Source organism: Salmo trutta, chromosome 25 (assembly GCF_901001165.1).
Source record: "Salmo trutta chromosome 25, fSalTru1.1, whole genome shotgun sequence".
NCBI lineage: Eukaryota > Metazoa > Chordata > Actinopteri > Salmoniformes > Salmonidae > Salmo > Salmo trutta.
Window position 1 is genome coordinate 9623351 of NC_042981.1, and position 72089 is coordinate 9695439.

Sequence of the window (72089 nt, forward strand, 5' to 3'; positions counted from 1 at the left end):
CGTCACTTGAGTGGGTTGAGTCACTGATGTGTCTTCCTGTCCCCCCCCCCCCCCCCGGGCTGTGCTGTGGCGGAGATCTTTGTGGGCTATACTCGGCCTTGTCCCGGGATGGTATGTTGGTGGTTGGAGATATCCCTCCAGTGGTGTGGAGGCTGATCTTTGGCCCTGTCCGGGGGTTTCATCAGATGGGGCCACAGTGTCTCCTGACCCCTCCTGTCTCAGCCTCCAGTATTTATGCTGCAGTAGTTTGTGTCGGGGGGCTAGGGTCAGTCTGTCACATCTGGAGTATTTCTCTTGTCTTTTCCGGTGTCCTGTGTGAATTTAAATATATTTTCTCTCTCTCGGGGGACCTGAGCCCTAGGACCATGCCTCAGGACTACCTGGCTTGATGACTCCTTGCTGTCCCCAGTTCACCTGGCCGTGCTGCTGCTCCAGTTCCAACTGTTCTGCCTGCAGCTATGGAACCCTGACCTGTTCACCGGACGTGCTACCTGTCCCAGACCTGTTGTCCCAGACCTGTTGTCCCAGACCTGCTGGAACCCTGACCTATTCACCGGATGTGCTACCTGTCCCAGACCTGTTGTTTTCAACTCTCTAGAGACAGCAGGAGCGGTAAAGATACTCTCAAAGATCGGCTATGAAAAAGCCAACTGACACTTACTCTTGTGTTACTGACTTGTTGCACCCTTGACAACTACTATGATTCTTATTATTATTTGACAATGCTGGTCATTTATGAACATTTGAACATCTAGGCCATGTGCTGTTATAATCTCCACCCGGCACAGCCAGAAGAGGACTGGCCACCCCTCATAGCCTGGTTTCTTCCTAGGTTTTGGTCTTTCTAGGGAGTTTTTCCTAGCCACCGTGCTTCTACACCTGCATTGCTTGCTGTTTGGGGTTTTAGGCTGGGTTTCTGTACAGCACTTTGAGATATCAGTTGATGTAAGAAGGGCTATATAAATAAATACATTTGATATTTATAGTATTTACAGAAAATGACAGTCACAAGTCAACACAAAGCTACCAGTGTTGTAGCAGCAGCATGCTGTAGGTGGCCACCAGTAAGAGCACGCCATAGAGATAGATAAAGGACTCATCTTTGTATCTGTGCTATTTTAGAGTCTGTGATAGCATGGGCAGCGCCATAGAGCGCCACAGTGGAGGTGTCATAATACCCATAAAACCTAGCGGTCAAACAGGGAAATGGTTCCATTTGTTTTTTCCAACATAAATTTCTCACATAGGGGATTTTAGAAACACTTAAAATGGTGAAAGCCCTCAATTGCGCTACCAATGCTAATACATCCTGTTGGCCACTATAGGCCTCTATCATTCTCTATGGAGAACTCAGACTGGAGCTTCCTTCCTGTGAGAGGGGAAAGGATGTCTTTGTTTTAAATTGACCATTCTGTTTGGCTCAACTGAAGGATGCAATTAGAGAGAGTACCACAACATCTCCCGGGATCCCTGGTTCCCCCTCTCCTCCCTCTCTCCCTCGTTCACCAGTCTCACCTTCCTGCCGTGGCTTGGCCCAGGCATTGTCCCCGGCGAAGGTTGTTTAGACAGCGTTGCCGGGGATAAAATGGAGAAGCTCATGCATACACCAACACCGCACACACACATCAGTCATAACGAAAGAACATAGACACACACACTCGTGTCAGCGGCAGTCAAAACACACAATTCCCACCACTCAAACACCCATCTCAGTGCCAGTCAAAACATTGCTTGGCCAAGCTAGCGCATCATATCCTGTGCCAGCGCATCTCCCAGGTCCAGTTGTTATTGGCTCAGCTTTTACTGCTGACTTCCACAGACAGGATCAGCAACATGGGCAGCACTGCGCGGCTGTCCGGGACTGCATCCGCTCGCTTTGGGAGAGAGGGAGAGAGAAAGTGCTCTGTACATCGGCTCTCAGTATGTGTACGTGTGTGATTTCAAATAATCGGTTAAAGGACATACATCTGGTGTATCAAAAAATAGATATTTACACAAAGATGCCATTTTTTCATTCACTAAAAGGGGGATATTTGACACATAAAACAACAGACCAATAAATGATAAGGACAATTGACAATATAGATTGTTGTTCTTACCCATTCTTGTGCATTTTGCCGCATGTGTTACTACATACATGCACTACATGATCAAAAGTATGTGGACACCTGCACCTCGAACATCTCATTCCAAAATCATGGGCATTAATAGAGAGTTGGTCCCACCTTTGCTGCTATACTGTAACAGCCTCCACTCTTCTGGGAAGGCTTTCCACTAGATGTTGGAACATTGCTTCAGGGACTTGCTTCCATTCAGCCACAAGAGCATTAGTGAGGTCGGGCACTGATATTGTGCGATTAGGCCTGGCTCACTGTCGCCATTCCAATTCATCCCAAAGGTGTTCGATGGGGTTGACGTCAGGGCTCTGTGCAGGCCAGTCAAGTTCTTCCACACTGATCTTGGCAAACCAATTCTGTATGGACCTCACTTTGTGCATGGGGGCATTGTCATGCTGAAACAGGAAAGGACCTTCCTGAAACTGTTGCCACAAAGTTGGAAGCACAGAATAATCTAGAATGTCACTGTATGCTGTAGCGTTACGATTTCCCTTCACTGGAACTAAGGGGCCTAGCCCAAACCATGAAAAACAGCCCCAGACCATTATTCCTCCTCCACCAAACTTTACAGTTGGCACTATGTATTCGGGGAGGTAGCGTTCTCCTGGGATCCGCCAAACCCAGATTCTTCCTTCAGAATGCCAGACGGTGAAGCGGGATTCATCCATCCAGACATCATGTTTCCACTGCTCCAGAATCCAATGGCGGTGAGCTTTTCACCACTCTAGCCATCGCTTGGCATTGTGCATGGTGATGTTAGGCTTGTGTACGGCTGCTCGGCCATGGAAACCCATTTCATGAAGCTCCCGACGAACAGTTATTGTTCTGATGTTGCTTCCAGAGGCATTTTGGAACTTGGCAGTGAGTGTTCCAACCAAGGAAAGATGATTTTTACACGTTATGCGCGTCAGCACTTGGTATTCTCGTTCTGTGAGCTTGTGTGGCCTACCACTTCACGTCTAAGCCGTTGTTGCTCCTTGAGGTTTCCACTTCACAATAACAGCACGTACAGTTGACCGGGGTGTCTGTAGCAGGGCAGAAATGTAACGAACTGACTTTTTGGAAAGATGGCATCCTGTGATGGTGCCACATTGAAAGTCACTGAGCAATTCAGTGAGGCCTTTCTATTGCCAATGTTTGTCTATGGAGATTGCATGGTTGTGTGCTCGATTTTATTCACCTGTCAGCAACGGGTGTGGCTGAAATAGCTGAATCCACAAATTTGAAGGTGTGTCCACATACAGTTGAAGTCGGAAGTTTACATATGAGGTTGGTGTCATTAAAACTCATTTTTCAACCACTCCAAATGTTTAGTTCACAAACTATAATTCCAGAAAATGATGTCATGGCTTTAGAAGCTTCTGATAGGCCAATTGACATAATTTGAGTCAATTGGAGGTGTACCTGTGGATGTATTTCAAGGCCTACCTTCAAACTCAGTGCCTTTGCTTGACATCATGGGAAAATCAAAAGAAATCAGCCAAGACCTCAGAAAATAAAATGGTAGACCTCAAAGTCTGGTTCATCCTTGGGAGCAATTTCCAAATGCCTGAAGGTACCACGTTTATCTTTACAAACAATAGCACGCAAGTACTCAGTCATGCCGCTCAAGGAGACGCGTTCTGTCTCCTAGAGATGAACGTACTTTGGTGCGAAAAGTTCAAATCAATCCCCGAACAACAGCAAAGGACCTTGTGAAGATGTTGGAGGAAACAGGTACAAAAGTATCTATATCCACAGTAAAATGAGTTCTACGTCGACATAACCTGAAAGGCCGCTCAGCAAGGAAGAAGACACTGCTCCAAAACTGCCATAAAAAAGCCAGACTACAGTTTGCAACTGCACATGGGGACGAAGATCATACTTTTTGGAGAAATGTCTTCTGGTCTGATGAAACAAAAATAGAACTGTTTGGCCATAATGACCATCGTTATGTTTGGAGGGAAAAGGGGGAGGCTTGCAAGCAGAAGAACACCATCCCAACTGTGAAGCACGGGGATGGCAGCATCATGTTGTGGGTGTGCTTTGCTGCAGGAGGGACTGGTGCACTTCACAAAATAGATGGCATCATGAGGTTGGAAAATTATGTGGATATATTTTAGCAACATCTCAAGACATCAGTCATAAAGTTAAAGCTAGGTCTCAAATGGGTCTTCCAAAAATGGACAATGACTCCAAGTATACTTCCAAAGTTGTGGCAAAATGGCTAGAGTGGCCATCACAAAGCCCTGACCTCATTCCTATAGAAAATATGTGGGCAGAACTGAAAAAGCGTGTGCGAGCAAGGAGGCATACAAACCTGACTCAGTTACACCAGCTCTGTCAGGAGGAATGGGCCAAAATTCACCCAACATATTGTGGGAAGCTTGTCGAAGGAAGACTACCCGAAATGTTTGACCCAAGTTAAACAATTTAAAGGCAATGCTACCAAATACACTCAATTAGTATGTAAACTTCTGACCCACTGGGAATGTGATGAAAGAAATTAAAGCTGAAATAAATCATTCTCTCTGCTATTATTCTGACATTTCACATTCTTAAAATAAAGTGGTGATCCTAACTGACCTACGACAGGGAATTTTTACTAGGATTAAATGTTAGGAATTGTGAAAAACTGAGTTTAAACGTATTTGGCTAAGGTGTATGTAAACTTCCGTCTTCAACTGTACTTTTATATAGACTACCATTCAAAAGTTTGGAGTCACTTAGAAATGTCCTTGTTTTTGAAAGAAAAGCACTTTTTTGTCCATTAAAATAACATCAAATTGATCAGAAATACAGCGCAGACATTGTTAATGTTGTAAATTACTATTGTGGCTGGAAACAACAGATTTTTTAAGGAATATCTACATAGGTGTACAGAGGCCCATTATCAGCAACCATCACTTCTGTGTTCCAATGGCACGTTGTGTTAGCCTTTTAAAATTATAAACTTAGATTAGCTAATTGCTCATTAGAAAACCATTTTGCAATTATGTTAGCACAGCTGAAAACGTTTGTGCTGATTAAATAAGCAATAAAACTGGCCTTCTTTAGACTAGTTGAGTATCTGGAGCATCAACAGTTGTGGGTTCGATTACAGGCTCAAAATGTCCAGAAACTTCTGAAACTCATCAGTCTATTCTTGTTCTGAGAAATGAAGGCTATTCCATGTGAGAAATTGCCAAGAAACTGAAGATCTCGTACAACGCTGTGTACTGTTTCTCACTCCCTTCACAGAACAGCGCAAACTGGCTTTAACCAGAATAGAAAGAGGAGTGGGAGGCCACGGTGCACAACTGAGCAAGAGGACAAGTACATTAGTGTCTAGTTTGAGAAACAGACGCCTCACAAGTCCTCAACTGGCAGCTTCATTAAATAGTACCCGCAAAACACCAGTCTCAACATCAACAATGAAGAAGTGACTCCGGGATGCTGGCCTTCTAGGCAGAGTTGCAAAGAAAAAGCCATATCTCAGACTGGCCAATAAAAATAAAAGATTATGATGGGCAAAAGAACATAGACACTGGACAGAGGAACTCTGCCTAGTAGGCCAGCATCCCGGAGTCACTTCATTGTTGACATTGAGACTGGTGTTTTGCGGGTACTATTTAATGAAGCTGCCAGTTGAGGACTTGTGAGGCGTCTGTTTATAAGCCTAGACTGAGAAGACAGGATCTAGGTCAATAGAGAGCCCTACGACTTCAGTTATACTGACAGACATTCTATTGTGACATATAGTCAAACAGTTTTCAATCAATAAATGAATCTAATTCTGCATATAGCATTAGTTCTGTTTACAAAAAGCTAGACTCGGGAGGCTAAGGGATCAATACATTGACTTGAGGGAATTATCAAACAATAGGACCAAATACTTCAATAAACCCTCTGAATACAGCTTTTCTTTATACATGTAAAGACACTTCAGGTTGAATGGAAAAGCGTGCACACACACACACACACACACACACACACACACACACACACACAGGGCTTTAATATGTTTTCAGCACAGCCAACCCCATTTACAGTAGAACGAATCAATTTACTGTCTAATCCAGTGGACAGAGAGAACAACAACAGAACAACACAGACAGTAGGGCCCGCTAGCCCAAGGCTAGAACTGTTCAGACCAGGCTAGTAGAATCGAACTGTTGAGATCGTGCTAGTAGGATCTAGCCCGCTAGCCCGAGGCTAGAACTGTTCAGACCGGGCTAGTAGAATCTAGCCCGAGGCTAGAACTGTTCAGACCGGGGTAGTAGGATCTAGCCCACTAGCCCGAGGCTACAACTGATCAGACCGGGGTAGTAGGATCTAGCCCGCTAGCCCGAGGCTACAACTGATAAGACCGGGCACATAGCCGCTGGAAGTAGCTTGGGGGTGAAGGTGCTGCAATTTTTATTGATGAAATTGTGCAGTGCAGCTGCCCTCGCTTCACAAGTAAGCATGTGTAGTGCTGGGAGAGCCTGAGGGACCTTGCTTGTTTCCATTTGAGAATACGAGGAACATTTATTTAGAACAATTCTAAATCAATTATATTTCATCCCCACAAGAATTCCATGAAAATTACAAACCAAATAAATATGTAGACTACAGCAGTCTAGAGGTAGGTAAATGGTGGCTTCTTCCCTGTCTACTCTCTGGCTAATGACAAAGAACTGTAGGCTACATGTGTGCACTGCAGAAGCCTGTTAGGAAAAAAATAGTTTTCACGTGTCTGCCTTGATGTTCATAAAACTCCACTGACCTGCTGTTGTGCAGTAGGACCCAGAACCATATGTGGCCACTTGGTTACAGCGACACTGTTCTGCCGAGGACACCCAAACCAGAGTGGCCACCGCAAAGCCAAAGAGCCTGCTGTAGTTGCTTGGGATCCTTAGCCTATTGGTTATTGGTGGAGACGCAGGGTCCATTATAGCTTGGTAGGCTATGTCAGGGTAGGAATTTGGAAATGTGAATTGGGCCAAGTTTGATGTAACATTGCATTTAGGTTCTAGTTTTTGAGATGCATGAATACATGCATTAAATCTACGCAAATAAATTACATGACTTGATAGTTCACCCCGGTAATATTTTATAATGTAATAATCCTTTTAGAGTCACAAAGGGCGGTCCAATCCCTTAAAATAACCCTCCTCAAGACCTGTCTTTACACCTAATAGTCCTACTCATTACTCAATAAGACCTGTTGTCTTCACACCTAATAGTCCTACTCATTACTCATTAAGACCTGTTGTCTTCACACCTAATAGTCCTACTCATTACTCATTAAGACCTGTTGTCTTCACACCTAATAGTCCTATCATTAAGACCTGTTGTCTTCACACCTAATAGTCCTACTCATTACTCATTAAGACCTGTTGTCTTTACACCTAATAGTCCTACTCATTACTCATTAAGACCTGTTGTCTTCACACCTAATAGTCCTACTCATTAAGACCTGTTGTCTTCACACCTAATAGTCCTACTCATTACTCATTAAGACCTGTTGTCTATATACCCAATAGTCCTACTCATTACTCATTAAGACCTGTTGTCTATACACCTAATAGTCCTACTCATTAAGACCTGTTGTCTTTACACCTAATAGTCCTACTCATTACTCATTAAGACCTGTTGTCTTCACACCTAATAGTCCTACTCATTAAGACCTGTTGTCTTCACACCTAATAGTCCTACTCATTACTCATTAAGACCTGTTGTCTTTACACCTAATAGTCCTACTCATTACTCATTAAGACCTGTTGTCTATACACCTAATAGTCCTACTCATTACTCATTAAGACCTGTTGTCTTCACACCTAATAGTCCTACTCATTAAGACCTGTTGTCTTCACACCTAATAGTCCTACTCATTACTCATTAAGACCTGTTGTCTATATACCCAATAGTCCTACTCATTACTCATTAAGACCTGTTGTCTATACACCTAATAGTCCTACTCATTAAGACCTGTTGTCTATATACCTAATAGTCCTACTCATTACTCAATAAGACCTGTTGTCTATACACCTAATAGTCCTACTCATTAAGACCTGTTGTCTTCACACCTAATAGTCCTACTCATTAAGACCTGTTGTCTATACACCTAATAGTCCTACTCATTAAGACCTGTTGTCTTTACATCTAATAGTCCTACTCATTACTCATTAAGACCTGTTGTCTATACACCTAATAGTCCTACTCATTAAGACCTGTTGTCTTCACACCTAATAGTCCTACTCATTAAGACCTGTTGTCTATACACCTAATAGTCCTACTCATTAAGACCTGTTGTCTTTACATCTAATAGTCCTACTCATTACTCATTAAGACCTGTTGTCTATACACCTAATAGTCCTACTCATTACTCATTAAGACCTGTTGTCTTTACACCTAATAGTCCTACTCATTACTCATTAAGACCTGTTGCCTTTACACCTAATAGTCCTACTCATTAAGACCTGTTGTCTATATACCCAATAGTCCTACTCATTACTCATTAAGACCTGTTGTCTATATACCCAATAGTCCTACTCATTACTCATTAAGACCTGTTGTCTATATACCCAATAGTCCTACTCATTACTCATTAAGACCTGTTGTCTATATACCCAATAGTCCTACTCATTACTCATTAAGACCTGTTGTCTATATACCCAATAGTCCTACTCATTACTCATTAAGACCTGTTGCCTTTACACCTAATAGTCCTATCATTAAGACCTGTTGTCTATATACCCAATAGTCCTACTCATTACTCAATAAGACCTGTTGTCTATATACCTAATAGTCCTATCATTAAGACCTGTTGTCTATATACCCAATAGTCCTACTCATTACTCATTAAGACCTGTTGTCTATACACCTAATAGTCCTACTCATTACTCATTAAGACCTGTTGTCTATATACCCAATAGTCCTACTCATTACTCATTAAGACCTGTTGCCTTTACACCTAATAGTCCTACTCATTAAGACCTGTTGTCTATATACCCAATAGTCCTACTCATCACCTATCATTACAAATAGAAGATTATCACTTCCCACAGTGGTGCTCCTTTAGTAAAGTTAGATCAAAGCTGAATCAATGTCTCGCAAGATCACATAACAATGAATTAGCATTTTACATTACTAAACATAATAACATATCATTGTAGGCCTATAAAGTTACTGGTAGACCAAAAATACCTACTAATTTCTAATAAGATTTTAGGCTATCCGCTGCTGCACAGGATTTTCAGGTCTCTCCAGAGATGTTCGATCGGGTTCAAGTCCGGGCTCTGGATGGGCCACTCAAGGATATTCAGACTTGTCCGGAAGCCACTCCTACAAATCAAATCAAATCAATCAAATGTTATTAGTCACATGCGCCGCATACAACAGGTGTAAACCTTACAGTGAAATGCTTACGTACGAGCACCTAACCAACAGTGCAGTTTAAAAAAATACAGATAAGAATAAAAAAATACAGATAAGAATAAGAGATAAAAGTAACAAGTAATTAAAGAGCAGCAGTAAAATAACAACATACAGTTGAAGTGGGAAGTTTACATACACTTAGGTTGGAGTCATTAAAACTCGTTTTTCAACCACTCCACAAATTTCTTGTTAACAAACTATAGTTTTGGCAACTCGGTTAGGACATCTAATTTTCCCACACAATTGTTTACACACAGATTATTTCACTTATTCACTGTATCACAATTCCAGTGTGTTGGAAGTTTACATACACTAAGTTGACTGTGCCTTTAAACAGCTTGGAAAATTCTAGAAAATGGTGTCATGGCTTTAGAAGCTTCAGATAGGCTAATTGACATTATTTCAGTCAATTGGAGGTGTACCTGTGGATGTATTTCAAGGACTACCTTCAAACTCAGTGCCTCTTTGCTTGACATCATGGGAAAATCAAAAGAAATCAGCCAAGACCTCAGAAAAAAAATGTAGACCTCCACAAGTCTGGTTCATCCTTAGGAGCAATTTCCAAATGCCTGAAGGTACCACGTTCATCTGTACAAACAATAGTACGCAAGTAAAAACACCATGGGACCACGCAGCCGTCATACCGCTCATACCAGCTCTGTCAGGAGGAATGGGCCAAAATTCACCCAACTTATTGTGGGAAGCTTGTGGAAGGCTACCTCAAACGTTTGACCCAAGTTTAACAATTTAAAGGCAATGCTACCAAATACTAATTGAGTGTATGTAAACGTCTGCCCAACTGGGAATGTGATGAAAGAAATAAAAGCTGAAATAAATAATTCTCTATACTATTATTCTGACATTTCACATTCTTAAAATAAAGTGGTGATCCTAACTGACCTAAAACAGGGATTTTTTACTAGGATTAAATGTCAGGAATTGTGAAACTGAGTTTCAATGTATTTGGCTCAGGTGTATGTAAACTTCCAACTTCAACTGTATACAGGGGGGTGCCGGTACAGAGTCAATGTGCGGAAGCACCGGTTAGTTGAGGCACCGGTTAGTATGAACATGTAAGTAGAGTTATTAAAGCGACTATGCATAGATGACAATAGAGAGTGGCAGTGGTGTGTAGAAGGGGGGGGGGGGCAATGCAAATAGTCTGGGTAGCCATTTGACTTTAGAAGCCTCTTGGACCTAGACTTGGCGCTCCGGTACTGCTTGCCATGCGGTAGCAGAGAGAACAGTCCATGACTAGGGTGGCTGGAGTCGGTAGTCTTTGACAATTTTTAGGGCCTTCCTTTGATACCGCCTGGTATAGGGGTCCTGGATGGCAGGAAGCTTGGCCCCAGTGACGTCAGGAAGTCCAGGATCCAGTTGCAGAGGGAATTCTTTAGTCTCAGGGTCCTTAGTTTACATTTACATTTTCGTCATTTAGCAGACACTCTTATCCAGAGCAACTTACAGTAGTGAATGCATACATTTCATACATTTTTTTCTCCGTACTGATTGATGAGCTTTGAGGGCACTATGGTGTTGAACGCTGAGCTGGAGTCGATGAATAGCATTCTCACCTAAGTGTTCCTTTTGTCCAGGTGGGAAAGGGCAGTGTGGAGTGCAATAGAGACTGCATCATCTGTGGATATGTTGGGGCGGTATGCAAATTGGCTACAGATGTGAGTGCTACGGGTCGGTAGTCATTTAGGCAGGTTACCTTAGTGTTCTTGGGCACAGGCACTATGGTTGTCTGCTTAAAACATGTTGGTATCACAGACTCGGACAGAGAGAGGTTGAAAATGTCAGTGAAGACACTTGCTAGTTGGTCAGCGCATGCTCGCAGTACACATCCTGGTAATCCGTCTGGCCCTGCGGCCTTGTGAATGTTGACCTGTCTAAAGATCTTAAACATCGGCTGCAGAGAGCGTGATCACACAGTCTTACGGTACAGCTGTTGCTCTCATGCATGTTTCAGTGTTATTTGCCTTGAAGCGAGCATAGAAGTAGTTTAGCTCGTCTGGTAGGCTCGTGTCACTGGGCAGCTCTCAGCTGTGCTTCCCTTTGTAGTGTGTAATGGTTTGCAAGCTCTGCCACATCCGACGAGCGTCAGAGCCGGTGTGTACGACTCGATCTTAGTCTTGTATTGACGCTTTGCCTGTTTGATGGTTTGTCAGAGGGCATAGTAGGATTTCTTATAAGCTTCCGGGTTAGAGGCCCGCTCCTTCAAAGCGGCAGCTCTAGCCTTTAGCTCAGTGCAGATGCTGCCTGTAATCCATGGCTTCTGGTTGGGGTAGGTACGTACAGTCACTGTGGGGACAACGTCATCAATGCACTTATTGATGAAGCCAATGACAGATGTGGTGTACTCCTCAATGCCATTAGAGGAATCCCAGAACATATTCCAGTCTGTGCTAGAAAAACAGTTCTGTAGCTTAGCATCTGCGTCATCTGACCACTTTGTTATTGATCTAGTCACTGGTACTACGTTGTCTTGGCTGTGTGCTTAGGGTCGTTGTCCTGTTTGAAGGTGAACCTTCGCCCCAGTCTGAGGTCCTGAGTGCTCTAATGCAGGTTTTCATTAAGGATCTCTGTACTTTCCTCCGTTCATCTTTCCCTCAATCCTGACTAGTCTCCAAGTCCCTGCCGCTGAAAAACATCCCCACAGCATGATGCTGCCACCATCGTGCTTCCATGGTGCAAGGTTTCCTCCAGACGTGACGCTTGGCATTCAGGCCAAAGAGTTCCATCGTGGTTTCATCAGACCGGAGAATCTTGTTTCTCATGGTCTGAGAGTCTTTAGGTGCCTTTTGGCAAACTCCAAGCAGGCTGTCACGTGCCTTTTACTGAGGAGTGGCTTCTCTCTGGCCACTCTACCATAAAGGCCTGATTGGTGGAGTGCTGCAGAGATGGCTGTCCTTCTGGGAGGTTCTCCCATCTCCACAGAGGAACTCTAGAGCTCTGTCAGAGTGACCATCGGGTTCTTGGTCACCTCCCTGATATATATATATATATATATATATATATATATATATATATATATATATATATATATATATATATTTGCAACAAAAAAAACTAAAAACCTGTTTTCACTTTATCATTATGAGGGATTGTGTATAGATTGCTGAGGATTTGTATTTATTTAATCCATTTGAGAATAAGGCTGTAACATAACAAAATGTAGAAAAAGTCAAGGGGTCTGAATGCTTTCTGAAGGCACTGTATGTCCCACTTTCTGGTACCCACAAATCCAACCCATAGGACTGCACACTTTTGTTCCAGCCCAGCACTAACACACCCGATTCAACTACTCAAGTGTTTCATAATGTGTTAGGTTAGGGGACAGAGAAAATAAAACCAGTCAGTATCTGGTGTGACCACCATTTGCCTCATGCAGAGCGACACATCTCCTTAGCAGAGTTGATAAAGCTGTTGATTGTGGCCTGTGGAATGTTGTCCCTCTCCTCTTCAATGCCTGTGCGAGGTTGGTGGATATTGGCGGGAACTGGAACACGCTGCCATACACGTCAATCCACAACATCTCAAACATGATCAATGGGTGACATGTCTGGTGAGTATGCAGGCCATGGAAGAACTGGGACATTTTCAGCTTTCAGGCATTGTGTACAGATCCTTGCGACATCAGGTCGTGCATTATAATGCTGAAACATGAGGTGATGGCGGCGGATGAATGGCAGGACAATGGGCCTCAGGATCTCGTCACAGTATCTCTGTGTATTCAAACTGCCATCGATAAAATGCAATTGTGTTCGTTGTCCGTAGCTTATGCCCGCCCATACCATAACCACACCGCCACCATGGGGCACTCTGCCATCTGCCCGGTACAGTTGAAACTGGGATTCATCTGTGAAGAGCTCACTTCTCCAGTGTGCCAGTGGCCATTAAAGGTGAGCATTTGCCCACTGAAGTCGGTTACGACGTCAAACTGCAGTCAGGTCAAGACCCTGGTGAGGACGACGAGCATGCAGATGAGCTTCCCTGAGACGGTTTCTAACAGTTTGTGCAGAAATTCTTGGGTGTGCAAACTGTTTGGGTGGCTGTTCTCAGACGATCCTGCAGGTGAAGAGGCCAGATGTGGAGGTCCTGGGCTGGCGTGGTAACACGTGGTCTGCGGTTGTGAGGCCGGTTGAACATACTGCCAAATTCTCTAAAACGACATTGAAGGTGGTTTATGGTAGAGAAATTAACATTTAATTCTCTGGCAACAGCTCTCGTGGACATTCTTGCAGTCAGTATGCCAATTGCACACTCCCTCAAAACATGAGACATCTGTGGCATTGTGTTGTGTGACAAAACTGCACATTTTAGAGTGGCCTTTTATTGTCCCCAGCACAAGGTGCACCTGTGTAATGATTATCCTGTTTAATCAGCTCCTTGATATGCCACACCTGTCAGGCGGATGGATTATGTTGGCACTAACAGAAATGTCAGCTCATGAAACATGAGACCAAGACTTCACATGTTGCGTTTATATATATTTTTTCAGTGTATAATGATCCGGATGTGAAGGTCTATCCCCTGCTGTAAGTCAGACTACTGCACCTTTCAGTGGACTTTTTCTAACTGACTGTTTCTGAACAGTAGAGTGACCTTATAAACTGAGATGTATGGCATTTTGGGTGAAAACTCTGCCTTTTTCATTCTTTATTTGTCAGTGCTGGAGTTAAACTGATTTGTGAAACAAGGTTTGTGTGATGGTTCTTTGTAGTGTCGACTGCATCAAGTACCATAGGCCTATAAGTTACATCTTGAAATTTGACTGACAAGAAATTAAGGTAGAAACTTCCATTTTAAATAGAAAAATTGTACAGTCCCATGGTTTGTATAATACTGCTCCCACAGGGGAACATTTCATTCACGCTTTTTAGACACAGTATTAAGTTTGACTTTCAAAAGCCCTGGTCTGGGATCCACTGTAACCTACTGTTACATTTTGTTACTGGGGGGGATATTTTCATGGTGACAGCAATGAGCACCGTAACTTTTAAGATTGATTTCATACAATTAGTCAATAAGGGATCAAACGCATACTTGAGATGTTAGGATGTGTCAACACATATGATTGGTGGTGATTGACAGGATGCATCAAGGTGGGCTGAAGCATTTTGATACGGCATGTGTGAGCTGGACACAATCAGATGACACATTCTGATACAGCATATTTCAAGGTGTCAGATCTTGACACAGGGGTATTTTGTGCAGTGAGATCTCTCTCCCTATGGCTTCAAAAGGCAGGATTATTGATTTCCTAAGCTGTGTGTGTGTGTGAGAGTGAGTGAGTGAGAGAGTGTGAGAGAGTGAGAGACTCGAGGTGTGTGTCGACAGACTAGTTGCCGTCTGACTGAAGACAACCAAGAGTGAGAAAATACCATGTAAGTCAAAGCAAAATGAAATCATATGTACACTGATGTGAGACCATGGGTTAAAAGAGACACAGTCAGGCAAATGTGATCACAATGTTTAGTAAAACAGCAGTTATATCATTATGAACAACCAATGAGCTGGAGTGAAGTGGAATTATTAGTTATTGACACAGAAAAGACCAGTACCGCTTCAGAACTAGCTTTTGGAGTTTATCTTACACGACTTCATGGGCTAGTTTCCACAGACACACATTAAGTTCCAATGGCATGGAGATTCTCCATCGAGCATGCTTTCTAGTCCAGTAGGATTCATTTGTGTCTGGAAAACCAACAAGTTTGTTGTGCTATTAACAGTAGTAGTAAATCAGGAGGAATAGAACATATAAAACAGGTTCAGAACAAAAACAAACAAACATTTAATATCTACAGCTCACATTGGATAATCACATTCCATCTGTACTACTGTAACACAGACAGATACATTTCATTAGTAATGCAGTTTACAGGTCTGCCATTTCAGACATTCTGACACCAGTATTCTGTCATCATATTGGTTTGGTCTGGGGTGTTACTGGCATCTACTCCTGGTAAGGATTGTACAGGTTAGTTAGTTGCTATGTTACTGCACTTGGCAGTTCTCCTCTTGGCGTGATGATGTCATCATGGCCTCTTTGCGTTTCTCCCTCTGTTCCGGAGTCTTCCGTGTGCTCAGGGACCGACGGCCATGCCTCTCCTCGCCACTGGGGGCAGGACTAACACACAGGCCTTTCCCACCAGGGCTGTCCGACAGAGTTGCCATGCCGACAGGGCTCTGAAGGGACAGGGGCTCCAGCACCTGCAAGAGTAGGAAAGGGTTTTAAATGGCCATGTTATGGACAGAGACATGAGTGGACTCTCCCTGTCTTCCTAAAGTTAAATGATCCACCCCCCCAGCTTCTAAGGTACCTGGTGGTATGACAAACTACTTACAGCATAAATGTTCCTCTGCAATACTGGATCATAATAATGGCTGGAACAGAGCAAATGGAATGGGATCAAACACATGGAAACCACATGTTCGATGTATTTGATACCATTCCACTCATTACAACAAGCCCATCCTCCCCAATTAAGGTGCCACCAACCTCCTGCGCTCTGCAACTACCACAGGGAGGCTTCACCACAAGTTAATATGCCCCCAATATGGATGTGATCTTTCATTAAACTGAAGTTATGGAGAGGGTGTTCTTTTAAGTGCTATTCCTGAATGGGCCCGAGAGAGGAAGCCGTCTCCCAAATGTCTTGCGGAAAAAAGTCACGACCGGCTGATGGAAACAGGGAAATGCCGGTAGAATTCCATTGTTCATTTGACATGGTGGCATCTTTCAAAAATCTGCTCGCCAATTGGATGGAAACGTAGCTACTGACGTGTGCGAGTGAATGTTATCAGGTCTCCAGCGAGCCGTAGTCGAGTGATTTTCTAAGCTGAGAAAAGAGGGTCCCCATTGCAGATGTGACCGAGGTTAGGCTGGCTGACTGAATACAACCACCTCACACCTTCTTTTAGTGACAAGTCTCTTCTCTACCAGCCATCTCTCCCATGGCTTATCTGGCTTACATCACTCTCTGCTGACCAATGACACTGTAATTTAACGGCAGTGTGTGGCTCACCTTCAGGACTCTGCTGCCCCCCTGTGGGTGTGTCTCGTGTGGAGTGTGGGGCTGTGTTTCTGGCTGCACGTGACAATCTGCAGGTGCTCCGTCTTGTGTGTGTGTGTGTGTGTGTGTGTGTGTGTGTGTGAGAAACTCACCTTGTGTTGGGGGGTAACAGGGGGGGTGGTGGCAGTGTGTCGTGCGGCGGCCAAACGAGGGCTACAGCGCAGCACTGCGGTTCTCCTCATGATGAAGGGACTGGCCTCTCCTAGAGGGATATCAGCAAACCCTGAGAGAGACATGAGAGAAATCGAACATGAGGCGGATAGTAGTAGCTCAGGTTATTATGCTTCAATAAGAACAAAGTTATTGTTGGAATCCATCATCCATACACCATGTTCCCAGGTCTCACCTCTCTGCACCAGCTCAGGAAGTCCCTCTGGCCTAAATTCCTCCTCTTCCTGTCTACTTCCTGGTTTGGGCGTGGTTGCTGTTGCTTTGATCCTCTTGGCAGTGTTCAGCAGGGCCTCCTGGGCTTTAAATGGAGTGTTGCTGTTGTCGCTAGCTGCTAGCGCACCACAACCCCTCTTCCCCAACGACCCCTGACCCTGACCAGCAGGCATCGTGTTCTCAGAGTCCATCTCTGCGGGACACAATGGTATGAGTGCTTCCTGTGCCCTGGCGGCTGACCTCCTGCCTGACTTTCGCCTGGGTGTTTTGTTGCTAGCATTGTTAGCCGTGTTGCTAGCGTTGTTAGCCGAGCTGCTAGTGGTGTGCGTGACAAAGCGCTCCAGACGTGTTTTCAGCGTGTCGTTGGTCTCCTCCAGCTTGTGGACACGGACCATCAGGCTGCAGTATTTATCCATGCTCTCGTCCACCTCCCTGCTCCTCTCCTCCAAGGCTTCAGTAAGCTCCTCCAGTTCAGCCTCACTGCTCCTCTTCTGCACCTCCAACTCCCTGCTTCTCTCTGCTAGAGTCTTGCTGAGCACCTGCACCTCCTCACTCCTCTCCTCTAGAGCTTTCTTCAACTCTTTGAGTTCAGTCTGCACCTCCTCAATGCTCCTCTTCTGTACCTCATCACTGCTCTCTTCACCAACTGGAACGACAGGGAGATTTTACATGACAATGGGTTTATGTTTAACATGGCGGGAAAAAAAGGGGCAAAAAAATCTACATCTGTTTTAGCAACATTTATAGAAATGATGATTAATGTGCATTGTCCCTGTCAATTAAATGTAATATGATGTTCCACAATCTGAAGTTGTTTCAAACAGCGGTGTAAAGTACTTAAGTAATTTTACCTAAGTAGTACTTAAGTATCTGTACTTTACTATTTATATTTTTGACCAATTACTGTATAATGTACTTTTTACTCCATGCATTTTCGCTGACACCCGAAAGTACTCCTTGCATTTTGTATGGCTAGCGGGACAGGAGAATGGTCAAATTCATGCACTTATCAAGAGAACATCCCTGGGTCATCCCCATTGTCTCTGGTCTGGAGGGCTCACTAAACACAAGTGCCTAGTTTGTACAGTGCATTCGAAAAATATTCAGACCACTTGACTTTTTCCACATTGTTATGTTACAGCATTATTCTAAAATGGGTGAAATAGTTATTTTTCCCTCATCAATCTACACACAATACCCCATGATGACAAAGCAAAAACAGGATTTGAAATTTTTGCAAACGTGTTAAACTGAAATATCACATTTACATAAGTATTCAGACCCTTTCCTCAGTACTTTGTTGGAGCACCTTTGGCAGCGACTACAGCCTCGAGTCTTGGGTATGACGCACAAGCTTGGCACACCTGTATTTGAGGAGTTTCTCCAATTATTTTCTGCAAATCCTCTCAAGCTCTGTCAGGTTGAATGGGGATAGTTGCAGCACAGCTATTTTCAGGTCTCTCCAGAGATGTTCGATTGGGTTCAAGTCCGGGCTTTGACTGGGCCACTCAAGCACATTCAGAGACCTGTTCTGAAGCCACTCCTGCGTTGTCTTGGCTGTGTGCTTAGGGTCGTTGTCCTGTTGGAAGGTGAACCAACGCCCCAGTCTGAGTGCTCTGGAGCAGGTTTTTATCAAGGATCTCTCTGTACTTTGCTCTGTTCATCTTTGCCTTGATCCTGACTAGTTTCCCAGTCCCTGCCACTGAAAAACATCCCCACAGCATGATGCTCCCACCACCATGCTTCACTGTAGGGATGGTGCCAGGTTTCCTCCAGACGTGACGCTTGGCATTCAGGCCAAAGAGTTCAATCTTCTCTTCCTTCAGGTGGCAAACTTCAAGCAAGTGCTGCAGAGTTGGTTGTCCTTCTGGAAGGTTCTCCCATCTCCACAGAGGAACTCTGGAGCTCTGTCAGAGTGACCATCGGGTTCTTGGTCACCTCCCTGACCAAGGCCCTTCTCCCCCGATTGCTCGGTTTGGCCGGGCGGCCAGCTCTAGGAAGAGTCTTGGTGGTTCCAAACTTCTTCCATTTCAGAATGATTGAGGCCACTGTGTTCTTGTTGGTACCCTTCCCTAGATGTGCCTCAACACAATCCTGTCTCGAAGCTCTACGGACAATTGCGTCAACCTCATGGATTGGGTTTTGCTCTGACCTACTGTCAACTGTGGGACCTTACATAGACAGGTGTGTTCCTTTCCAAATCATGTCCAATCAATTGAGTTTACCACAGGTGGACTCCAATCAAGTTGTAGAAACATCTCAAGGTTGATCAATGGAAACAGGATGCACCTGAGCTCAATTTAGAGTCTCATAGCAAAGGGTCTGAATACTTATGTAATCAAGGTTTGTTTTTTTGTTTTTTACTTGTAATAAAATTTCAAAAAATTTGAATAAATTGTTTTCACCTTGTCATTATGGAGTATTGTGTGTAGATTGATGAGGATTTTTAATGAATTTAATCCATTTTAGAATAAGGCTGTAACGTAACAAAATGTGAAAAGTCAAATCAGGGATGCAAACTGCTGAAGGCCCAAAAAGGTGGAACATGCAACAAATCCCTGCTAGGGGGAAAAGCAGGTTTTAACTAATTAAACAACAACGAATATGATCTACATGATCAGTCTCTGTGTGTAAAATAAAAAGTGGATAATGTGAACCTAACTCACAGCTAAAAAAATGTAAAGAAAGCAATCCAATGTTATTTGTTGCCTAGACTTTACTGCAAATGAGAAAGAACGATACACTAATATTGCAGTTAGCCATGACAGCCTTTATAATAGAACGCTTGTGACCACACACACATCTAAATATTGTACTTGGAAAAGAAAAAAAACATCTTATTAAAGTAGAAATAGAATGAAAAACAGGCATTCTATTCATGCTCTATTATACTGGCCACTATAGTAGACATCGATCAAGGGCACAAGGCTACATGTGTGCAAAAATAAAGTTCACTGAGTAAATAATTTCACTCACAAGTGTTACTGTCAAGTTCAACACAACAAAAGCAATGTCTTTGGACTACACTGCACATTATTACACTTCCTGCCTGTGGACATCTGTTCTACAACGTGCCAGCAGAGCATGATACCCTTTGTTGGCATAATTGATCTCTTTCAGGCAGAGTACACCTGGCATAACCCTTTTTATCCACTGTACTGAAAAAGTGAGAAAGAGGGAGGGTGTATGGTGTTCCTTTTTACCTGTATAGTGGCATCCAGTTTAAGCCAGGCCCAGCTACACATGATCCCTGAATACACTTGTTTAACAACAAAAGCCTTATTTTCACCTAACTCTCTCATTATGAAAATTAACCACATACTGTAGAGGGAAAACATTAGTTCACAGATATTAGTTAGTTTGTTAGCTAGTTAACATTTCATACAGATTACCAGAGTCCAGTAAGAAACTACCGCAAGTTGAGGAACGACAAGGAGTCGTAGACCAGTTAATACTATAGCGAATTGGTTAGGTTACTAACGTTAGCTCATCTGATGTTGTAACGTTAGCTAGCTTGTGTTAGCTGTCTGACGTTATTAGCCTGCAATTTTTCACACCATAAACTCAATGATTTGTTCAGTTAAGTTGGCTAATGTTGCTCAACATTTCTCTGGCTAGCTAAACGAATAATTCGATCCAGCTAGCAAGATAACGTTACTTAACAATGCTAACAATACTTGTTCCACCAAACTTTCTCCCTCACCTCAAACTTTGCAAATGCCAGTTGTTTTTCGGTTACAGCTCATGGAAGTACGCTTCATCAGGCTTGTCACCAGACGTTACCTCTTGGTTATGGTTCAGGGGACTCGCTGCTGTTAACTGCCAAACTGCCTTTACACTCTCGTCTTTCCAAAGCTGATGCTGTAACTAGCGAACTGGTTGTCTCTTCTCTATTCAGTCGCATGTTGCATTCTGTTGTTATGTGAATGATTTGGCTGAGCCTTGGATACAGCCAGTATCGCTCCAAACGCGCATCACTCTTTCGCTTACAGCCAGTAGTGATCCAAAGCACCCCCCTCCTCTCCCAAACTTTCTAATCGGATCGACACGAATCATGTAGGTCACCTATTTTGGATTCAAAACGGCGAATTTTTGTATCCCTGCCAAATGCACTGTAAATTATGTCTGAGTGTTGGTGTGCACCTGGCTATCAGTAAATAAAATAAATAAAAACATGGTGCCGCCTGGTTTGCGATATAAGGAATTTGAAATGATTTATACATTTACTTTCTATACTTAAGTATATTTTAGAAATTACATTTACTTTTGATACTTAAGTACATTTAAAACCAAATACTTTTACTCAAGTAGTGTTTTACTGGGTGACTTTTACTTGAGAAATGTTCTATTAAGGTATCTTTACTTGTACTTTTTCCACCACTTGTTTCAAATAATGTAAGTATTCATGTGGGGTTCCCCAGGGTTCAATTCTGGGGCCCCTACTGTTTTCATATATCAATGATATTTATTATTGATGGTAATGTAGTAGATAATGGTACCTGGTGTCTGGCTGGCCTGTAGTTGCTGGGTCTCCAATACAAGAGCCTCCCTCTCCTTCTCCAGCTGTTTACAGGAGTTCATCCACAGGTTAACCTTACTGAGGGCTGAGTCCCTCTCCTTAGAGAGACGGGCCACTCTGGAGCTCAGCTCAGATACCTCCAGACAGGACACAGATAAATAATATTAGTCACCATAATAATCACTCACAGATTTAAAAAAAATGTAATACATTTTCAAGTGGTTTTCACTCCGAATTTAATACAATGAATTTCCAGGCCGTAAAGCAACAATGTGACAAGGGCTGTATACCTGTTTGCTGCTGTCCTGCTGTGTGATGGTAGTGCTGAGCTCCTCCATTCTGGTTCTCAGGCTGCTCAGCTCTGACAGATGACCTCTGATCTCCTCCTCCGCTGCAGCCAACTGTCCCCTCAGCACCTCCTGCTCCGAGGTCAGCTCACCCCTCAGGGCTGCCACCTCCTCCTCCTGCTGTGCCTTCAGCACCTCCTTCTCTGAGGTAACCTCCTCCAGGGATAACTAGGGAGGAGTCGGTAGTGTGTTAGAATGAGGACATACATAGTGTGACTGACACACTGCATTGCTGAACCAGAAGACTGGCACAGGTGAACACATCTCTGTTTCCAACACATTAACCATGGTTGAAAAGTACAAAGTATCAAGATCATTCCAGTCTCGTATGGATGAATGAAAACTATAAATGATTCTACATATCAATAGGACTATAGAAAACCACTGACCTTGTAGCTTTCTGCCTGCTGCTGTAGTTCTAGTCTCTCTGCAGACTGAGCCTGTTCTTTCTGCTCCCATTCCGACAGTAGCGCCTGCAGCTTCTCCATCTCTTGCTGCAGGGTGTTGTTGTTCTCTCTGATGTCCCCCATCTCTCTCTGCTGTGCCTCCAGGTCCTCCTGCAGTCTCAGAGTAAGCATCTCTCTCTCCTTCTCCCGCTCGATCTCCAAAGCCTGCAGTCGATCCACCTCTTTCTTCAGCCTCTCCCGCTCTTTCTCCCATTCCTCCGTTAGAGACCGCATTCTCTCCTTCTCTCCCTCCAGGCCTTCTCTGCATTTCTGCAGCTCAGAGCTCACCGAGCCAAGGTGGGCCTGTAACTCTTCCACCATTGCCCTCTGTTTGTCCTCCGCCTCTCTCATCCCCCTCTCCAGTTCCTCAGTGGCAGCTCGGTTTGCTGCCTTCATCTCCTCAATCTCTGCGTTCTTCAGGGAGAGCGCTCCCTCAATCCTCTCCTTCTCATTTCTTAGGCTGTCCAGTTCGGCGGTCATCTCCTCAATCTTCCTGGCCAGTTCCTGCTTCTCTTCCTCCAACTCTTCCAGTTGGGCCATGGCCGTCTCGGCCTGAAGCACAGCCTCCTCTAGGTTTTGGTCAGCGTCTTCCCTCTCTCTCTCCTGTTTGTCTATCTGGTCCTGAAGAGCATCAGTTTTCCTCTGGGCAGCCTTCAGCAGTTCGCTCATGTGTTTTTTCTTTCTCTCGTCGGACTCTATGCGGACCCGGAGCCTCTCGATGCCCGACCTCATTTGGGCCACCTCCTCCTGGGTAGAGTTGAGGCGTGAGGCTCTCTCTCCTTTCTCTAGCAGAGAAGACTCCAGAGACTGGGCTAGTCTAGATATCTCCCCTTCCAGAGACTGGATCTTAGAGGCCATGGACTCAGTGTCTCTGCTCGCAGAGCTCTGGTTATCTTTGAAGCTGTTCAGTTGGTTAATCAGGTTGTCCTTCTCCCCGCTCTGCAGGGTGATGGTCTTCTCTAGCGTCTGACACTGCAGCACCAGCTGAACTCTCTCCTTCTGCAGACTCTCCAGGTTAGCGGACGTCACATCAGATTCCCTCTTGCCATTTCTGATATCTTCCTCTAAGATCTTAATAACCTCTCTAGTATCCACGTTTGTCTTCTCCAGACTCTCTGCCTTATCCTTCCACTGTGCCACAGACTGTTCCAGCTCATCTCTATCCTCGCTGCAGGACACTAGCTCCTGTCTGAGTTGTCCGCTCTCTGAGGTGAGTGTGGCCAGCTGCTGGGCCAGGTCACATTTAGCCTTGCGGCTAGCCTCCATCTCCCTCTCCAGCGTGACTTTCTGCTCTGTCAGGCACTCCAAATCGGCCTCCATGGAGAGGATGTGTTTCTCCAGATTGGCCTTCTCAGAACGAACCCTCTTCAGTTCGCTTTCCACCTGGAAGAACCTCTCGCTCCAACCACCTTCGGGATGGAAGAATCATATCTTCATTAATTTATAAATAAAATAAAAAGCTTTTCACTTTCTATACATTAGCCTAAAGCACAAACATTTAACCAATTAGATGTTAGCACTATTAAAATGATGAATATTACAAAGATAAAATTAGATAATAGAATTAGTAATTTCCAGGAGGTCCACAACTTGGGTTTCTGGTCCTTACCTTTGGCCAGCTCCAGCGCCTCCAGCATCTCCATGACATCAGAGAGCTGACATTTCGAGGTCTGCAGCGCCAGTCTCAGGGACTCTGACTCCTCTGTCAACTCTGAGATCTGGTCACCTGATAATAATAAATACATGTTATTGTCATCATTAAAACACCCTTGAGAGTAATACATAATACACAGGACAAAAGATTGAAACAAAAACCTTTTTTGACATATTGGTCATTTAGCGTCTGCTCTTATCCAGAGGAACTTACAGTTACTGCGTTAAACTAAGGTTGGTAAGACAATCACGTATCACCGTTATTGAGAGTAGAAACCTTCCACATAAAAGCAGCTATGAGCCAAATCAGTGCTAGTAAGTGTTAGTGCAAGAAAGACAAGTACAACAGTATGGCGTTTGTTTGTTTATATTAGGGAGGGGGTCAACAAAGGAGAGTTCTGTAAAGTTTTTGTGTTTAGTTAAAAACCAACCTAGAGTCCGTCTCTCCACTACGGCAGCGCTAATCTTCTCCGCGGCACCACACCTCTCCTCCTCCATCTGTTGGACCTTCACCTCTAACTCTTCAACTCTGACCTCCAGCTCAGAGCACAGCTCCTTCCTGAGGGTCATCTCAGAGGTAGCGAGGTCAAGCTGGGAGTGGAGGGTCTGTAGCTCCTCCTCTAGCTTTCTGACCACCACCCTGCTCTGGACCAGCTGGTCCTGGTCACGGGGAGTTTCAGAGACTGCAGGATGTTCACCGCTGAGGGTCACATCATTATCTAGGCTTTCACTGAGCGCTTTCTGCTGATCTACAGGGACTTTATCCATGCAGTCACTGAACTCTTCAGCTGGCTCATCGTTGCCGTCACTTCCTGCCTGTTGAGGTACCTCAGAGTTGTGGAGGTCATCTGATTGCTCAGCTGATGAGATCAATGAAATAAAGTAAATCCTTGTGAACCCGAAGCATATATTATATTAACATCAAGACTTGTGTAAATGGAAAGCATAACCACTAGAAATTCAATGTCTTATCATATCATCATCATCATCAGCAAACCTGTTGGTTTCATCTCCACGGTATCTTCTTTTAAGGGTAAGCTGACGTTGAAGAAGGAGCCTGACGTCTGTCTGGAAGTCGGTCCGTCCGCCTCTCCTGTAGAGACCTGCTGGTCTCTCTTGGTCTGAAGCTGCTCTATGAGGGACTGCTGATGGCTTGCCTGTCATAATAATTATAATACATTTACAAAACACATTTTACTTCCAAGGCCCTATACAATACAGGCCATCGTTGTAAATAAGAATTTGACCTGCCTTGTAAAATAAACACTAAAAAGAAAATCCCAAAATTACATACACTATTAGCTCTCCCACTTTCCGATTTACCTGAGTCATCAGGCTGTCATAGTGCTCCTTGAACAGGGCTAGTTCACCCTGCAGTCCGCTCAGTCTCTGCTGGAGTTTGGTTTGTTCCCTCTCAAACGTTCCGATCCTCTCTCTGGCCTCGTCCTCGCTCTGCCGGGTTGCTCTCTCAAACGCAGACTGAACAGCCTCGTAGTTCTCCGTCAGGCTCTGTAGCGTACGCTGGAGACACTCGTTCTCCTGTTTGACCGCGTCCCTCTCATCCCCAGCAATCAGCCTGTGCCTCTGCAAGTCAGCCTCAAGTTGCTCCTTCTCCACAGTCAACTGCTCCTTCTCCACGGTCAACTGCTCCTTCTCCACGGTCAACTGCTCTTTCTCCCCGGTCAACTGCTCCTTCTCCACGGTCAACTGCTCCTTCTCCACGGTCAACTGCTCCTTCTCCACGGTCAACTGCTCCTTCTCCACGGTCAACTGCTCCTTCTCCACGGTCAACTGCTCCTTCTCCACGGTCAACTGCTCCTTCTCCACGGTCAACTGCTCCTTCTCCACGGTCAACTGCTCCTTCTCCACGTTAAGCTGAATGATGTCCATCTCCAGTTGGCCGTGTTTTCTAACCTCCTCTTCCAGGGTCTCCATCAGCCCATCAACAGTGGCCTGGAGTGATTCCACTAAACCTGCTGTGGACAAGGCAGCCTGCATCTGCTGGCGAGTGTCTTCAAGAGTTGCTGTCATCTGGATGAGCTCACAGCTCTTCTCTGACAGCTGCTCTTTGACAGAGCCCAGCTCGGTCTCCAAGGTGGACCTTTGCGTCGCGCTCTCCTCCAGTCTCCCGTTCAGAGAGGCCACGGTTCCTCTGAGTTCCTCCACAGTTCCTTTAAGCTCCTCTATCTGGGTGTCAAAGGTATTCATGCAGGCCTCGTTGTCCTCCAGGTCCATCTGAAGCATCTCCAGCTGGACCTTGATCTTGTTCATGCTGATGACCTTCTCTTTCAGGGCGTCGGTAGCTTTGTCTTGTTCAGACTCAGCCTGGTTCAACCTCTCTTTCAGACTCTTGATCTTACGGCCTTTCTCATCGACACTGTTTCTGGCAGAAGACAAATCTTCTCTCAGCTTAGACAGTTCTAGTGAGGCCCTCTCCCACTTCTCCTTAGCCTCAGCTGCCTCCTGGCTTTTACTCTCCAGCTGACTATTAACAATCTCAAGCTGCTCCTTCAGGCCTCTTTGTTTCTGGAGGTAAGTCTCCAGCTCTGTGACATGGCTCTCGGCTTCCTTACGGAGTCTCTCTGAGAGCTCTTTGACTTGCATCTCCTGAGAAGAGATTAGGTTTGTTTTCTCCACCAGGCTGCTCTCCAGGTTGGAGTTGAGCTCCACGGCAGCCGAGTGGGTCTTCTGCAGAGCTTCCAGGGAGTTATTCAGGTCGGAAGACAGCTGGGTGGAAGCAGCATTATTCTCAGCGAGTCTGTCCTTCAATATAGAGATCTGCTTCAGCAAACCATTCCTCTCCTCTTCCTGGGAGTCCTGAAGGCTTTGATACTTCACAGAAACCTCTTCAGCTTCCCTCTGGATTTTCTCTACTTTCTCTGCCATCTCTGCCTTTTCCCTCTCAAGATCTGAGGCCTTGGTTTCAGCTTCGTTCACCTGAGCCTCTAGTTTCTCAACCACGTCTCTCAGTGTCTGCAGCTCTGTCTCAGTCTGGGTCAGGGTCTCGGTCATGTTCTGCAGAGCACTTATGGACTCCTGTGCCGCAGCCGTCAGATTATCACAGCGCTCCTGTAGATAGCCAACAGTCTTCGCCTGCTCTGAGAGGCTATTGACTTCACCCTGAAGCCTTTCCCCTCTCTTTTCTGCCTCAGAAAGCTTCTCCACAAGATTTTCTTTAGTATTGACAATGTTGTCATACCTGGCCTGTAGTTTAACACCCAAACTTTTCTGGATCTTCAGGTTGGACTCCAGTGAAGATACCTGGTCCTGGAGGAACGGCAGCTCCTGCTGAATCTTAACTAGACTCAGCTTGGCCTGCTCAGCCTCGTCTGCCTTCGATGCTACGCTTTCCTCACACTCCTTCAGGAGGGCGGTCTTCTCCTGGGTAAACCTGGCCAGCTGTTCCTCCTGTAGGGCCGTGGTCTGAGCCAGGCTCTCCCTGAGCTGGGCTGCTTCGCTCTGGCCTAACTCTACCAGAGCATCTTTGGACCGGGCCAGGTCGCAGGCTGCCTGGTACTGCTCCTGGAGCTCAGTGTGAGACATTTCGGCCTGCTTCGCCCTGCCAGTCTCCACCTGCAGCCTGGACTCCAGGTCCTTCACTTGTCCCTCGAGCTGGGTCACCTGCAACCCAACATTTTCCAGGTTTTTGGAGTGTTTCTGGTCAGACTCCTCCAGCTGTTTCTGAAGCTCTTCGTACATGCGGCCTTTCTCCTCCAGGTCGGTGCACTTGTTGAGGAGTTCTCCCTTCAGGGAGTCGATCTGCCCCGATAGACAAGCCTTCTCAGCCTCCAGAGTCTTCAGCTGCTCCTTTAGACCTCTGTTATCGTCGTTCAACGAGCCCAGACTCTTCTCCAGCTCAGTGATTTTGTCGACAAAGCCTTGCTGCACAGCCTCAGTCTCGTTAACAAGCGTCTCCTTCTCCGTTTTCCATCCCTGAAGTGTCTCGTACTCCTTCTTCAGCTGCACAAACTCGCTCTGGGTGGTGGTCAGGGTTGTCTTCAGTTCCTGGATCTCCTTCTCCAGAGCGCTGTGCTTGTTTGTGATCTGTTCCACTTCCTGTTTTTGGGTATTCAGTTCACTCTGAGTCTTGTCATTCTTGGTCTCTGCGTCTGCGAGCGTTTTCTTTAGGTTCTCTAGATCTTGGGCTGACGATCTGGTCTGGCTTTCCAGTTTAGTGACAAGTCCTTTCAGCTCTTCGGACTGGGCTTCATTTTTGGCTGTTGAACAACAGACACACAGAAACAACATCTAATGGGGGGGAAGCCAAAACCAGAGATATGACATGACAAGGAATGAAAATGAGCTCATTCCACATCAAACAGGATTTGAAACATTACTTTTACATTGCTAAATCTTAATAGATAGGTTTAGTCACCATGCACAAAGCCTCGCTTAAACAAGAAATGGTATATCAATGAGTACCTGGATAAATAAAGGTTAAACAAAACCAACAACCTACCTCTGAAGTCATCCAGCATGCTCTGGGTGCGTTTGAGGTTCTGCTCGGATGTCTTCCTCTCCTCCTCCAGCTGAGACAGCCTCTTGCTACCCTGGTCCAGCTGGGCGCTCACAATGTTCTTCTCTCTCTGCAGCTCCTGGACAAGTTAAACACACAACAATCAGATTACCTCTGGTTCCAAGATGGAGGACATCCAATGTCCTTAAAGACCACGCAGGCTAGGGGTGAAACATTGTGTGCATATATTAAAATAGTAGTTTTTGGTGTGTGTGGTTTCATAGTTTTTTTTATTTAGTGCAGCACATTTTTCCACAAATGAACACGTTGCAGAAGAAGACATAACAGGTTTAAAGAGAAATTCCATGAATCATGGCCCACCTCAAATTTCTTCCTGAGGTCCTGCTCCTTGTTTTGGCTGGCCTGTAGGCTCTGTTCTGACCTCAGCAGCTTCTGTTTCTGCTCCTCCTGGTCTCTCTCCAGCTGGCTCCTCTGGCATGACACCTGGCAGAGGGCAGGGAGGGAAGTGACATACTTGGTAACAGGAAGTGAACTTTGAGTGGTTGTCAGTGACGTGTAGAAATGAATAACTCCAGCCCATAATCACAACGTATTACATTACCTTGTCCATCTCAGCCTGCAGGATGTTGTGGTCTTTCTTGGCTTGCTGTATCTCCTGGTTCAGCTTGGTCTTGGTCTGGTTAAACTGCTGCTCTAGGGAGTGGTGGCTGCTCTGGAGGTGGGACAGCTCCTACACACAAACACAAGAAAACATACATTTATACACCTCCCTTGAGCAACAGCTGTGCCAGAAAAAAAACAAACATGGGTAACAGAGATTGAAGTTGCCACAGATGGATTCACAGTATTCATTTCAACTACAAAGTCTGAAAGAACAGAGGACAAAGGGAGCAGACCTTCTGGCTCTCCTTCTCCTGGTCCTTGACCTTCTGTTCCAAAGCTCGTCTGCAGCTCTCAGCGTTGTGCCTCTGGCAGGACATCTCCTCAGAGACCTGTTTCAATTTCTGCTCCATTGACACACACTGGGAGGAAGCAGAGTAATGATTCATACATTTTCTTGTGTTCCAGACAGCCCTCAGAAACACAACAGGAATGCATTAGCAAATGATTTTATTTTTTAATACTTCATATATCCCCTACCTTGGCGACCACTTGTTCGTGCTGAGTGGTAGCCTTGCTAAGTTCATCTATGCTCTTGCCCAGGGTCTTGTCTCTGTCGGTCAGGTCTCTCCTAGCCTGGTCCAGCTGGCCTTGGAGCTCCTGGAGCCTGCTGCTCTGCATCCTCGCGTCCTTCTCCTGTGACTGCAGACGCTGTTCCAGCTCAGACACTTTACTCTTCAGCTCTGACAAGACATAAAAAAACAGGACCAAACATTGAGAAACAAGGAGACGTGACTACACCACCGGAATTTTCCCAGTCAGAACATTTTGTTTTTCTGTTACAGCGCGTTCTCTCACAAATGTGCCCACTGACAGGGTTTGTAAAGATAGTATTAGTATAACAGGGCGTGGCCTAAAGGATAGCATTAGTATAACAGGGCATGGCCTAAAGGATAGCATTAGTATAACAGGGCGTGGCCTAAAGGATAGCATTAGTATAACAGGGCGTGGCCTAAAGGATAGCATTAGTATAACAGGGCGTGGCCTAAAGGATAGCATTAGTATAACAGGGCGTGGCCTAAAGGATAGCATTAGTATAACAGGGCGTGGCCTAAAGGATAGCATTAGTATAACAGGGCGTGGCCTAAAGGATAGCATTAGTATAACAGGGCGTGGCCTAAAGGATAGCATTAGTATAACAGGGAGTGGCCTAAAGGATAGCATTAGTATAACAGGGAGTGGCCTAAAGGATAGTATTAGTATAACAGGGAGTGGCCTAACCTTGATTCAGCATCCTCAGCTGTTCCATCTGCTGGGAGGAGGAGCCATCAGAATCAAACTGGGATACAGACGTGCTGATTCGCTGGATGGATTTGATTGGTGTATCCTCCGTGTTCCACAGGAAGCCGCCAGCAGATGTCCCGCCCCCTGCCCGCCTAGCCAGGGGCGTTTCAATGGTGCCCTGGGACTGGCGGCCCTTGTCCTGCTGTTGCCATGGGAATATGGAGGAGCCTGCTTGTTGCCGGGTGGCAATGTCCTTATGACTGACGGACGACTGGTTCAACAGCTAGAAGACGAGACAGAACCATGCGTCAGTATGCATCGTATTAAAGTCCCTCCAGGATTTTGCAATTGCAACTCTTCTGTGTGCAAAATCAACAATTCCCTGCATATTACGAGGGCTTGCAAATTGGACAAATCACTGCAATATTACAGCATAAAACTGTCTGCTCACCGCATTACAAAAGGAGGGCTCACAATTTTAGCTTATCACCGCACTTTAACCACATAAAAATGCGTCAGCGGAGTTTTTGAGACAATTGGTTAAAAATCATAGTAAATTGCCATGCAAAGTCTAAGAACTGCAATAGCAAAATCAAACATTTTTGCCCACAAATATAACAGAAAAACGCAGGTCAATCCTGGAGGGGCTGGTATTACACCATACAGATGTGGTCAAATTTATTGGCACCCCTGCAATTTTATTTAAAAAACATGTTTAATTGCTATTTTTACCTATAGGCACCTGCACTACAGGTGAATTAAACTACACAATAAACGATAAACTTAGAATAATTTAGTCCAGGCAATTTATTTAAACTTTAAAGTGAAAAATAACAGTGTCAGTTTAGATTTGTTCTTCTTGGTCCTGTGCAGTTGGAAATCAAACAATTACACCTGTAAACACCAACAGTGTTTGCCATTTCTAACTATTTTAGAAGAAATAGTGAATTATGCAAGGGTGCCAATACTTCTGACCACATCTGTATATACCATATGTTATGCTACTTCAAAGCAACAACAATGCTTTGATTTGTATGACTAGTTCAACAGGTATAGATGTTTTATTGTCACATACACCGGATAGGTGCAGTGAAATGTGTTGTTTTACAGGGTCAGCAATAGTAGTACGGCGCCCCTGGATCAAATTAGGGTTAAGTGCCTTGCTCAAAGGCACATCAAAAGACTCTGGTATTTGAAACAGGGACCTTTCAGTTCCAGAGTGTCATAGTGGATTATCATGCTAACAAAACCAGTCCAATTGTAGTCCCTGCACTACATCTGACTGTGTGGTTGTGCTACTGAGCATTTCAACTCACTTTGACCTGTGTGATTTTCAGTTCAGCTTCCAGTCTCTTCCTCTCTTCCACCTCCTGGTTGTATCTCTCCTGAAGGTCCTCCAGTCTGGAGTCTGAGGGGGAGAGAAACTGTTCACACCACAACCATGCACTTAAAATAGACAGGTAATACTAGTTATGGAGGCGTCTACCAGGGTGCAGGTCAATTTCCTTTAAATTCCAATCGATTCAGGAAGTACACTGAAATTCCCTCCATTTTTTTTCAATTAGTAATATTTGGAATTGGAATCAAATGTATTTATAAAGCCCTTTTTACATCAGCCAAATCAGAATTTGGTTTACTTTCTGAATTTAAATGGAATGGACTCCAACCATGGCTACAACTGCACCGCGACACATTTTTACCAGGTAAGTTGACTGAGAACTCATTCTCATTTACAGCAACGACCTGGGGAACAGTTACAGGGGAGAGGAGGGGGGGGGGGGTGAATGAGCCAATTGCACAGAATGTAAGTGGGCCATATTGTGGTACTCTACCATGCTGTCTGTAGCTGGGAGTAGCAGCAGGAGTGGCGAAGGTCTTCTGAGGAGTGCTGTAGGACTGTAGATCAGAGGAGTGGGAGGACTGAGAACGGTCCTTTTCATTCTTATATCTGTAGAGAGGAATACAGTGTTATTATTAACATGTTGTAACCATCCTATTCCTAGGCTAGCTAAGCATCTCCAGTATGTGCGGATTTCTCGTACAGCCCTAGTGTACAGTAGTACTGAGCAAGCCACTCACTTCTTGAGTTCCTGCTCCAGTCGTTCTATGGTCTTCTTGCTGGTGCTGAGCTGACCCTCCAGGTTGCTGACCTGTTGCACTTTGACCCCCAGGTCGTGGGTCGCCTTCTGACGGGCCTTCTCCACGGCGTCACATGACTCTACTAAGGCCTGGTTCTCCCTCTTAATGGCAGACGCCTCGCTCTTCTCACTGTCAACCTGGAGAACACACAACTTTGAATGTCAAACACACAAACAATGTAAAACCAAAATTCCCCTAGGATAAAGTATTGTTCATGTTTTGGAATTCAACACCATAACTTAAGTCACCAACCTTTTGTTTCTGTTTTTGTAGAGCGGCCTCCAGTGAGTCGAGCTGGAACTGTTTCTGAGTCCTCTCCTTCTTCAGCTTGTCCAGCTGTCCCTCAATCTCTTGTATCTTCTGCAGGGCTTTACCTGAAAGACCATCCTTCCACTCCTCCACTACCCAGCTCATACTGCTTCAATATCTGTAGCTAGCTACGTCGAGCCTCAACCGGCATATCCTGGGAGGGGAGAAGTACCAAAACTAACGTTAGCTAGCTAAGCATATTTGAATGGAGGCAGTGCTAGTGACATAGCACTAAATAGTACACCAGATTCATAATGTTTTATATTGAATTTCACAATTCTGATATTTATTTCATTTTAAATAAATAAATTCTATATCCAAATGTAAAAGTGCATATAAAATCCAGGAATTTGTCATATTTATTGGCCTACTAGTGACAAAGTTTACCTGACAGGTTTGACTCAGTAAATAGTGTTTGATCATCACAGTTTACACACATGTATAACTAACTATTAGCAAGTTCCTTCCATTTGTATAAGTGCAAGTTTTCTAATACAGATTTTTTTGGGGGGGGGTTATTGAAATTCCATACATTTTGAAGGATACAGATTCGAATGTGTTACAAAAATCTATAAATTGTTTTTACACAACACATCAAACAGATAAAGACAAAAACACATACAGGGTATTTAAATAAGCTTTTCCCAAAAATGTTTTAAGAGTATCAATTGATTTCAATGCCTTATTCATACTATTCAATGTGGCAAAGTAATTATTTAAGTACACCTTAAAAAAAATACTGAATAAGATATTTCCCCCAAAAAAAATATATTTTTATGGATGTGATATTTAGCAAGAATTTTTATCAAATGTATCGCATACTTTCGTTAGTGGAGAATCATGAATTATCAAAAACTAAAAGAAACATCAAACTCTCGGCTACTGACTCGAGTTTTGAATCATATGTCTTGGTTATAAATGAGGCATAACTCTACTGCCTTTTATATCAAATATATTATTTTTCTGCGTTTATGCACTTTAGCTTAGATAGCTAACGCTAGCTAATCAAACTACCGTTAGCTAACGTTAGCCTAATTTAGCGCTAGCTAGACCGCTTTTCATATCGAATGTAAACAAAGTAAAATTCACAGCGGACGAACAGAGAGTAGTTTTTGCAACTACCAAAACTGTTCAAAACAATATTGTGTCCAATTGAACTATCTGCTTTACCAACTTGTTGCCAAAAAAAAAAAGTTGTAGGTAGAAATCCGAACTCACCTAAAAGATTCTTGTTCTTGCGATTTCGCTCCGAAAGACAAAATGCTGCTGAAAATTCAAAATCGCCCAACGCGCCCAGTAATCTCCGATATGGCGTTTGATTGGATGATCATAGTGACTTTGTCAGAAACCCACCATTGATTGGACGCTTGAATTTGAACAAGTCCCCGCCCCCAGAATATTGCGGCAGTTTATTTGTCACATGACTAGCCAGGGGATTAAAGCGTTGGTCCGAGGCAGGGATCAGTCTTCAAAATCCTGTGTTGTATTGGTACTTTATTTGTATGTAGTTACTCATCCTCAACTGGTAGATTGTTGTAACGTCTCCTAAACTCAATTTATGCACATTACAACTACTATGGTTTACATTGTTTTCATTTATGGGAATTTGCATTCAGTTGTTTCATTATAGCTAATGCCGCATTCACGTGCTACTCGGAACTAGGAAACTCGAACCGGCACGTGTATAACTACAACCAGTTAACAAGTAGAACATTTCAGAGTTTCCTAGTTCCGACTAGGACATGAACGTGGCTTTAATATCAAATTAAATACAAAAGGGCTTTATTGACATGGGAAACATGTTTACATTGCCAAACCAACTGAAATAAATAATAAACAAATTGTTAAATAAACAATCAGAAATTAACAGTAGACATTACACTCACAAAAGTTTCAAAGGAATAGACATTTCAAATGTCATATTAAGGCTATGTTGAGTTGGAGGATGGTGGGAGGAGCTATAGGAGGACGGCTCAGTATAACAGCTGGAATGGAATTAATGGAACTGAGTCAAACATGTGGTTTCCATATGTTTCATGTTTTTGATACCGTTCCATTTAATCCATTCCAGACATTACAATGAGCCCGTCCTCCTATACATCCTCCCACCAGCCTGTTGTAAAGATGTGCAAATATTTAAAGTACATTCATAATATCTCTCTCACACACACACAGCTGTTTGTCACCCACAGCAGTCCACAATTGCTAATAGCCCATCTGCAACCGCCAGACAATGTGATAAAGTGAAAATCTGAGGCCCACACCAGACCCTAACCCGCAAATATAGAAAAGGCGCTGTACAGTCAGTGATGGCAGAGCGATTTTTTTTTGATAGGCCTATGTTTCTGCTTATAATATCCAACATTTTGGTAAACTAGTTGTTAGTCAACTTGTCTATAATTAGATACATGCAGCTTCTCTTCTGTCATTACTTGTTGCCCTAGAATACTAATAAACCCTTGCTCACCAGATTACTGTTATAAATCAATTGAATGAATGCGTTAATCTAGTTGACATCCATAAGGTTGTCTCTTTCATCTCTGCTTCCCTCAAGTAGCAAAGACATTTAAGGTTCTGGGAGAAAATGACTTGAAAACAGGATAGATTTTCTGTAACAAATTTCCAAATGACATCAGTTTGACACGTTTTAAGGAAATGAAAAGCTGTGAAAGCTATGCCTACCGAAATTGTTTCTGATAATATTTCCGTTTGGTTTGGATGCATAATCATATTTTATGTGGTTGAAATACTATGATGATGATAAAGACCACCTTTACAGACGGTCCCTAACCACGCATTCATTCTCTCAAGATGCTGAAATAAATAAACAATATTTCTCCACAAGTCGTAATATACATTTGGTGTATTATTTTACTGCAAGAAATGCTTAATTATGCAGGAGTCAATATTATATTAGAGGTTATAGATACAGTCAGTGTCCGGATTTTAGCCTACTATTCCATTTAACCCATCTAAACAGTAGGCCTAGCCTACAGTTCCCTTGATGTGCCATGTTAAAGTCCCCGTCTTGTGACCGTTGAATTTGTATAGCGCATCACAATCATTACACATAACAAAGCCGGCACTGCTATCATCCTCTTTTACCACTTCACCCAATCTTTCCCAAACATTAGATTACTAAAGTTTGTCCCTCCTATTTATTTCAACTCTCCATTTGACAGCTTGTCTCTTTTTGACTTAAACTTAGACAGCAGGTAGCCTAGTGGTTAGTGTTGGGCCAGTAACTGAAAGTTTGCTGGATCGAATCCCCGAGCAGAGAAGGTAAAAATCTGTCGTCCTGAGAAAGACAGTTGACGCCCTGTTTTCCCCGGGCGCCGAAGACGTGGATGTCGATTATGGCAGGCCCCCGGCACCTCTCTGATTCAGAGGGGTTGGGTTAAATGCGGAAAACACATTTCAGTTGAATACATTCAGTTGTACAACTGACTAGGTATCCCCCTTTCCCATTGTCTTTTTTACCTCAGTGGATCGACTAAATTGTTCTGCCCAAGTTCCCAAAAGCAATTGGCATGTATTTGGCTAATGTACAGTTAGGCCCTAAAGTTTAGGCATAGGTGATGTAGCCTATTGATATGAATTGCACAAAACTGATACATTTTGGTATTTTTAATGCATTGTTTTCTCTTTTTTCTCTTTATTCAAACCGCATCTCTCTCTCTCTCTCTCTCTCTCTCTCTCTCTCTCTCTCTCTCTCTCTCTCTCTCTCTCTCTCTCTCTCTCTCTCTCTCTCTCTCTCTCTCTCACTCACTCACTCACTCACACACACACACACACACACACACACACACACACACACACACACACTTTATGGGCCACAGTACCACCTGGTGGTAAACATAAAGCAGAAACGGATTATTTCAAGACGTTGCGGTCTTGAATGGAACATTTCATTTGCCTGCCAAAAGCGGCAAGGGAAGATGCAATAAACACACAGATTTAGCATTGCAAAATTGCTAAACTAGAAAATAAAATACCACCCACTGTGTTTTTTCTGTGACATTAGAGAGCTGTCAATGTGAGCAGTATATTTTACAGTTTAGAAAACTGCTGAGAAGGGCGGTTTCAGAGGTTACTAGGTAAACGGAAGTACAAACGGTAGACTAGTGGACCTAAACATGGCGCCTTTGCTGGATCACAAAATTGGCGTCGTTGTGTTATCTTCTTTACCTTGGCGATCAAAATCAAATCTCTTGACATGTTCACTCCTTTTGCTTATTTACCTGACGTCGCATCCAGCCTTGGCCAAACCGAGCAGCCTCAAAGAGATCACTGACGGAAACTGGGAAGACATCTTGGCAGGAGAATGGATGATTGAATTGTAAGTCCATCTAGCTAGCTAGCAAGCATGGTAAGCTAACTGCTTAGTTAGGCTGGCAATACATACAGCTAACGTTACTTTGCAATAGGTCGTTTTTCTAGTCTTGAATCGGCACTTGTTGAAAACCACGCCACACCTAGCTAGATAGTTTCTTATCTTAGATAGATAGCTTGCTAACGTTACATTGTTTCATAGGCTCGCAGCTAACAATGTAAAATCCATGCTTTCAGATTCATCTGAAATGATGTGACAGACCATGGCATGGTGGAGTTGGAAAGACAGAGCTAGCCTGCTGGACTACTGAGTGTTTTTGTTAGCTAGCTAACGTTAGTTGTGTGGTGTAGTTAAGACATGTTGACACCTGCTGCCATTGAATATTGGATAGTTTTGTCAGATATTTTTGTTGTTGAAAAACGGTATCTAACGTTGTTATTGTCATGCCAACGTTTGGTCCCAACCTCACTCGTCCCCGGCAGTTTTGCTCCGTGGTGTCCGGCGTGCCAACAGCTCCAGCCGGTGTGGAATGAGTTTGCCGACTGGGGTGAGGACATGGGCGTCAACATGGCGAAGGTGGATGTTACTGAACAGCCTGGTACGTTATGTCTATCTCCCTGGCTTCCTGACTGCCTATCAATAATCCCCCTTCTCAAGTTTAACGAAGTTCTGGGGTGAAGTTTCCCCTAGGTACTGATCATCCTAGCTTCTCCAATCCAAACCTTAACCTTTAGTGGATAAAATGCTAAACGGACCAAAGATGACTGTCTCTTGGGCCAGCTGCACCCTACTGCTTTCAGAGGAGGGGAGAGGTCCACTATGTTTTGTAGTTGAGACAATGCATGTAATCTGATCCAGTTATAGTCCACTATTACCATTGATATAATTTGTTAGGTCTATCTCGTGTTTTTGTAGACCCTTTGTAATATCAGTCATGAACAAGATGATGTTGGACTCATTCAGAGAGATATTTAGTCATATTCACTAACATTCTGCTCTCTCCTCCCGCCACCCCCTACCCACGCCTTAGGTTTGAGCGGGCGATTCATCATCACTTCACTTCCGACCATCTACCAGTAAGTTATCTCTCTAGTGCCTCAAGCAATGTCTCACATCCTGTTCCTGTCACAGACGCAGGCCAACAAAACTCAACCACCACCCATCATCCTATTTAGACTAATCAGGAAATGTGATCATCTTACAACCACATTTTAGCCAATAACCCTCACTGGAATGTTCAGACTTTGGCGGGAAGAGGAAGTGTCTTTCTAACATGTTGTTTTGTTGTTGTTGCTACTGTTATGATTCCAGACCCAGTTTAGACACTAGCCTTATATGTTGCTATAAAACATTGCCTGTCAATGGTAGAATAACTAAATATATATGACCCTACTATAGCTTAGTGGCACAATGGGCAAACAATCTGACTGTTTCTTTATTGTGCTTAATGCCACAATATTGGCTTCTTCATTTGGCTTTAATTGTGGTAGATCTCTATGATGACACTGTGTGTGTGTGTGTGTGTGTGTGTGTGTGTGTGTGTGTCAGCTGTAAGGATGGTGTGTTCAGGAGGTACCAGGGAGCTCGCACCAAAGATGACTTGCTAAGCTTTATTGATGAGAAGAAGTGGCAGGGCATTGAGCCCGTGTCTTCCTGGTTTGGACCATCTTCCTTCATGTGAGTGGATTCATGATTGATTGATTTGAGTGATTGATGGGAGTCTCCTCTCATTACGGGGCCTTAATGTGTGAAACTGGAGGGGAAAAAATACTGAAATGTAATGCATAAAAAGGTCCTTTTGAAGGAAGGACGTTTATTTACTTTTCTGTCTAAAAGGATTGTTGAGAAATAATGAATTGAAGTTGGGATATTTGTGACATTTTGGCCTCAGCCAGGCCTCCTTTAAGACTTTTTAACAGGGATGGACAACTTTACTGGGGTTGGGGCCACAAAAATGAGGGGCCGCAGTGGCTCGCGGGTTTGCGTACCCACATCCATACCCACACATGCAGTCAGAGCCCCCCCCCCCCCAACATTTTGCCATGGGGCGGAGAGAAATGTTTGCAGTTTTTAATATGATATCTGGGTGAGAGTGACTAACAAAATCAATGGGGGCTCCCCGGTCTGTATTTCGACCATGATTAATATGAGTTTAGATAGACCAGCGGCCAGCTAACTTACCCCCCCAAATGTATTTTTTCTAACATGGGCTTTCAAGGGCAAAACTGCTGATGCACAATCATATTTTGAAATTGCACCTTGTGTATTCTACTATATCGTTTTTTTAATGCGTGGCCCTACAAAAGGGGGCCTGTGGGTCACCAGTTACCCGTCTCTGCTTTATAACATGTAGTGACTGAGTCTGAATGTAGCCAGTATGTTTTATAGAAGTGACTAAATAGCTGCAGTCCACTTCCATGGGTAGTCCTCTCTAAAACAACAACCTGTTTTTACTCCTAACCACGCACATTCTTCTTATCACTCCCACACGCACACTACACTTCAGAACAACAGGACATATCCAAACGCTACCCTTCAGGTCATATCCAAACGCTACACTTCAGGACATATCCAAACGCTACACTTCAGGACATATCCAAACGCTACACTTCAGGACATATCCAACCGCTACACTTCAGGACATATCCAAACGCTACACTTCAGGTCATATCCAAACGCTACACTTCAGGACATATCCAAACGCTACACTTCAGGACATATCCAAACGCTACACTTCAGGACATATCCAAACGCTACACTTCAGGTCATATCCAAACGCTACACTTCAGGACATATCCAAACGCTACACTTCAGGTCATATCCAAACGCTACACTAGTTACTCAGCCTCTTAGTTTTGTGATTAAACATCCAACCAACACACCCAAGTCTGTATACCCCAAATGGCACCCTATTCCCTGCATAGTGCAATACTTTTCATCAGAGCCCTAGTCAAAGGTAGGAATATAAGGAATAGGGTGCCTGTCAGCCACTCTGACACTTCAAATCACATTTTATTTGTCACATGCTCTGAATACATGTAGACCTTACAGTGAAATGCTTACTTACAAGCCCTTAACCAACAATGCAGTTTAAGAAAATGGAGTTAAGAAAATATTTACTAAATAAAGTAAAAAAGTAACACAATAAAATAACAATAATGAGGCTATATACAGGGGGTACCGGATCAATGTGCAGGGGTACAGGTTAGTCGAGGTAATTTGTACATGTAAGTAGGGGTGAAGTGACTGCATAGATAATAAACAGCGAGTTGCAGCAGTGTAAAAACAAAGGGGGGAGGGGGGTTCAATGCAATAGTCCGGGTGGCGACTTGATTAGTTGTTCAGCAGTCATGGTTTGGGGGTAGAAGCTGTTAAGGAGTCTTTTAGACCTAGACTCCGGTACCGCTTTCCGTGCGGTAGCGAACAGTCTATGACTTGGGTGACCTGAGTCTTTGGCATTTTTTGGGCCTTCCTCTGACACCGCCTATTATATAGGTCCTGGATGGCAGGGTGCTTGTTCCCAGTGATTTACTGGGCTGTACGCACTACCCTCTGTAGCGCCTTGTGGTCGGATGCCGAGCAGTTGCCATACCAGGCTGTGATGCAACCGGTCAGGATGCGCTCAATGGTGCAGATGTAGAACTTTTTGAGGATCTGGGGCCGATGACGAATCTTTTCAGTCTCCTGAGGGGGGGGAAATGCGTTGTCGTACCCTCTTCACAACTTTCTTGGTGTGTTTTGGACCATGATAGTTTGACACTTTAACCAGGTTAGCTGGTAATTCTTAAATTATCTAAATTAAAATGTCTAAAAGGTATTTCTCCCTTTTCGCCCCCTGAAGGATGAACACTATGTCCGCTCTCTTCAAGCTGTCAATGTTCATTAGGGTGAGTGCTGCTTTTGCCTTCACTCTGTGAGCTGTCAGACACCACACACCAACACCACACCCACACAACAGCAACACTATGACTGCATCCCAAATGGCTCCCTATGTAGTGCACCACCTTTGACCAGGCCCGGTTTCCCGATAGCGATGGAATTTAGGCTTACATAGTGTTTTTTAACAATGCATCTTTCCTTAAACACCAAAGATGTGACATGTTTCCCAGAACACCATGCAGAGAGAATGTTCCATAAGTGTGTCGTTGAGGCATGTGTTGATACTGATAGAATGGAAAGAAAGGCAGTGCTGCTCTCAGATCAGGTTTCTCCATTCAAATCTCACCTTAACCTTTGTCCTCAGAACAGCCTCAATTCGTCGGGACATGGACTCTACAAGGTGTTGAAAGTATTCCACAGGGATGCTGGCCCATGTTGACTCCAATGCTTCCCACGGTTATGTCAAGTTGGCTGGATGTCCTTTGGGTGGTGGACCATTCTTGATGCACACAGGAAACTGTTGAGTGTGAAAAACCCAGCAGCGTTGCGGTTTTTGACACAAACCGGTGCGTCTGGCACCTACCACCATACCCCGTTCAAAGACACCTACCGCCACACCCTTTCAAAGACACCTACCGCCACACCCTATCAAAGACACCTACCACCACACCCTATCAAAGACACCTGCCACCACACCCCTATCAAAGACACCTGCCACCACACCCCGTTCAAAGACACCTACCACCACACCCTATCAAAGACACCTACCGCCACACCCTATCAAAGACACCTGCCGCCACACCCTATCAAAGACACCTGCCACCACACCCTATCAAAGGCACCTGCCGCCACACCCTATCAAAGGCACCTGCCACCACACCCCGTTCAAAGGCACTTACATATTTTGTCTTGCCCATTCACCCTCTGAATGGTACATATACACAATCCATGTCTCAATTGTCTCGAGGCTTAAAAATTCTTCTTTAACCTGTCTCCTCCCCTTCATCTACACTGATTTGAAGTGGATTTAACAGGTGACATCAATACGGGATCATACCTTTCACCTGGTCAGTCTATGTCACGGAAAAAACAGGTGTCTTTAATGTTTTGTACACTCAGTGTATATAGCCTATATTGTACTTACACTATTTATCTTTTAATGCAGTCATCTCAGTTTTCATTTGAAGCATCTTTTTATCCTTTGCTTGTTTGTAAAAAATTGCAAAGACATTGCCAAGTTGAAACTAACAGTTGACTTCTTGTTCTCTCCTCTCCAGCGTTGCCATAACTACCTGACAGAGCATTTGGGGATTCCAGTGTGGGGCTCATATGTCATCTTTGGACTGGCCACTCTCTTCTCTGGCCTAGTCCTGGGACTGGTATGTTAGTCATACTCCTTGGACTGGCCACTCTCTTCTCTGGCCTAGTTCTGGGACTGGTACATTAGTCATACTCCTTGGACTGGCCACTCTCTTCTCTGGCCTAGTTCTGGGACTGGTATGTTAGTCATACTCCTTGGACTGGCCACTCTCTTCTCTGGCCTAGTTCTGGGACTGGTATTGAGCTAAGATTTAATTTATCTTACACTTTTGATTTTAATGTACTTTTTAATGTAAGGTGTCCTGAAAGGTGTCTGGTCATATAAAAAGTGTTGTAATTATTTAGTATTATGTGCGTGCCCTCACATAGTGGACCACCAAGACACATGTAAACAATGGAGCAAATGCATCCCATTTTATATTCAGTAGGAAAAATGACAGGCTGTGGAAGTTATTGGAGGCAAAGAAAGACAGCGATGTCAATATGTTACAGTAACATCAACTCTGCTCTCCTCACCAATCGAGCCAACTTCTCTTGTACCTTCTCTTCCAGATACTGGTGTTCATTGCAGATTTTGTCTTCCCATCACGACGATTTAACTCCCCAAACTACTACCAGAGTGAGTATGAGTTGACAGAGAATCCATGTCCATGTAACTTTATGAAATGTGCAGTGTAGCACTGTGTTATGTGCTGAACTCTTGGAGCGGATATAGTAGTAGAAGATTACCATAATCTTTTATCATTGTCTTTACAGAGAACAGACATGTCTTTTTCCTGTTCTTAAGTTGTGGACTGTTCTGTTTTTAGTGTAGGAGCAGTGGCATGGAGAGTGCAGTATGTAATATAATGACTTTGTTATTGTCCTGTACTGTTATTCATATAGTCTTTATTCTGTTATTCTTGTTGTCCTGTTATTCATATAGTCTTTATTGTCATGTTATTCATATAGTCTTTATTGTCATGTTATTCATATAGTCTTTCTTGTCCTGGTATTCATATAGTCTTTATTGCCCTGGTATTCATATAGTCTTTATTGTCATGTTATTCATATAGTCTTTATTGCCCTGGTATTCATATAGTCTTTATTGCCCTGGTATTCATATAGTCTTTATTGTCATGGTATTCATATAGTCTTTATTGCCCTGGTATTCATATAGTCTTTATTGCCCTGGTATTCATATAGTCTTTATTGCCCTGGTATTCATATAGTCTTTATTGTCATGTTATTCATATAGTCTTTATTGTCATGGTATTCATATAGTCTTTATTGCCCTGGTATTCATATAGTCTTTATTGCCCTGGTATTCATATAGTCTTTATTGCCCTGGTATTCATATAGTCTTTATTGCCCTGGTATTCATATAGTCTTTGTTGTCATGGTATTCATATAGTCTTTATTCTGTTATTCTTATTGGCCTGTTATTCATATAGTCTTTATTGTCCCATTCCAGAGAAACAGACGATGGAACAAGCCAGGCTGATTCAGCAGCTGGAGGAGGAGCAGGAGGCGGACGGAGAAGAGGATGATGAGGACGATGAAGATGGAGAACAGGAAGATGTCTGGAGGACAGCGTCTCCCGAGGGGCGTCCAGAGGAGGTGCTGCGAAAGAGGGTGGTGGGCAACCGTGAAGACCAGGATAAGGAGTCCTAGAGGCCTGGAGGGGAACTGAAGATGCCCCTTTAAACAGCGAGGAAGGGGAGGGGGCCTGGTTTGGGGCCTAAGCTCGTTTTTATAAAGTGCCTCAGAATAGGAGTACTGATCTAGGAATTATAGATGATGATAACTAAGATGACATGGACAGGTGGAACTGATCCTAGATCAGCACTCCTACTCTGAGGTGCTTTATGTTCCTGAACAGCAGTAGAGTTTACAGCAGACAGCTTACAGAGCCCTAGCAACACGCTGGCAAGGCCTCAGCGACGCCTTGCTTCTTCTCCCTTCAGCTTCACCGGGAGTGCCCCGTATTCTGGCCGCTCTGCTCTCACCACCAGCACCCTCCCCTGGATTGGAGGTGCTACTGCACACTCCCAACACCATTGTCATGTTCTTTAGGCATCAAATGAAGGAAACAGATTGGAACAGGAAGGGTTTATCCAAGTCCAATATGAAATGCTCCTTTTTCATTTTCTGTTGGTAAATAATAAAAAAAAAAATGTCCCTAATGAACACAAACCTGTATATCCTTGTTCTTTGTTTCATTAGTCCATTGTAGACATAGTCCCAAAAGATATGTCACTTTCAAAATACAGAAATCATCCCTGTGTGATGCATTTTACCTCATATATGATACAAACTGCATCATGCGGGGATGATTTCTGTATTTTGAAAGTGACATATCTTTTGGGACTATGTCAACAATGGACTAATGAAACAAATCCCAAAGGATGGTGTTTGGGTGGAGTTTACCTGAAGGTATGGAGTGCACTAGAACAGGATCATTTTACCACTTTTTTTGTATTCTACATTAATCCCTGTTTTAACAAATTATATACAGCTTTTGAGCATTATTTCATTGTACACTGTGTGTCCAAAACATTAGGAACACCTTCCTAATATTGAGTTGTACCCCCTTTTGACCTCAGAACAGCCTCTGTTGACTCCAATGCTTCCCACAGTTGGCTGGATGTCCTTTGGGTGGTGGACCATTCTCGATACACAGGAAACTGTTGAGCCTGAAAAACCCAGCAGCGGTGCAGTTCTTGACACAAACCGGCACCTACTACTGTACCCCGTTCAAAGGCGCTTAAATATTTTGTCTTGCCCATTCTCCCTCTGAATAGCACACATACACAATCCATGTCTCAATTGTCTCGAGGCTTAAAAATCCTTCTTCAAACTGTCTCCTCCCCTTCATCTACACTGAATGAAGAGAATTTAACAAGTGACATCAATACGGGATCATAGCTTTCACTTTTATTCACCTGGTTAGTCTGTCATGGAAAGATCAGGTGTTCTTAATGTTTTGTCCACACAGCAAAAATCTTCCATCTTATGTATATTTCTGTTTCTCCTTTTCCACTTTAAATTATTTATTTTTTTAACCTCAGAAAGCCTATTGTTTGTTTTCATCCAAGTCTTCCTTGACAGACCTTGTATCCGCCCACCATTGAACTTCATAATGCTTTAGTGAGCGCAGTGCAGTTTGCATGCTTTTCTACAGGCAACTAAGATCAAATCTCTTCGGGGGCCCTTCATATGTTTCTGTTTGGTCTACACCAAGATGTTGAGTTGTGCAGTTGTTGCTTTCATCTCTGGTGGAAGGGAACTGCTATTTTCTGCCTGCCTGGTTTTGATGAAGTCTCACTCCATTTTTGAAAAAGATTGTGGTGCTTACTAAACCTCCCTGGAAGTGGATGTTGGTCAGTATTAATCATTAAGGGTTTAACTGTTTTGGAGTTGTGAAGACGCCCCTTGTTTGGCCAGAACAGGGCTGCACAGGGGTGCGTTCACAACCCCAGCATGATACAAAGATATTGTGTAAAATGTTAATAACCTTGTTTTGTTGATCTCTGCTGTAAAGCTAATATCCACCCCTTTGTAAAGCTGGCAGTGGAATGTCTTTGAGACATATCTTATGTTGTGTTCATCTCTGTGTGAGATGTTCTTCCATATAAGTCGGAAATAGTTTATTAATGTGCTGTCATGTCAGACACAATGCATGCCGTCTTTACAACTACAATTATTATGGGGGTTCTTCGATATCCTGGTCACAAATGGCACACTATCCCCTATAGTGTTCACTACTGTTGACCAAGACTCATATAGCTCTGGTCAAAAGTAGTGCATTATATAGGGAACAGGGAGCCATTTGGGATGCGTGACACGTGTTGTGAGAGGTGATGGTATTTTAACCCTACTTCTGCGCCGTAGTTTTCTGGCTTCTGCTTTACTCTCTGTGTGAGAGAGCGGGGGAAGGGGGATGGGGGTAGAGGTGTGTGTGTGTGTGTGTGTGAGAGAGAGAGACTGCTTTTTGAAGTTTAACTGAAATTTCCTGGATGCCGATTTAAGCCTAATCCTGGATTTAAAAGCTATTTCAATGTACATTCTCCAGGACTATGCTTAATTGGTGTCCAGAAAACTGTTCCTAAGAGTTTGAACTCGAGGTCATTAAACCTATTTTCATGGTTTGAAAATAGACCAAGGTAAACCCCCAGGGCAGTCGATGCAGAGTACCAATGGTCAAAGCCAGGGCCCGCAAAGCGTCTGAGTAGGAGTGCTGATCTGAGATCAGTTTTACCTAGATCAGCACCCCTATTCTGAGACCCTTTATGGATTTAGTTTGACGTCCTGTTCTTCTGAAAGAACAAGACCAAACAAGAATGACTTTGACTGTACTGTGCATCATTCATAAAATAGTGTTTTTTGCGAAGGACATATAGTTTTACATTTTCTGAGTGGTCAGTAGACGTGGCAATGTAACCCGGGACGAGTATTTTACTAACATTTCATTATCTGTAAGAACTGACAGATGCTCACAAAAACGTGTTTATGTATTTCAGCTTTGTAGAACAGACCGGTTTAGGCCTATGACCTGTGACCTGTGTTGACGTTCCACATTTTTAGCAATGACTTCTCTTAAGGACTTCTTTTTAAATGCTATTATTTCTTTCCTACAAGCTATTTCCTCATGTTGTGACAAGGGTACAACATCAACATATGCCCACCTGAACATTTAACATGGATCCATTTGGTTGGAAATCTAACTGTGGCTTCTAGCTTTCCTCACTTTTGCTTCAGCTGCAGGGCTTGTCCTAAATGGCTCCCTGTATAGTGCAGGTCAAAAGTAGTGCATTATATAGGGAATAGGGTGCAATTTGAGAAGCATAGAGGGATGTCATGTAGGACACTGAGACAACTATGTTCTTACCTGTGTCCAATGAGAGCTCTTTCAATAAAGAATCAAGTCATGTTTGAACCGATCTGTACTTGTCACTCTGTGGCGGAAATGTCCGTTTTTATTAGGTGACTTACAGTGAGTAATATACTGTGAGGTTTTACAATAACTTCTAGAAATTGCGTAGATGAACTCAATTAAATGTATTTTATAATGCTCTTTTTACATAATTTGTCACAAAGTGCTTTACAGATACCCAGCTGAAAACCCCAAAGAGCAAGCAATGCAGAGGCAGAAGCGCGGTGGCTGGGAAAAACTCCCTAGAAAATGCAGGAACCTAGGAAGAAACCTAGAGAGGAACCAGGCTCTGAGAGGTGGTTCCTCTCAGAGCCTCAGAGCTCTTCTAGCTGTGCCAGGTGGAGATTATAAGAGTACATGGCCATTAAGGCCAGATAATTCTTCAAGATATTCAAACATTCATAGATGACCAGCAGGGTCAGATAATAGTACCAGTGGTTATAGAGGGTGCAACATGTCAGGAGTGAAAGTCAGTTGGCTTTTCATAGCCGAGCATTCAGAGGTCGAGACAGCAGGTGAAAGAGCGAAATAGAGACAGAGGGAGTTGAAAAAGCAGGTCCGGGACAAGGTCAGGGTTCCATAGCTGCAGGCAGAGCAGCCGTACAACCAGGTGGAATGGGGTACGGCCAGGAGTCATCAGGTCAGGTAGTCCTGAGGCATGGTCCTAGGGCTCAGGTCCTCCAGGAGGGGAGAGAGAGAGAGGGGTACGGCCAGGAGTCATCAGGTCAGGTAGTCCTGAGGCATGGTCCTAGGGCTCAGGTCCTCCAGGAGGGGAGAGAGAGAGTGGTACAGCCAGGAGTCATCAGGTCAGGTAGTCCTGAGGCATGGTCCTAGGGCTCAGGTCCTCCAGGAGGGGGGAGAGAGAGAGTGGTACAGCCAGGAGTCATCAGGTCAGGTAGTCCTGAGGCATGGTCCTAGGGCTCAGGTCCTCCAGGAGGGGGGAGAGAGAGAGAGAGTGATACAGTTAGGAGTCATCAGGTCAGGTAGTCCTGAGGCATGGTCCTAGGGCTCAGGTCCTCCAGGAGGGGAGAGAGAGAGAGAGAGTGGTACAGCCAGGAGTCATCAGGTCAGGTAGTCCTGAGGCATGGTCCTAGGGCTCAGGTCCTCTGGGAGGGGAGAGAGAGAGAGAGTGGTACAGCCAGGAGTCATCAGGTCAGGTAGTCCTGAGGCATGGTCCTAGGGCTCAGGTCCTCCAGGAGAGGAGAGAGAGAGAGAGTGGTACAGCCAGGAGTCATCAGGTCAGGTAGTCCTGAGGCATGGTCCTAGGGCTCAGGTCCTCCAGGAGGGGAGAGAGAGAGAGAGTGGTACAGCCAGGAGTCATCAGGTCAGGTAGTCCTGAGGCATGGTCCTAGGGCTCAGGTCCTCCAGGAGGGGAGAGAGAGAGAGTGGTATAGCCAGGAGTCATCAGGTCAGGTAGTCCTGAGGCATGGTCCTAGGGCTCAGGTCCTCCGGGAGAGGAGGGAGAGAGGGAGAGAGTGGTACAGCCAGGAGTCATCAGGTCAGGTAGTCCTGAGGCATGGTCCTAGGGCTCAGGTCCTCCAGGAGGGGAGAGAGAGAGAGTGGTATAGCCAGGAGTCATCAGGTCAGGTAGTCCTGAGGCATGGTCCTAGGGCTCAGGTCCTCCAGGAGAGGAGAGAGAGAGAGAGAGAGTGGTACAGCCAGGAGTCATCAGGTCAGGTAGTCCTGAGGCATGGTCCTAGGGCTCAGGTCCTCCAGGAGGGGAGAGAGAGAGAGAGAGAGTGGTACAGCCAGGAGTCATCAGGTCAGGTAGTCCTGAGGCATGGTCCTAGGGCTCAGGTCCTCCAGGAGGGGAGAGAGTGGTACAGCCAGGAGTCATCAGGTCAGGTAGTCCTGAGGCATGGTCCTAGGGCTCAGGTCCTCCAGGAGAGGAGAGAGAGAGGGGTACAGCCAGGAGTCATCAGGTCAGGTAGTCCTGAGGCATGGTCCTAGGGCTCAGGTCCTCCAGGAGAGGAGAGAGAGAGGGGTACAGCCAGGAGTCATCAGGTCAGGTAGTCCTGAGGCATGGTCCTAGGGCTCAGGTCCTCTGGGAGGGGAGAGAGAGAGACCACTCTTCTAGATGCATGTACCTTGGAGTTGTACAATGACAGACACCAAGCATTTAATTCCTGTATTCATGACAGGGTTTGAGCCCGAGTAGGCCTACTATACTGCTCAAACCCTGTCATGAATACAGGAATTAAACGCTTGGTGACTGTCATTGTACAACTCTAAGCTTAGTGTTATAGCAGTTTTGTAATACTACTAATGTCCAGTAGGTGGCAATATTTTCCACTGTCTTAAAATAATTGCATTTGTGCTACCATAGTAGCTATTTATCCTGCATACTTTCAGTAATGCCGAAAAACCTACTGTAAATGTTCAGTTCACACTGGTACTTACTAGGTCAATGTGTTAGTAGCTTTAATAAAAATTGGAAACAGGAAATTGCAATCCTACTCATGTTGATTTTTACTAGATAATTTTTATTTGGGTGGGGGGGGGGTTATTACAATGTTTATTCTACTGAGCCATTTACATTCTGTTGGTTTTCTTATCTTTCTTATTTCTTATTGTTGCATTGTCCAGAAGGAACCTGCAAGTTAACATTTCGTTGGATGATGTATACCATGTGTATCCTGTACATACGACTAATAAAACTTGAAGCTTGCTGTGCTCTCTAGCCTCTGGGGGATACCTTTTAGTACGTCCCAGCTGGTGAAGGTGCAGAGAGAGGACTCAGAGACTGGAGCTGGTGAAGACTCAGAGAGAGGACTCAGAGAGAGGTCTCAGAGTATAATGGAAAAAGTGTTAAAAGATGCTTAAAATTATTAAAATACCCAAAAATTATTCTGATTGTCGAATTGTGTTTGGGAAACAAAGATAGACATGGTTTTATGCTATCATGTGTGTGTATAGTGCGTATGTTATCATCTGTGTGTATGTTATCATGTGTGTGTGTGTATGTTATCATGTGTGTGTGTATGTTATCATGTGTGTGCATCTTATCATGTATTTTGTGTGTATAGGTGATAAGAGAATTATCTATTAAAGGTAAATGAATCAATAAACCATGATGAAGTATTAGTCATACAGAATGGTTAATGAATAATCAACGTAATAATCAATGTAGGGATAGATAAGTTTGATTAGTTCTGGAAAGTCCAGGAACCATGGGATAGGGAAAGAAATGTGTATAGGCAATTACGAGGGACACCAGGAGACAGATGGTCCTGGGAGTAAAAGCTTCAAAGCATTTCTAACCTTGAGGGAAAGGAACAGGCGAGCTCGGGAGAGTCATAAAGAGTGTGAGAAGTTTGTGGGGGAGACAGGTCACCAACAGTTTGTGTGTAAATGCATGTGCGTAAGAAAGCAAGAACTATATAATGACTGTTTTGTTATCATGACCTCAGAACGTTCTCTGAATAAAAGCTACAGAAACCTTTTGCAGAAAGCTGAGTCCTTGCATAATTATTTTAACCCATTGTCTTACAAACCTTGGGCATTAGTCAAGGCGAATTGATTATTGATTATTATCATCAAAGATACTAAATTCCTTTTACAATAGGGCATATGTTACCGTGTGTGTATAGGGTGTATGTTACCATGTGTGTGTATGTTATCATGTGTGGGTACAGTGTGTATGTTATCATGTGTGTATAGTGTGTACATGTATGTTATATGTGTGTGTATAGTGTACATGTTATCGTGTGTATGTTATCATGTGTGTGTATAGTGTGTACATATATGTTATCATGTGTGTACCAAGAGACCACTTATTTTGGACGAGCTATGTTTTCAAATTTGTAATGTTTACATGATTTCTCATTATTTACAGGAACACACATCCTGAAATATACAGTATGTAGATGTCTTTGTTAGAAAGAATACTATATTTCCCTTGATGGAGTGATGCTGAATGTACAAAATGGCTCAACGTACCCCACTCTCCCCTACTACCCAACATCCATGGGAGAGCTCTGGAAGTCCAGTCCTTTTTCCTTTTGACTTCTATACAGCACAGCACACGTATTTAAGTTGGTAGTGGGGAAGAGAGGCCTGTTTGACTTGAAGCCCCTGGGCCAGAGACCAGAAGAGGTAAGGAGTGGGGAAGAGAGGCCTGTTTGACTTGAAGCCCCTGGGCCAGAGACCAGAAGAGGTAAGGAGTGGGGAAGAGAGGCCTGTTTGACTTGAAGCCCCTGGGCCAGAGACCAGAGGGGGTAAGGAGTGGGGAAGAGAGGCCTGTTTGACTTGAAGCCCCTGGGCCAGAGACCAGAGGGGGTAAGGAGTGGGGAAGAGAGGCCTGTTTGACTTGAAGCCCCTGGGCCAGAGACCAGAGGGGGTAAGGAGTGGGGAAGAGAGGCCTGTTTGACTTGAAGCCCCTGGGCCAGAGACCAGAGGGGGTAAGGAGTGGGGAAGAGAGGCCTGTTTGACTTGAAGCCCCTGGGCCAGAGACCAGAAGAGGTAAGGAGTGGGGAAGAGAGGCCTGTTTGACTTGAAGCCCCTGGGCCAGAGACCAGAGGGGGTAAGTTGTGGGGAAGAGAGGCCTGTTTGACTTGAAGCCCCTGGGCCAGAGACCAGAGGGGGTATGTTGTGGGGAAGAGAGGCCTGTTTGACTTGAAGCCCCTGGGCCAGAGACCAGAAGGGGTTGTCTGCCTCAAGCTGAAAAACAACCTTGTGTTATACAGTGAGGGAAAAAAGTATTTGATCCCCTGCTGATTTTGTACGTTTGCACACTGACAAAGAAATGATCAGTCTATCATTTTAATGTTATGTTTATTTGAACAGTGAGAGACAGAATAACAACAAAAAAATCCAGAAAAACGCACGTCAAAAATGTTATAAATTGATTTGCATTTTAATGAGGGAAATAAGTATTTGACCCCCTATCAATCAGAAGGATTTCTGGCTCCCAGGTGTTTTTTATACAGGTAACGAGCTGAGATTAGGAGCACACACTTAAAGGGCGTGCTCCTAATCTCAGTTTGTTACCTGTATAAAAGACACCTGTCCACAGAAGCAATCAATCAATCAGATTCCAAACTCTCCACCATGGCCAAGACCAAAGAGCTCTCTAAGGATGTCAAGGACAAGATTGTAGACCTACACAAGGCTGGAATGGGAACAAGACCATCACCAAGCAGCTTGGTGAGAAGGTGACAACAGTTGGTGTGATTATTCGCAAATGGAAGAAACACAAAAGAACTGTCAATCTCCCTCGGCCTGGGGCTCCATGCAAGATCTCACCTCGTGGAGTTGCAATGATCATGAGAACGGTGAGGAATCAGCCCAGAACTACACGGGAGGATCTTGTCAATGATCTCAAGGTAGCTGGGACTATAGTCACCAAGAAAACAATTGGTAACACACTACACTGTGAAGGACTGAAATCCTGCAGCGCCCGCAAGGTCCCCCTGCTCAAGAAAGCACATATACATGCCCGTCTGAAGTTTGCCAATGAACATCTGAATGATTCAGAGGACAACTGGGTGAAAGTGTTGTGGTCAGATGAGACCAAAATGGAGCTCTTTGGCATCAACTCAACTAGCCGTGTTTGGAGGAGGAGGAATGCTGCCTATGACCCCAAGAATACCATCCCCACCGTCAAACATGGAGGTGGAAACATTATGCTTTGGGGGTGTTTTTCTGCTAAGGGGACAGGACAACTTCACCGCATCAAAGGGACGATGGACGGGGCCATGTACCGTCAAATCTTAGGTGAGAACCTCCTTCCCTCAGCCATGTCATTGAAAATGGGTCGTGGATGGGTATTCCAGCATGACAATGACCCAAAACACGCGGCCAAGGCAACAAAGGAGAGGCTCAAGGAGAAGCACATTAAGATCCTGGAGTGGCCTAGCCAGTCTCCAGACCTTAATCCCATAGAAAATCTGTGGAGGGAGCTGAAGGTTCGAGTTGCCAAACATCAGCCTCGAAACCTTAATGACTTGGAGAAGATCTGCAAAGAGGAGTGGGACAAAATCCCTCCTGAGATGTGTGCAAACCTGGTGGCCAACTACAAGAAACGTCTGACCTCTGTGATTGCCAACAAGGGTTTTGCCACCAAGTACTAAGTCATGTTTTGCAGAGGAGTCAAATACTTATTTCCCTCATTAAAATGCAAATCAATTTATAACATTTTTGACATGCGTTTTCTGGATTTTTTTGTTGTTATTCTGTCTCTCACTGTTCAAATAAACCTACCATTAAAATTACAGACTGATCATTTCTTTGTCAGTGGGCAAACGTACAAAATCAACAGGGGATCAAATACTTTTTTTCCCTCACTGTATGATCCTGCCTCTCTCACTGGCTGACTGAACCACAGAGAGGTTGTGTGTGTGCCCGTCTTCTGCCTCCTGTGTGATTACTGAGGAGGGACACTCAGGAAACAAGCACCAGGGGTGACCTAACGCGACACTGCAGCTCAGCACTACACATCTATTGTGGCGTTACACTACACTATCCTATATTATACTACACTACACTATATTATACTACACAATACTGTACTGCACTATACCACATTACACTATATTATACTACACTACACCACACTATATTATACTACATTATATTATGCTACACTACACTATACTACACTACACTATATTATACTACACTACACTATACTAAAATAATATTATACTACACTACACTATATTATACTATGCTATGTTATACGACACTATTCTATACTGTATTATACTACACTAAACTATATTATACTACACTATACAATATTATACTACACTACACTATACTAAAATAATATTATACTACACTACACTATATTATACTACACTATATTATACTACACTATTCTATACTATATTATACTACACTAAACTATATTATACTACATTATATTATGCTACACTACACTATACTACACTACACTATATTATATTACATTATATTATGCTACACTACACTGTACTACATAATATTATACTACACCAAACTATATTATACTACGCTATACTAAATTACACTATATTATACTACACTACATTATACTACACTACACTACACAATACTATATTATACTACACCATACTACACTACAGTATACTAAAATAATATTATACTACACTACACTATATTATACTACACTATATTATACTACACTATTCTATACTATATTATACTACACTACACTATACCACACTATATTATACTACACTATACTATACTTCACTATACTACACTATACTACACTACATTATACTACATAATATTATACTACACTAAACTATATTATACTACATTATATTATGCTACACTACACTATACTACACTACACTATATTATACTACACTATACTACATTACACTATACTAAAATAATATTATACTACACTATATTATACTACACTATTCTATACTATATTATACTACACTATACCACACTATATTATACTACACTATACTATACTTCAATATACTACACTATACCACACTATATTATATTGCATTATATTATGCTACACTACACTGTACTACATAATATTATACTACACCAAACTATATTATACTACGCTATACTAAATTACACTATATTATACTACACTACATTATACTACACTACACTACACTATATTATACTACACTATACTACACTACACTATACTAAAATAATATTATACTACACTACACTATATTGTACTACACTATATTATACTACACTATTCTATACTATATTATACTACACTATACCACACTATATTATACTACACTATACTATACTTCACTATACTACACTATACTACACTACATTATATTATACTACACTATACTACACTACACTATACTACATAATATTATACTACACTATACTATATTATACTACACCAAACTATATTATACTACGCTATACTAAATTACACTATATTATACTACACTACATTATACTACACTACACTATATTATACTACACTACATTATACTACAATATATTATACTATACTACACCATATTAACACCTAATCAATTACTTTGTACTTTTTAAAAACGCTTTTAACATAGGCAAGGCCCCATGGCCATTGGCTCAACATACCCCATGGCCATTGGCTCAACATACCCCAAGGCAAACATTTTGACTATATTAGCCCACACAGCTACAAGGATGCACTTTCATACTAGGTTTAAGACCTCATATTGTAGCTTTTAGAGACCCCAACTGATGTATAGAACAATATTAAAAATATCTACTTTGGTTTAGATACAAGCATCATGAAACCTTTAACACAATACATTCACTTTTGACTAGGTCCAAAAAAAAACAGTTGTTTGGACCTAACTTGCCTACCACTTTTTCCATGTGGTTTCTTCCTAAGTTGTATTCTGAAACGCAGCCCTGAAACAGCCCATGTAATATATCCAACCATTGAGCAGAAGAAGGGAAAAGCAGGACTTCTAAAATCACTATTTTCTTTAATGGTCTGGTGCTCTCACCAACACCACCACTGGGGTGGAAACAGTGACTGAGGTTAGGGTTAGGGCGCTCCCCTCCCATCCCTACCCATGCAGGGTGGTTTCATAGATGTCCTCCTCCCCACCCGTGTAAAGGGAAGTGCTTCCCGAGTAGAAGGACAGCTCATCCGGCAACAAGAGGGGCGAGTCTCAATTCACCTTCTACCCCTCCCCCTTGGCCTAACCCTCATCCAGCAGCATGATCATTCTGTACTCTGACACTGTGCTTTCAGGGGGCTTCCATAGAGGGAGGTGGAAAACAATACCCTGAGTTTAGGCTTCCTGTGGTACAGCCAATAGGAGCTATGGTCCCCCATTAACGCTGTCCTCACTCTCTCCTGCTACACTTACCCTGTTTTAAGGAGCTGGATGACATCAGTACATAGGGAGTATTTTCTGCCTCTTACGCCTGCCCTGTGTGTGTGTGTGTGTGTGTGTGTGTGTGTGTGTGTGTGTGTGTGTGTGTGTGTGTGTGTGTGTGTGTGTGTGTGTGTGTGTGTGTGTGTGTGTGTGTGTGTGTGTCTGTGTGTGTGTCCGTGCATGTTTGTGTGTGTGTGTGTGTGTGTGTGTGTGTGTGTGTGTCTGTGTCTGTGTGTGTGTGTGTGTGTGTGTACGTGTGTGCGTGTGTGTGTGTGTGTGTGTGTGTGTGTGTGTGTGTGTGTGTGTGTGTGTGTGTGTGTGTGTGTGTGTGTGTGTGTGTGTTTACGAGGTGCAAGGGGTGTAGGAGACGGACAAGGCATCACTTGTTTTGCTAAGTCTGGACTGGTGTTTTCGGGCTTATGCCTTTTGTATACAGTAACATTTCTCAATAAGCATGACTGTCTGTGAGTAATTGTGTGTTTGCGGTATGAATTTGTGAAACTCCGTTGTTTCATGAATACATGTTGTTGAGAAATGGACTCTGCTAACAGGTCTCTTCTCTCTATAAGTGCAGGCTGTTAAACCCCAGATAGTATTTTTAGGGAGAAAATCATGCCCTTGATTCTGTCTCCAACCATGCGTCTGTCTCTCTGTGTATGTACACTGGACTAAAATAGCAGCACGGGCTCCTGTGAGAATAAACACAGGGGTTGCATCCCAGATGGCACCCTATGCCCTTCGTAGTGCAATACTTTTGACCAGAGCCATGGTCAAAAGTAGTGCACTATATAGGGAATAGGGTGCCATCTGAGCCGCAGATAGGGAAATGTAACTGCTGGGTTTCACACAGGTCTAATAGACAACTGGAGGTGGGAAACATGGGGAAAGAAACTCTATAATGACAGAACTTCCTGTGAAGATGTCTCAGCTCTTTGAGTGACGCCATAGTAACGCCTACCCTCGTTTGTTTGTTTAGTTTTTTTACTCAGGGGAGGTTGTGGACGCAGTGCGCCACTACCACTAATTAGGCAGTCGAGATTCCTACGTTTGTGAAATTTGCAGGGGTCATCGATGGCCGAGCCTTGGCCTGGGGGAACCTCCTTCGTGCTCGAGGTACCCTGCCAGGTAAGTCGTAACTTGGAGATTTGAGGTGGGTTGGGGTGACCAGGACGTAAAGGGATAGTTGTTTTTGGTTGGAATGGGGTTTATGTTTATTCAGACCCAGAGATAATGATGTGTGGAGGTTTTCGCCAAACAGCTGGGCTTACGTCCCAAATGGAACCCTATTCCCTATTTAGTGCACTACTTTTGACCAGGGTCCATAGGGCTCCCCACAAAAGTAGTGCACTATGTAGGGAATAGGGTGCCATTTGGGATACAAACCAGGGTAATTGCATCCTTTCAATCTGTTTCTGAAGAGGAGCACCTCCTTTGTGACCTTTAGTTCTAATTCTTCCCCCCATACTGTTTATTTGAAAAGGTCAAATCGGCTATTGATACTGTACTTAAATTGTCTCCAGGTTTCTACCTCCTTGGCAGTCAGGATCCATATTGATCTGAAAGACGGCCCTTGTGCATATCACCTCTCTCTGGACCCTTGAATAGGCTGTGTTGAGCTGAATGTAAAAATGAATAACTTTAATTAAAGGGTATATACTCTGTTGAGTAACCAGAGGATACCGGTGGTGACAGGAGAGATGCTTGGCAGCGTCCTCAGTTATCATATCTACCTCTGTTATTACGGTTAGCCTGGCGCTCTAGGGCTACCTAACTCTTAAAGACCTGGTCATCTTTTACGTCAGTAGCAGTCAATATTTAATCCTCACCTTATTTAGTCTCATCTGAAAGTTGTAACTTCTTGGTTATCTTCACAAACCCTGGCTAACAAGTTGAATCAGCAATACAACATTTGGTTTAATTATTTATTTACTAAATACCTAAATAATCACACAGAATTACATCTACACAGAAGGAATCATACATTGATGGACCTGGTGAACGGAGCCGATATAGCGGCTGGTTACACAAAGAAAAGGGGGGGTTTGAGTGAAAGAGCGGGAAGACTGAGGAACAAAGGGAGAAGCTATGCCGTCGTAAATACAGTATCTTATGCGTTCTAAATTACCGGCCATTTGAAAAAGGAGAATGCAATAAATATTTACTCTGAGCTGCGCTTAGGTAGATGGGAGGACGGGTGGTCCAGCATGGATCCCTGGTCCTCTGAAGACTGTCTAGTGGTGAACTGGAGCGTGGTAGAATGGATACTCTGTCCGTCCTCTCCTAGCCCACGTTTAGCGTGCGGAGAGGGTATCACTTCTTTAGTGAATAAGAGTTCAAAGTTCATACCAAGTTTCCATGCTATATGCTCATGCTATATTCTGGCTGGTATAGTCGAAATTCATCCTTCCGGCGTGTAGGTCGTCACCTTCACATTGAAATTCGATTCTAATTTCGTTAGATTCTTGCTGAGGCTGGCTTAGTTCTGTAGGTGGTCTTTGTCCTTTCAACGTGGGGACCTCAAGTCCACACATCCTTGGAACAGAAAGTTACATTTTCATCAAGGGGCTTATATAGGATTGGGAGAGAGGGCTGTGTTTCATAGTTTACAACCCATGTCTGTACACTTGGGCCTCTGAGTTAGCAGAGTGGTGTTCTTCTGACAAACTGTTCTCTCATTTAACAAGCTAAAAATGACATTTCATCTTTTCACAAATAGTTTCATATTTAAACATTTAAATTGCACAACAATTCCATGTAAATCTGATAATGAGAATGTGTAGATTTTCCAAGATACAGTTTATGTCGTCCTATCATCAGTCATAATGTCTCAGACGCCAACTGAACTGACATCATATTCGTTAAGTCCCAACGGATATTTTCAACTGGTTGGATTACCGAAATATGGTTCCTTTTCCCATCTTTTGATGTCACCAGAATATCTCTCAATTTTAACAAAGGGATTTTCAATAGTCACATCAGTAGAGTAGAGAGAGGAAAAAGGGGAAAAGTATTTATGGGGGTCATAAACCTCCCTCTCAGGCCAACGTCATGACATAGGGAATAGGGGACCATTTGGGAAGCACACTCAGTGAGAAGTGGTATCAAAGTGTACCTACATGTACATATTACTCAATTACCTCGACTAACCGGTGCCCCCGCACATTGACTCTGTACGGTAACCCCTGTATATAGCCTCCACATTGACTCTGTACGGTAACCCCTGTATATAGCCTCCACATTGACTCTGTACGGTAACCCCTGTATATAGCCTCCACATTGACTCTGTACGGTAACCCCTGTATATAGCCTCCACATTGACTCTGTACGGTAACCCCTGTATATAGCCTCCACATTGACTCTGTACGGTAACCCCTGTATATAGCCTCCACATTGACTCTGTACGGTAACCCCTGTATATAGCCTCTACATTGACTCTGTACGGTAACCCCTGTATATAGCCTCCACATTGACTCTGTACCGGTACCCCCTGTATATAGCCTCCACATTGACTCTGTATCGGTACCCCCTGTATATAGCCTCCACATTGACTCTGTACCGTAATACCCTGTATATAGCCTCCACATTGACTCTGTACCGGTACCCCCTGTATATAGCCTCCACATTGACTCTGTACCGGTACCCCCTGTATATAACCTCCACATTGACTCTGTACCGGTACCCCCTGTATATAGCCTCCACATTGACTCTGTACGGTAACCCCTGTATATAGCCTAGCTAATCTTATTTTACTGTTGCTCCTTAATTATTTGTCCTTTTTCTTCTTATTATTATTATAATTTTTTTTTAACCTTAGTTTATTTTAGTAAATACTTTTTTTTCTTTTCTTAAACTGCATTGTTGGTTAAGGGCTTGTATATAAGCATTTCAAGGTAAGGTCTACTACACCTGCTGTATTCGCGACATGTGACAATAAAATGTGATTTGATTTGAGTGCTCCCTGTAACCGGTAGTGACAGGTTGTTATGCCCTTTGGCCTGTCCTGTGCAGTCACAATGGTACCTCCCAAATGGCACCCTACTCCCTACCTTTGACCAGTAGTGTACTGTATAAGGAGTAGGCTGCCATTTGGGACACAGTTACTTTGAATTCACCTCAGTCTGCAGAGAGGTAAAGCTATTACTGTATTGAACGGCATGTGAGAGCAACGAGCGCATAGATCATGTAAGATGACAGGCAAGCAGAACAAACTTGATACGTCAAATCAGTGTGTATGCAGAATAGAGAGATACATTTTATTTATTTAACCTTTATTTTATCAGGGAGTCATACTGAGATCAATATCTCTTTTACAGATGAGCCCTGAATTACATAAATTACATAAAAACACACATCAAAATCATAACAAAAACCAAACACAGTCATCAGTTATAAGTTCCTCAACCAGCTTTCTGAATTTCCCTAGACCAGTGGTTCCCAAACTATTTATAGTCCCTTACCCCTTCAAACAGTCAACCTCCAGCTGCGTACCCCCTCTAGCACCAGGGTCAGCACACTCTCAAATGTTGTTTTTTGCCATCATTGTAAGCCTGCCACACACACACTATACAATACATTTATTAAACATAAGAATGAGTTTGAGTTTTTGTCACAACCCGGCTCGTGGGAAGTGATAAAGAGCTCTTATAGGACCAGGGCACAAATAATAATACGAATCAATCATTCTGCTCTTTATTTAACCATCTTACATATAAAACCTTATTTGTTCATCGAACATTGTGAATAACTCACCACAGGTTAATGAGAAGGGTGGGCTTGAAAGGATGTACATAGCTCTGCAATGTTGGGTTGTATTGGAGAGAGTCTCAGTCTTCAATCATTTTCCACACACAGTCTGCGCCTGTATTTAGTTTTCATGCTAGTGAGGGCCGAGAATCCACTCTCACATAGGTACGCGGTTGCAAAGGGCATCAGTGTGTTAACAGGGCGATTTGCCAAGGCAGGATACTCTGAACTCAGCCCAATCCAGAAATCTGGCAGTGGCTTCTGATTAAATTACATTTTCACAGAACTGCTTGTTGCAATTTCAATGAGGCTCTCTTGTTCAGATATCGGTAAGTGGACTGGAGGCAGGGCATGAAAGGGATAACGAATCCAGTTGTTTGTTTCATCCGTTTCGGGAAAGTACCTGCGTAATTGCGCACCCAACTCACTCAGGTTCTTCGCTGTTGTCCTGGTTTCCAGTGGTTTTCAGAAGAGGATGTCTTCCTTGATTGACCCCCCCATAAACGTAACGGACATATACCAGGAGCTGTGCCAGGCCCGCCACGTCTGTTGACTCATCCAGCTGTAATGCATAGAATAGAGAACATTTTGAGTAAAAGGAATGAGCAGCAGCTACGTTTGGCTACATACGTGGAATTCCCACGAGAGAGTAACGGTTAAGGTGATTGGATGTTAATTCTTTGACTAGGCTACCTGTATTTGACATTGTGTTGTTATTCCACTGAACACTAGATGGTTTCATTTTATTTTTGGCAGAAACGAGGCTACTCAGGCAAGAAAAAAACCTCACCCAAATGTATAGTCCCGTTGGAAAATATAAATGGACTTTTTGAAAATATGAAGAGACACAATACATTTTTTTTTAAAAGATCACATTTTTATTTGGTGTACCCCCGACGGCATTGCGCGTACCCCTGGGGGAATACCTGCGCTATAGGCACCAGAACATCACATTTGAGAACATTTTGAAGATTGTTCCACAAATACAGTGCAAAAAAAAAGATTTCCCTAACTCAGTAGAGACGGGTGGAATTTCCAGAGTTAACCATCTCTGAGACCACCGGGGGTGGTAACTCATATGTCTAGGTTAGTAATGATGATTTGTTTTGTAAAAGGGCTTTATAAATGAAAACATAGCAGTGAATCAACCTGCATGACATCAAAGAGGGCCAACCTACATTCTGGTAGAGAATGCAGTTATGAGTAGCTAGCCAGAGGGAGAAGTAATTTTATGTATGAATTAACCTTATTAAATAATTGAATTGTTATACTATAATATAATTTGTATTGCTTTGGCAACAGTGGTATGGCACTCTCATTCATGTCGAGGAGGAGGAGGTGAGGAGGAGGAGGATGTGGGGAGGAGGAGGAGAGGAGGTGGGGGCAGGAGAGGAGAGGAGGGTGAAGAAGGGAGAGGAGAGGATGAGAAGAGAGGAGAGGAGTGGAGAAAGGAGAGGTGAGGAGGTGGGGAGGAGGTGAGGAGGAGGTGAGGAGTGGAGGTGGGGAAGAAAGGAGGAGGAGGTGAAGAGGTGGGGAGGAGGAGGAGGAGGTGGGGAATAGGAGGAGGTTAGGAGGAGGTGGAGAGGAGAGGAGCAGGTGAAGAGGTGATGAGGAGGTTGTGAAGGGGAGGTGGGTAGGAGGAATAGGAGGAGGGGAGGAGGAGGAGAAAAGGAGGAGGAGCAGGAGGTGGGGAGCAGGTGGTGGGGAGGAGGAAGAGGTGAGAAGGAGGTGGGGAGGATGAGGAGGAGGAGAGGAGGATGAGGTGGGGAGGAAGATGAGAGGAGGAGGAGGTGAGGAAGAGGTGGGGAGGAGGTGAGGAGGAGGAAGAGGTGGGGAGGAGGAGAGGAGGTGGGGAGGAGAGGAGAGGAGTGGAGCGAGAAGAGGAGAGAACAGAGGTGAGGAGGTGATGAGGAGGTGGGGAAGAGGAGGTGGGGAGGAGGAGGTGGGGATGAGGTGAGGAGGTGGGGAGGATTTGAGGAGGATGTGGGGAGGAAAGGAGGAGGAGGTGAGAAGGTGGGGAGGAGGAGGTGAGGAGGAGGTGGGGAGGTGGAGGAGGTGAGGAGGTGGAGGAGGTGAGGAGGTGGTGAAGAGGAAGTAGTTAGGAGGAATAGGAGGAGAGGAGGAGGAGGAGGTGAGGAGGAGGAAGAGGTGGGGAGGAGGTGAGGAGGAGGGAGAGGTGGGGAGGAGGAGAGGAGGTGGGGAGGAGAGGAGAGGAGAGGGTGAAGAAGGGAGAGGAGAGGAGGAGAAGAGACGAGAGGAGTGGAGAGAGGAGAGAAGAGAGGTGAGGAGGTGATGAGGAGGTGGGGAAGAGGAGGTGGGGAGGAGGAGGAGGTGGGGATGAGGTGAGGAGGTGGGGAAGATTTGAGTAGGAGGATGTGGGGAGAAAAGAAGGAGGAGGTGAGAAGGTAGGGAGGAGGAGGTGAAGAGGAGGTGGGGAGGTGAGGAGGAGGTGAGGAGGTGAAGAGGAGGTGAGGAGGAGAGGAGGAGGTGGTGAAGAGGAAGTAGTTAGGAGGAATAGGAGGAGAGGAGGAGGAGGTGGGGAGGAGGAGGAGGTGGGGAGAGGAGGGAGAGGAGGAGGTGGGGAGAGGAGGAAGAGGAGGTGAGGAGGAGGTGGAGAGGAGGAGGAGGTGGGGAGGAGGAGGAGAGGAGGTGGAGGAGGAGAGAAAGGGAGGTGGGGAGGACAAGGAGAGGAGGAAGAGGTGGGGAGGTGAGGTGGAAGAGGAGGAGGAGGAAGAGGTGGTTAGGAGGAGTTGAGGAGCAAGGGAGTAGGTGGGTTGGTGGAGGAGTAGGAGGGGAGGAGGAGGAGAGGAGGGGAGTAGGAGAGGAGGAGGAGGTGGGGAGGAAGATGATAGGAGGAGGTGGGGAGGAAGATGAGAGGAGGAGGTGGGGAGGAGGAGGTGATGAGGTGGGGAGGAGGAAGAGGTGAGGAGGAGGTGGGGAGGAGGAGGAGGTGTTGAGGTGGGAAGAAGGAGGAGGTGATGAGGTGGGGAGGAGGAGGAGGTGATGAGGTGGGGAGGAGAAAGAGGCGAGTAGGAGTTGGGGGGGAGGAGGAGGAGGTGATGAGGTGGGGAGGTTGGAGGTAGTGAAGTGGTGGGGAGGAGGAAGAAGCGAGGAGGAGGTGGGGAGGAGGAGGATGTAGGTGGGAAGGAGGAGGAGGTGATGAGGTGGGGAGGAGGAGGAGGTGATGAGGTGGGGAGGAGGAAGAGGCGAGGAGGAGGTGGGGAGGAGGAGGAGGTGATGAGGTGGGGAGGTTGGAGGTAGTGAAGTGGTGGGGAGGAGGAAGAGGCAAGGAGGAGGTGGGGAGGTGGGAAGGAGGAGGAGGTGATGAGGTGGGGAGGAGGAGGTAGTGAAGAGGTGGGGAGGAGGAAGAGGCAAGGAGGAGGTGGGGAGAAGGAGGAGGTGATGAGGTGGGGAGGAGGAGGTGTGGAGGGAGATTTTACGACAGATTAGACGGAGATAGAGGAGAAACACATCTGTTAATTCACTGCAGCAATGGACTCATCAGATAGACTGTGCTCATGTATCATATTTTCATTGGTTCATTACTTCTCCTACCCACTGCCAAGCCCCCCGCTGCTTCCTCCCTATTCCCTGTATAGCACACTACTTTGGACCCATTTCAACCAGAAGCACAGGGAATAGGGTGCTATTTAGGACACAACGTCAGACATAATCCAGATAGATATGAAGCTGAACAGCTGATACTTTTGACACGGTCATTATTTCTCTCCACAAAAGCATGAATTGAGTTGTTGTGTGAGAAGCAACCAAAACCGGAATATATCAAAATCAAAATTCAAGTCCCATCACTCAGTGGATGTCAGTACTGTCCAGACAGGGCAGTGTAATGATACAGGGAATGTGTCAGTACTGTCCAGACAGGGCAGTGTAATGATACAGGGAATGTGTCAGTACTGTCCAGACAGGGCAGTGTACGCTCTTAGAAGAAAAGGTGGCATCTAGAACCTAAAATGGTTATTCGACTGTCTACATAGGAGAACCCTTTGAATAACCCTTTTTGGTTCGAGGAAGAACCCGTTTCGGTTCTACCTGAAGCCAAAAAGGGTTCTACTTGGAACCAAAAAGGGTTCTCTTATGGGGACAGCCGAAGAACCCTTTTGGAACCCTTTTTTCTAAGAGTTTACTCTGAGGGTACTGTATGTCCCAGTGATGGAACTTAAGGATGTTGTGCACAAAAGTTCTAGCCTTGGGATGGCGGGCTAGCTTAATCATTTCCATCCGTATATAGGTCCCAGTCATACCGCAAACAGAACCCACTGTCACCTGACTTCCAGCCGTCGTAGTGACCATAAATCACATTCACGCTCCTTCAAAGGTTCAACCTACAAAGAGAATATAAAATGAAATGTGAAACCTGGTCAAAAAGTACTCCATTTGGAACGCAGCACTAGTGTTCAGAGGGTGGAATAATGGTGTCATCACTCTCTGGTGAGGGTTATGTCTGTCTGGGAAGATTCCCTGTGAACTGCCACTGACACAGGAGAGAGCTGTCCATAACGCATCCACAAGAATCAGCTTTCCAAACGTTCCTCTTTTGGGGTGAAGTTCCCATTTTTTGCCTATATAAATATAAATAACTCCAAAACACATATTCCTGTAGAAAAGGTGTAGAGCGATGCTTCCTATAAGCTCTATCTGTGATACGGTAACAACTGTATGTGCTCTCCTCTCACTGTGCCTGGTCACCTGTGCTAACCCATCTTGTTCACCTGTGCTAACCCATCTTGTTCACCTGTGCTAACCCATCTTGTTCACCTGTGCTAACCCATCTTGTTCACCTGTGCTAACCCATCTTGTTCACCTGTGCTAACCCATCTTGTTCACCTGTGCTACCTATGTGCACACAAGACCAGTGACCCATGACCCCAACATATAGTGCCCTCTGGTGTTCAGATGGTGGAATAATGGTGTCGTCACTCTCTGGTGAGGGTTATGTCTTTCTGGGAAGGATCCCTGTGTGCTTAACAGAAGCAGAAACGTCTACTCCTTTCATCCATTGTCATATGAAACACATGCATTTCTCATCAACCAAACCATGACAACCATGACACTCAATCCAGCGTTTTCAAGGTGCATAACTCTGAATTCCAACGGCAATTTAAAGGTTTATTTGTGGTAACATGGCTCACCAAGCAGACACAATCAAGGCTTCATGTTATGAAGACAGATATCCACTGAGTGTACAAAACATTAAGGACACCATCCTAATAGTCAGTTGCACACACCCTTTTGCCCTCAGAACAGCCTCAATTCGTCGGGACATGGACTCTATAAGGTGTCAAAACCGTTACATGTGGATTTTTATTTGACCTTTATTTAACAAGGCAAGTCAGTTAAGAACAAATTCTTATTTTCAATGATGGCCTAGGAACAGTGGGTTAACTGCCATGTTTAGGGGCAAAATGACAGATTTTTACCTTGTCTGCTCGGGAATTCGATCTTGCAACCTTTTGGTTACTAGTCAAACGCGCTAACCACTAGGCTACCTGCTGCCCCATGCAGGCCCATGTTGACTCCAGTGCTTCCCGCAGTTGTGACAAGTTTGACTGGATGTCCTTTGGGTGGTGGACCATTTTTGATACACACAGGAAACTGTTGAGTGTGAAAAACCCAGCAGCGTTGCAGTTCTTGACACAAACCGGTGCGCCTGGCACCTACTACAATACCCCATTCAAATGGCACTTAAATCTTTTGTCTTGCCCATTCACCCTCTAAATGGCACACATCCACAATCCATGTCTCAATTGTCTCAAAGCTTAAAAATCCTTCTTTAACCTGTCTCCTCCCCTTCATCTACACTTATTGAAGTGACATCAATAAGGGATCACAGATATCACCTGGATTCACCTGGTCAGTCTATGTCATGGAAAGAGCAGGTGTCCTTAATGTTTTGTACACTCAGTTTATAATTCATATAACTCCTACAAACCCTAATGAAATTCATCATGCTTACAGCAGGCAGAGTAGATAAACGACAAACAGATGGCTTTATGCAAAAAGGCCAAAAATCAAGCTCTGTTCTCAACAGTACAACAGCTCTGTTCTCAACAATCAGGCAGCGTGGGGTGAGGACGGCTTCTAGGAATACGTAACTGTAACCCTGTAACCCAAGTGTGGGTTTGAACACAATATTCTATTTTCCCCCGATTCATTCTTCAGTCGACACACATCAGACTCAGTGATGTTCAGAGATTACAGCTCGCTGAGAAGAAGAGGAACATCACAGGTGCTGGGATTCTGGCATTCCAGAACTCCCAGGAGGAAGCTCCAGAGTGTCTGGAGCAGGGATATTGAGATTCCTTCTATGCCTCATGTGGAAGATTCATGTCCCGCGACTAAAGAGACTCACCCCTCACCTTTCACCTCTCACCCCTCTGATAACCCCTCTGATGCTGCAATGAATTCCACACCACCCCTGGTCATGTCTACAGGCAGAAGAATACCCCTTCTAGTCAACTGATCCTCTGGCAATCACAGCACAGCACCAGCAGAAGGGGCAGGCCAGAGATCACGTATGTGGACCAGCACAGGAGCGACACCGGACTGGTGGAGGAGGAGGAGATTGCATCTGCAATGGAGGACAGGCAGCTTTGGAGGACCCACTTTTTATCCCATGGAGCCCAGACAACCAGATTATGAGCAGACCAGAGACCAGACCAGAGACCAGACCAGAGTCCAGCCCAGACCAGCAGCCCAGGACCAGAGACCAGCCCAGACCAGCAGCCCAGAGACCAGACCAGAGACCAGCCCAGACCAGCAGCCCAGAGACCAGACCAGAGACCAGCCCAGACCAGCAGCCCAGAGACCAGACCAGAGACCAGCCCAGAGACCAGCCCAGACCAGCAGCCCAGAGACCAGACCAGAGACCAGCCCAGACCAGCAGCCCAGGACCAGAGACCAGCCCAGACCAGCAGCCCAGAGACCAGACCAGAGACCAGCCCAGAGACCAGCCCAGACCAGAAGCCCAGAGACCAGACCAGAGACCAGCCCAGACCAGCAGCCCAGAGACCAGCCCAGAGACCAGCCCAGACCAGCAGACCAGAGACCACACCAGAGACCACCCCAGAGACCAGCCCAGACCAGCAGCCCAGAGACCAGACCAGAGACCAGCCCAGACCAGCGGCCCAGGACCAGAGACCTAACTCCACTCTCCCCTATATCGCTACATTCCCACATATCAGACTATAACACAGGAGATGAAAAGTCTCCGCCTGCACTCCCTCCCTCCCTCCCTCCCTCCCTCCCTCCCTCCCTCCCTCCCTCGTAATCCAATCAGGCAGCAAAAAAACTGTTTATTGGATACACTTTAACGTTGCTTTGTTCCACCAGAACATAAATTACGAACAGCCCCAGCAGGACATGTATACAGAAGACCTATGAACTCTGACCTATGACCTCTTTTCTTGAGTCATTCTGATACCCTGGAACCATCATTTCTTTCCTCTCCATTTTCACTTTTAAGAGTGTAACTGTATCTGTTAGAGGAGGAATAGGCTTCATCCCAAATGGAACCCTTTTTGCTTTTTAGTGCACAACTTGGGTGCATTATATACACTGAACAAAAAATATAAACCGAACATGTAAAGTGTTGGTCCCATGATTAATGAGCTGAAATAAAAGATCCCAGAAACTTTCCATACGCACAAAAAGCAAATTTCTCTAACATTTTGTGAACAAATTTGTTTACATTTACTTTGCCAAGATAATCCATCCACCTGACAGGTGTGGCATATCAAGAAGCTGATTAAACAGCATGATCATTACACAGGTGCACCTTGTGCTGGGGACAATAAAAGGCCACTCTAAAATGTGCAGTTTTGTCACACGACACAATGCCACAGATGTCTCAAGTTTTGAGGGAGCGTGCAATTGGCATGCTGACTGTAGTAATTTCTACCAGAGATGTTGCCAGAGAATTTAATGTTCATTTCTCTACCGTAAGCCGTACGTCCAACCAGCCTCACAACGACAGACCACGTGTAACCACGCCCACCCAGGACCACATCCGGCTTCTTCACCTGCGGGATCGTCTGAGACAAGTCACCCGGACAGCTGATGAAACTGTGGGTAAAAACTGCTGCAGAAAGCTCATCTGCGTGCTCGTCGTCCTCACCAGGGTCTTGACCTGACTGCAGTTCAGCGTCGTAACCCGACTTCAGTAGGAAAATGCTTACCTTCGATGGCCACTGGCACGCTGGAGAAGTGTGCTCTTCATGGATGAATCCCAGTTTCAACTGTACCGGGCAGACAGCAGACAATGTGTATGGTGTTGTGTGGGCGAGCGTTTTGCTGATGTCAACGCTGTGAACAGAATGCACCATGGTGACAGTGGGGTTATGGTATGGGGCAGTCATAAGCCACGGACAACGAACACAATTGCATTTTATCGATGGCAATTTGAATACGCAGAGATACCGTGATGAGATCCTGAGGCCCATTGTTGTGCCATTCATCCACCGCCATGATCTCATGTTTCAGCATTATAATGCACGGATGCATGATGCAAGGATCTGTACACATTTCCTGGAAGCTGAAAATGGCCCAGTTCTTTCATTGCCTGCATACTCACCAGACATGTCACCCACTGAGCATGTGTGGGATGCTCTGGATTGACGTGTACGACAGCGTGTTCCAGTTCCTGACAATATCTAGCAACTTCGCACAGCCATTGAAGAGGAGTGGGACAACATTCCACAGGCCGCAATCTACAGCCTGATCAACTATATGTGAAGGAGATGTGTTGCGCTGCATGAGTCAAATGGTCACACCAGATACTGACTGGCTTTCCACACCCCTGCCTTTTTTGTTACAATTGTACAGTATCTGTGACCAACAGATGCATATCTATATTCCCAGTCAGGTGAAATCCATAGATTAGGGACTAACACATTTATTTCAAATGACTGATTTCCTTATATGAACTGTAACTCATTAAAATCTTTTAAATTGTAGCATGTTGCGTTTATATTTTTGTTCAATGGACATTATATATAATAATATAATGGGGTATAATGGGGTGTCAATTGGGACGGGCCCATATTGTTTCCGTCTTTGGGAAGTGTCCTGGGCAGGTATGGACAAGCAGAGCCAACACACAGGTTAAACAGGATCTAACTCATCACACAGATACATGCAGAGTCTGGGAGTATTAGGAAGGCTGTCAAATGACGAGAGGAGAGAGAGAGAGAGGAGAGAGAGAGAGAGAGAGAGAGAGGGGAGAGAGGGATTAACCCAGCAAAACTGCATTGTCTTGTTAATCCACAATTACCTTTATCCTGAATGAATTAAACCATTATTGGCCTGAAGGGAATTGAACTTGCACATCAGAATTTAGCTCAGCAATCATGCAAATATCTGAAACAGTAGACGCAGACGTAACAGTCAGGGACAGAGCAGCAAACAACATGTATAAGAAATGCATCAATCCTAACTCTACACCAAGATAAGTGTTTATGATACTCCATGTTGATGGGCCTTGATGAGGTCATCAGTTTAGAGTTCTGGATTAAATAGCGAATCTATTGACTGCTGCAAAATATGTGGCCTAGTGATCCAATGCATCCTGGTGTATTGGCTGAGGGACAAGCCAGTCTAGTGATCTAATGTGTCCCGGAGTATTGGCTGAGGGACAAGCCAGTCTAGTGATCTAATGTGTCCCGGAGTATTGGCTGAGGGACAAGCCAGTCTAGTGATCTAATGCGTGCTGGTGTATTGGCTGAGGGACAAGCCAGTCTAGTGATCTAATGCGTGCTGGGGTATTGGCTGAGGGACAAGCCAGTCTAGTGATCTAATGCGTGCTGGAGTATTGGCTGAGGGACAAGCCAGTCTAGTGCTGTAATGCGTGCTGGAGTATTGGCTGAGGGGCAAGCCAGTCTAGTGCTGTAATGCGTGCTGGAGTATTGGCTGAGGGACAAGCCAGTCTAGTGATCTAATGCGTGCTGGAGCATTGGCTGAGGGACAAGCCAGTCTAGTGATCTAATGCGTGCTGGAGTATTGGCTGAGGGACAAGCCAGTCTAGTGCTCTAATGCGTGCTGGTGTAACGCCCTGACCATAGAGAGGGGTTTTTGTTCTCTATTTTGGTTAGGCCAGGGTGTTACATGGGTGGGCGTTCTATGTTTATTTTTCTATGTTGGTTTGTTTCTTTGGTTGGCCGTGTGTGGCTCCCAATCAGGCACAGCTGTAGTTCGTTGTTGCTGATTGGGAGTCATACATAGGCAGCCTGTTTTTCCTTTGGGGTTTGTGGGTGATTGTTTTCCGTATAGCTTCTGTGCCTTATGGAACTGTTCGGTTGTTCTTTTATGTTGCTTGTCGTATTTTAGTGTTCAGTTTTCTCATTAAAATGACGGACACTTACCACGCTGCATTTTGGTCTGATTTCTCTTCCCCTTCATCTGAGGACGACGAAGACAGCCGTTACAGCTGGAGTATTGGCTGAGGGACAAGCCAGCCTTAAGGAAAAGAAAAAGGTTCATACTCAGCTGTAAGTCTTCCGTAACATTAGTTTGAAATGTTACACAGTTCGTTACAATGTTGACTAGTTCACCACAAATTGGAAAGTCACACTTTTCAATCTACCAAAGAGCTTGAAAACAACAAAAGTTTTCAACAGATCATAGAGTTTTTACAACCAGCTATTTAAACAATTGGATTGTGTGTTCTCTCTGTGAGAGATCCAAAGAGATCCAAGTCACAGCATGCATAGTATGATGCATTTCATCTGTTTTTGTTGTTATTTTGGTTGTGTTGTGGTACATGCCAACACTTGTGGAATGATAAACAGTGTATTATTCCAAACATGCTTCCCAAATGGCACCCTATTTCCTGTAAAGTAGTGCACTAGAGCCCATAGGACTACGGTCAAAAGTAGTGCACTATAAAGGGAATACGGTGGCATTTGGGATGGAAGCCCAGTTCAGTCAGGTGGTCCTGGCTTGCTTTATAGGAAAGTACTGGGCTGTAGATGTTTTTATGTGGCGCAATTACTGGGCATTAACTTCACGCACGCACAGACAGACAGACAGACAGACAGACAGAGAGCAGGGGTGACAGGCTAAGCAGTGAGGAGAATGGGCCAGGTGCTCATCTCATTCTGCATCTTTTGAATTGGCTGAAGTGTTAAGGGGGAACTTTTTTTTTGCCCTCCACACCTACTGTATGTCCATTTCCTGTTTAAGCTACAAAACACACTCTCTTTCTCTCTGTTTCTAAAGGTTGAAACATGGCATGCCGTTTCACACATATATTCTGACCAAATTGTGACTCACTGTGCTTTCTTCCCTAAAAACATTGTTTGATACCCAGGACATGTACAA

General features: G+C 44.4%; 2 protein-coding genes and 1 pseudogene across 2 annotated transcripts; 1 reads left to right on the forward strand and 2 right to left on the reverse strand.

Annotated features, from left to right (window-relative positions):
* Window positions 1-14961: 14961 nt before the first annotated feature.
* Window positions 14962-32921, reverse strand: cenpf (centromere protein F). The gene is made up of 20 exons (XM_029712812.1): window positions 32678-32921; window positions 32366-32562; window positions 32119-32234; window positions 31603-31694; window positions 30284-30569; window positions 29543-29745; window positions 29299-29424; window positions 29004-29132; window positions 28763-28885; window positions 28385-28520; window positions 25249-28142; window positions 24923-25082; window positions 24357-24785; window positions 23882-23998; window positions 22216-23681; window positions 21770-21994; window positions 21460-21616; window positions 16923-17606; window positions 16669-16799; window positions 14962-15713 (listed from the first exon to the last, which is right to left on the reverse strand). The coding sequence occupies exons 1-20, from the start codon at window positions 32837-32839 to the stop codon at window positions 15498-15500; spliced, it is 8049 nt and encodes a 2682-aa protein (XP_029568672.1). The 5' UTR covers window positions 32840-32921; the 3' UTR covers window positions 14962-15497.
* Window positions 32922-36633: 3712 nt separating this feature from the next.
* Window positions 36634-44441, forward strand: LOC115161964 (thioredoxin-related transmembrane protein 1). The gene is made up of 8 exons (XM_029712820.1): window positions 36634-37073; window positions 37550-37665; window positions 38098-38143; window positions 38616-38744; window positions 40909-40954; window positions 42224-42325; window positions 42819-42885; window positions 43720-44441. The coding sequence occupies exons 1-8, from the start codon at window positions 36871-36873 to the stop codon at window positions 43917-43919; spliced, it is 909 nt and encodes a 302-aa protein (XP_029568680.1). The 5' UTR covers window positions 36634-36870; the 3' UTR covers window positions 43920-44441.
* A 12559-nt stretch (window positions 44442-57000) lies between these two features.
* On the reverse strand, window positions 57001-57145 carry LOC115162761 (uncharacterized; annotated as a pseudogene).
* Between the last annotated feature and the right edge of the window lie 14944 nt (window positions 57146-72089).

Coding starts and splice junctions, on each gene's coding strand:
- cenpf (XM_029712812.1), bottom strand. CDS start 32,839: ATGAGCTGGGTAGTGGAGGAGTGGAAGGATGGTCTTTCAGGTAAAGCC. Junction 28,886..29,003: donor TGCAGGCTGAGATGGACAAG/GTAATGTAATAC, acceptor GCCCTCTGCCAG/GTGTCATGCCAGAGGAGCCA. Junction 23,682..23,881: donor GGCGCTGGAGCTGGCCAAAG/GTAAGGACCAGA, acceptor TCCATCCCGAAG/GTGGTTGGAGCGAGAGGTTC.
- LOC115161964 (XM_029712820.1), top strand. CDS start 36,871: ATGGCGCCTTTGCTGGATCACAAAATTGGCGTCGTTGTGTTATCTTCT. Junction 37,666..38,097: donor GGATGTTACTGAACAGCCTG/GTACGTTATGTC, acceptor CCCACGCCTTAG/GTTTGAGCGGGCGATTCATC. Junction 42,326..42,818: donor CTGGCCTAGTCCTGGGACTG/GTATGTTAGTCA, acceptor CTTCTCTTCCAG/ATACTGGTGTTCATTGCAGA.